Source organism: Adiantum capillus-veneris, chromosome 24 (assembly GCF_014529385.1).
Source record: "Adiantum capillus-veneris isolate H3 chromosome 24, ASM1452938v2, whole genome shotgun sequence".
NCBI classification, from domain to species: Eukaryota; Viridiplantae; Streptophyta; class Polypodiopsida; order Polypodiales; family Pteridaceae; genus Adiantum; species Adiantum capillus-veneris.
The window spans coordinates 1333994-1406082 of NC_140954.1; the positions used below are offsets into that span (position 1 = coordinate 1333994).

The 72089-nt window shown below is 42.9% G+C and overlaps 2 protein-coding genes and 1 pseudogene across 3 annotated transcripts; 1 reads left to right on the plus strand and 2 right to left on the minus strand.

The window, feature by feature from the left end:
* Positions 1–3249: 3249 nt before the first annotated feature.
* LOC147425818 (putative serine/threonine-protein kinase At1g01540) lies at positions 3250–6923 on the minus strand. 2 transcript variants are annotated; one of them, XM_086497813.1, is made up of 8 exons: positions 5412–6923; positions 5211–5315; positions 5004–5126; positions 4743–4913; positions 4490–4619; positions 4156–4386; positions 3772–3974; positions 3250–3515 (listed from the first exon to the last, which is right to left on the minus strand). In XM_086497813.1, the coding sequence occupies exons 1-8, from the start codon at positions 6155–6157 to the stop codon at positions 3452–3454; spliced, it is 1773 nt and encodes a 590-aa protein (XP_086353939.1). In that variant the 5' UTR covers positions 6158–6923; the 3' UTR covers positions 3250–3451. The 2 variants fall into 2 exon arrangements, with proteins under 2 accessions (XP_086353939.1, XP_086353938.1); XM_086497812.1 differs by lacking the exon at positions 3250–3515 and having other exon boundaries at positions 3543–3974; positions 4177–4386; positions 5412–6897.
* Positions 6924–11261: 4338 nt separating this feature from the next.
* On the minus strand, positions 11262–13601 carry LOC147425819 (uncharacterized). Its single transcript, XM_086498107.1, has one exon. The coding sequence runs from the start codon at positions 13592–13594 to the stop codon at positions 13028–13030; it is 567 nt and encodes a 188-aa protein (XP_086354233.1). The 5' UTR covers positions 13595–13601; the 3' UTR covers positions 11262–13027.
* Positions 13602–14118: 517 nt separating this feature from the next.
* LOC147425820 (light-induced protein, chloroplastic pseudogene) lies at positions 14119–14977 on the plus strand (annotated as a pseudogene).
* The last annotated feature ends 57112 nt before the right edge of the window (positions 14978–72089 follow it).

Genomic DNA, 72089 nt, shown 5'->3' on the forward strand with positions numbered 1-72089 from the left:
GGCCAAAATACAAGTATTCGATGGTTAGAAGGTTCTAGAATATGAACTCTAACTAGAGTGAAGATGTAGGCCTTGGAATCCCTGCACCACAGGGCGATCAACGGAGATGGGAGTCCTATGGGAGCAGGATTGTAAGGAATGGTCCCTAAGCCATCAATGGTCGTGGGGAGGAGGGCCACCGGTTTAGGAGGTCAAACCCAGGCACATCGACAGACAGACGATCAATTTCGTAGGCTGACTTGTCAGAATTCCTTGCATTTGCGATTCTGCGTGTTGAGTTGGACGCAGGCGATTGGCATGCTGACTATTTGTGATGCCTGATATTCCGCCTGCTGAGCTGTCCAACATCGAGCGGTTTGTAGGATGACATTTCGGCCAGTAGAGATGAGTGGATGGAGGGCCGAGATCTACAACCCTTCGACCCACGACCTTGACGGTGAGATAGCCATCCACCCCCAAAATTTTTGAATAATAACCTTGAGGTTGTGGGTTGAGAATACACCACAAAAGTTTCTCCATAAGGTTACCCTCAATGTCAGTTTTCTACTTGTGGAAGAAAATCCCCTGAACCTTTTCTTTCTAAGATACCATTACCCATGATGTCAATAAGAAATACAAAGTGAAGATAGATTAAGTAAACGAATGGTAGTGTTGGAACTCCTTTACAGCTCAAAAGTAATCACATAGAAGTAAAATGACACGCATTGCATTAGCAATGGAGTACCTACCACACCCTACTAAACCTTCCCCATGAAATCTGAAACTCGTTAATCATTGTTTTTATAGCTAGTGTCAAAGTAGACATTGGAGATATAGAATTTGGTACTTGCCATGGAAAGTATCAAAAGCTGAAGATGAGCCACACTATGAGGACTAAATACACTTGTATGAACTAGTGTGGAAAAAAGTAGCTTCCATAATCTTTCCTTTACAATCGTGTGACCATAAGACCAAATTGGAAAAGTTATCTTGACATCCTGATATGGTGTAAAGTAATTAGCATGGTTCTCGTGGCCAAATGCATATATTTAAGATAATTCTCTCATCTTGGAAATAGATTATTTTGGTATAGCTAAAAATTTCTTCATTTTATATTATAATATTAGACACCTTCAAGATCAAGGAAGGGTCATGTTATGGTAAAACATAACTTGGAAAATGAAAATTTCTAAAGTTAGTAAAGCTAAATATGTAGCACTGTGGAGCACACCAAATAACTTGTACCGTACCTAAATTGCATATCTATCAAAATATTGGAAGAAAAGAGCATTCGTTCTTTGACACAATTTAGGTTTTGAAACTATTTTCAATAGCATAGCACAACAATATATTTTTTCTCAGTTCAAAATTAAGCTTTGTGGATATTAAAATCTTAAAAATTAGTTCGCATCTCTTACAACGAGTATTGAAAGTTGCTTGGTGAACATGATGTAAAAATGTGTAATCACAACAATAGCAATAAAAGGTAAACAAGATTTGGGGATAATCCTTACGTCATGGCATGATGATTGCATACACTACATGCCATCATATGTCCTCACTTTACAGAGTGAAGAATGCAACTCCATGACCTTTTGGGGGGGGGGGGGGGGGGGGGGGGGGGGGTACCCCCTCCAAAAATATAAGTGTGCCAATTGATCTCAAAATAAAGGGAAGTTTAATTGATATCGCCCCTCCACATGAGTTCGAAACAAGAGGTGCTTCACATTTGCAAAAGCGGTTGTTCATTACATGTTCCAAAAACCCCACACATCCCTTAAGAGAAGGGGTCATTCTATCTCCTCATGGTATGTAAGTATTGGGGGATCTTAATAACCTTTGAATGCATGGTGTCTTGTAAGTGAACTTATAATGTAGACAGAGTGGAGAAGAAGTTGTAAGCTTTGTAGACAGAGTGGAGAAGAAGTCGTAAGCTTTGTAGACAGAGTGGACTTATAATGTAGACAGAGTGGAGAAGAAGTCGTAAGCTTTGTTAATAGGTTCAAAAGCCCTTTCGCTCAAGCCGCCATTGCACTCAATTGATCTACCTCAAGGCTCAAGTTATTGAAGATGGTAAGGTGGCCAACCTTCTAAAACCTCTCTAGCCTACCTCAAGCTTACAACCAAGGTCCAAGGTTCAAGCACAAAGACAAAAGGTAAAGCTAATGTAGTAGAAGAGGAAGGGTCATCTTCCTTTTGCTACTCAAATGAGCAATAGGTCAACTCACCTAGTTCCAATGGAAACACTGGCAAGTTGAAGAGCTTAGAGTTCGATAAGTTAGTCTCTTCTTTTTCTTTTCTTTTTTAATAGCAAAACTCACAACTGTGAGTGAATTATATTGAACAGCCCAAAAAATTACAAGGTCCCTGGATGATGTCATGGCTCAACAAGAGCAAGTTCGTCTCTTCTTATGTGTAGCCAAGAGGGGAGGAAATAAGTTATAGAACTCAAAAGTTTTCTTTACTCAATGCATCAAAGCTTAAGGGAAGGAGTTAAAGGTAAATATTTGACAACCCTTGGTATGCAACTACTCTATAGCTACTTGTGATTTGGTATCATCTAGTTCACCATCATCTCCCATGTAGCCGTAGCCCGCAAGTTTAAAAACCCCCATCTACACCAAAGAATCATGCACAATCACCTCCTTCAATAAAGCTATGTTTTCATCAATTATGTAAGGCGCCCCATTCACTTATAAAAAGAGGGCTCTTGTACTCATAGTCCTTAAATCCATTCACCAAAGCGTTTTAGGTTCTTTTATTAACTTGCGTATACTCTCTCTTGTTGCACTGATCAGTAGGCAATGAATGGATCCTTCCTCACCTTCGTTAAACCCCCAAAGTGGCCTTTTCTAGACCGCAGTTCTTTGATGAAGGGACCCATTCACTAACCAAAAGAAAGCACAAGAAATTTGTATGCGTTAGATGCTTTGTTTAAGGTAGACTGTTTTGCATAGTTTGGAGCGAATCGTAGCATGCAAGCTAAATTTGGTAAAACAACCTGGGCCCAAAAGAACACTTGTATGACGATATGATCACAAGAAATGTTTGAAGCTGCTAGTTGAGCATCACAAGCGTCATACATTTCATATTTTGGTTCTTGTTCTTATAAAATCTAAGATTTGTGGTGTATAAAACTCTTATGTAAGTGGCCAGTAATTTGGAAGGCCCTACAGAAAAGGTCAGCCATTTTGTGTTGCCTCTCTCTCTCTCTCTCTCTCTCTCTCTCGATCCCAGCTTGTGTTGTAAACTTCTGCTGTAGAGTCGAAATAAGAAATAACAATTATGCTTTCAAATGACCTTCATCAAGAAGGAAGATTTCAATAATGATTTTACACCTTTGTGTTTGTTTAACTTAGTTTATAATTTTGATCCAATGGAGTAGGCGCTACAGTGTTAAGCTAGCATCAAAACACTACTGTGATATTATTTTTCATCATGAGACTTTCGACACCAATGACATTTAAGAAAGTTAAAGCCGTATATAATTAGGAGCTGAAGCTTCACCAGCAGAAGTCTTTGACCGGTCTAGAACACTGTGGCATACACCAGAAAAAAGCAAAGAAAAATCAAAGGTAAACAAGTTACACAAAAGACAAAGCACATGTTGTGTGTGTGTGTGAGAGAGAGAGAATTTGGAATGCTTGGCACCTATATTACTCACAAAGAATGGTGTGAAATTGCTGGCTTCTTTTTTTTACAAGAAAAAAAATCCTGTGATGTGCCTTTCCTGTGTTGGTGATGGAGACCAAGGACGAGTGACAAGGGAGAGAGGCACGCTAGGCCCCGTACCTGCGGAGTGAGGGCTTATAGCCAGGCCCACTGGGGCTCTCTAGCACCAGCTCAAAATTGTCCTCCGCCTTGTGAGCTGGGCTGGGAAGGGCCTGCCCCACCTTCCTGGCTGGGCTTGGGCTCATCATCTGCAACCCTCCTGGCTGTTGTTGTACATGATGGGGGCTATTCCGTGTCCGTGCAACTCCATTACCCCGCCGATCCTGTAGACACACAACATCTTTTGAATTATGAATACTTCTTTTTCAATGGATTGAAATTAAACGGATAGACACACACACACACACACACACTATGTATGTATGATGTATGACAAACCTGCCAACAAAATAATAGCATGACACACAAGCCACAAACACGATGATGAAGAGAAACCTCGCATACACAGACAAACTTGTTGCATACATCTCGGTAGGGATAGTCATCTGCCTCCAGCATGTGCACGACATGCCCCATCTTTGGTCTCTTTTGCGCATCCGGATCTACACAGCGCAACGCCACTAGCAACGCCCTCTTCAGTGCCCGCGATGATGGCTTTACCCCTACCCGCGGGTCCACCACCTCCTCTGACCGCCGGCTTCCCACCATCATCTTCAACCAATCCACCAGATTGATCTGCAACAATTCAATCAACCATAACTACTGCCATCTTTCGTTGACCCTTTACTAGATTTCACACACAACGCGCACAGATTTTGGGTATAATTTGTGCCTTTACCTCCCCATGAGGCCTGCCATAATCAACAGGATCCCTGCCCGTGATCACCTCCATCAGCAACACCCCGAAACTGTAGACATCACTCCTCTCATTGAGCAAGCCTGTGTTAGCATACTCCGGTGCAACATACCTGTAGTACACCAAGACAACAATGTGAGCAGGCCAACGATTACCAAACAACAGTGTCCATAGACACAAGCTAGTCCTAACTGTGCTGGTTGCCACTACTCTCACAAGTAGTGTGGCTACTTACCCAAAGGTCCCCATGACCCTGGTCGTCACAAAGCTCTTGCCAGCACCCAAAAGCTTGGCCAGCCCAAAATCCGACACTTTGGCATTCCACTCAGTATCCAAAAGAATGTTGCTGGATTTCACATCTCGGTGAACCACTTTGGGCTCAAGTCCTTCATGAAGGTAAGCCAATCTGGTCATATTCACCACACGCAACATCAGCACTATCCACAACAATGAACAAGTCACCTGCCCTGCTTGCATAACCACAAAAAATACTGACCCCTTTGCAGTTCCGAGAGCTATTCTCATGCGTCCTTCCCATGGGATGGGGTTGTTTTCTCCGAATTTTCCATGGAGCCATTGATCCAGATTCCCATTGTCCACAAACTCATAGACCAGCATTCTATAACAGGCGTTGATTACAAGAGATTACCAAAATATGAAGACTAGTGTAAGAATTTGAAGTGAAAGAAGAAGATGCACATACCTATGTGAGCCTTCAGCGCAGTAACCAATCAGACGAACAAGATTCTTGTGTCGTACTCGACCGATGGCCTCCACTTCTACTCTAAACTCTTTCTCAGCTTGACCTCTGGCATGTCAAAATACAGCTCACTTGAGCTTAGTGTGCTAAGCCAGGCAAGAAAAGCTAAAATCAAGGCATCTAAGTTGGAGAGGAAGGAGAAACCTGTTATTGAGCAAATTTTTGACAGCGATGAAGGAGCCATCTGGCAGTTGTCCTCTGTAGACAATGCCATAGCCACCTTCCCCAAGCACATTGACATCTGCAAAAAAATTGGTGGCCAGCTCAAGGTCCCTGAGAGTGTACCAGTGGCCCCATCCAAGGTGAGAAACCTCAGGAACAGCAGAACCCTGCTGAGGAGTTGAGCTGGGGAATGCCAAGGTATAAAACTCGCGCGAATGTGAGTCCCCACTCACACTCGATGTCCCCTTCTCAATCAGAAGGCCTCTCTTTTCATTTTCCACCATGGCTTTGTCAATGGTGACCTTACTCGATGCATCCAATTTGCCTTCCTCTCCCACCATCTTCCATAGGGTCTGCTTAAACTTGTCACCTTTCTCCAAATCTGGGTCAAATGCTGGGCCATGTTTGCCATCGCCTCGAGAAAATTGTACCTCTGCTTTCTCTGTGTCATAAACTGGTGCACCATTGGAGGGATGGCCGAGGCCGCTTCGAGGAGGGCTGGGGTTCCTCACATGATCCACATTGATCTCCTTGGACTCCATGGGAATCATGACAGACGGGGTTTTCTCTAATTTCCTAGATTTACTCCTGGAGCTGAGCCACAGCGACAGAAAGAAAAGGATGAGCACAATGAACACTCCGACGCCGATGCCAATCACTACCCAAAGCTTGAGCCCAAAAATTGAGGTCTTTTCTGACAGCTGCGTGTCTAGGAAGCCACTGCCCATGCTTTTCACTGGGCGAAGAAGAGAATGCTAGTGACGAGGGTGGAAGCAGAATGCATTGGGCAGCTGCAGATGGTGAGACGGAGCTCAGGCTTGAGCTACACGCGGCAGGAATGCTGCATTGTGAAAGAGAGCTTCCATGGAGTCAGGGTTACCAGCGTCATCATCACGCCCATCACCAGCAAGGGAGCTGGGACACAAAAGGAGCATATACCTCACGCCTTCCGGAGCAGAGGGTCAAAGAGAGGGAGCCGCAATGGAAAGGTCATAAGACCTTAGCTTCTACTGCAGGCTCTCTCTCTCTCTCTCTCTCTCTCTCTCTCTCTCTCTCTCTGTGTGGCTGGCTAGCAGGGACTCAGGAAGTTGCCATGGAAACAACGTTCACAAAGCGAAGCGAATGTTGCCAACCATGGTGGTGGCAGCAGGGGGGCAGAAGAGAGGAGTGTAGTCTGTGTAGACTCCAGAGGGCTTGTTAGGGTATGGGACTGTCAGATCGGGAGGTGGGATCAAGAGGAAGGGCCGGGCCAGGGCTTCTAACTGTGGATGCCCCACACTTGCGGTGAAAGTGAAAATGCTACACCACCTACACGCACAGTATTCCTATGGCAATCTAGCCTATATGGGCTGCAGCAGCAGCTGCGAAAGAGAGGGATGGAGAAAGGGGGAGGACAATGCCCAATATCATTGCCGATCCCCCGCCCACACACGCACACACACTCTCTCTCTCTCTCATATGCACACAGGGATCGCTGTTACATGTTAAAAGTCTCTCTCTCTACTAGCGCGCGCACACGCACACGCACTTTGGACTCTGGAGCGGTATTTGTGTGGGGGTTTCATAGTAGTAATCAATACTTGACTGCAGAGTCCAGAGAGATCACGCGTTTTATTACCGCTCCCAAGTTTTATCCTGTGCACTGTGCAGTAGCAGCGTGGGCTGTAGCCTGTGGCCATGGCCATGGCTGATGATGATGGGCCATGCCCGGCCCCCTTGGGCGGCCTCCGTTCGCCTTGTCTGACATGACTTGGCTACCAAAGTTGGAAAATAATGACCGGCAGTTCGGCATTAACCACATTGCCCCATCACGACCCCCTTGTACCTCAAGGTTTATAATATAACATTTCATTTCATCTCACGTATATTGTAGGTATATACTATATGGCCATTTGCTCTCCTATGATCTATCGTATCATGTGCTCATCCCGCACTCCCCAATTTTATACTCGAACTCTCGTGGACATGTTCATCTGTTTGTTCCTTTCTTCCTGAACTGTCTGCACTTTCAACCTTTTGCCCCTTTCCATGTGCCATAACCCCAAAAGTTGATCAAAGAATGCAATCGTGCCCAAGGCTGAAAATATGCAACCCTTCCCACCCACCCTTTGACATTTACCTTGCACACATTCACAGCAAAACTTTTTTTTAGCTCTGTCCCATGATGGCCAAGCTCCCCAACAAGTCCTAAGGGTATTTAAAAAATAACCTTACACAAAAAAGGGTATGCTTGGTAGATGTCTTTTGAATCAATTTTTAAATTATGTGAAATATATACATAACTAGTGATTTATTGTCTTGTGGACGACCACCATGTGTGAGATAGATTTAAAGTTATAGAGGTGCTTATAATTGAAGTTGAAGCCATATGTGAATTAAAAGTTGTAACTTATATTTTACATAACATTCGCTAATTTTAATAGCTACTCTACATTTTTAATTGTATCTCTTACTGGCTTCACTTTGCAATTTCCAATTAATTTGTCTCAGAGATTCGCACCTAATCTGTGAATTCTAAAGGAAAAGAGGCACCATCGTGTCCTCTTTGTAGTCATCACCCCTCGCCATCGCTACCTGATGGTCTATCTCGCACTCAGTACATATCGTTGCTCTTTTTGTCTCCACGTTCGACTTCTCTCTCTCTCTCTCTCTCTCTCTCTCTCTCTCTCTCTCTCTCTCTCTCCATCCAGCTCTTGCAAGCACCTCAGTGCTCCTTGCGAATCTAGTAAATTAGAAGCTAAACACGTCCCTATCACCCCCATCACCAACCCCTCTTTGCGACTCCTTCCATCGCTCATCTACCAGCTCCCTCTGTCTCACCAGCTTCCCCCTCACATCATCTCTCTCTCTCTCTCTCTCTCTCTCTCTCTCTCTCTCTCTCTCTCTCTCTCTCTCAAATTGAGTGTGTTAGCTCTAAGCAGCGGCTATGCATGTTGAGGTGCATCTCCTTCTCTCACACACGCCAAATCATCCACTATTGGCATGGAGTTGTTGTGTTGCAGAGCACTTGACTAACCCATTGACGTGCATAGCTTCTCTGCTCTGCATATATACGCATAGAGCGAGAAGGTGCCACCCTCGTCTGCAGCATGATGGACTCCCTACTCTACACTAATGTCCATTGATCTTCACAATGTATAGCTTCCTGCGATCGTGTTCAACAGCACGCCCTCCCAAGTATCCTCGGCAGACTGCATGCTTGCCATTGCCCTTCTCCCCCACTTGGGACCTATGCTACAGGCGAACCGGACAAAACAAGAAAAAGAGAGAAAGAGTCTCTCTCAGCCCCTTGTGCTTACCCACCATTTCTTGCACTCGACGCCTCGCCTAGAGATGTGTGTGTGTGTGTGTGTGAGTGAGAGAGAGAGAGAGAGAGAGAGAGAGAGAGCTTGGCCTCCCATACAAGCTACAGCACCGCGAGTCTGCGATCAACAGCAAAAAAAAAACTCACAGTCTCTTCGAGTGTCTCCCTCATCCGCGTGCTCGTGTTGATGCATGGCATTTCTCTCTCTATCTCCCTCTCTCTCCCCTCCACACACCATACTACAGCATCTGCTTAGATTCTCATTATTGCATACTGGGTCTACGACGCCCACATTAATTTCTTAGCGTGAGAGATTCCCTGCCGAAATTTTCACACGAAGGAAAACTCGTGCTCGCTCACTTTCCCACGGGCCGCGTTGCCTGTGGCGAATCTCCGGGCTGCCCTCCAAGGCGGCGTTCACTCCTCTGCTCTGCGTGCAGTGCAGATGTGTGACAAGACAGACAGTGAGAGCTCGTATTTCATTCAGCGCGGTTTTCCCATGCTGCCTGCGCCAGCCTCAACATCCAGCTCGGTGTGCTCCCCCTGCTGCGCCCGCCACTCCTTGCATGGAGACCCTACGGACATCTCCACCGAGCTCTCCTCCCTGCGCCCGGACTGCGACCTCCCACACTCTACCTGCGTTGCATCCGGCAGCTCCACAACACCCGAGAGTACAGACACACTGGGCCCGCAGTGCCACCCTCCACACGCTACCTGCCTCGGGTCCGCCCGTGCATGGGGCAGCTGCAGAACACGCAACGCCTTCCTGCAACAGAGACACACACACAGTGCGCCTGCATTGCCACCCTCCCACACCCTACCTCCTTTGCATCCCTGCGTGCATGCAATGCCTTTTCCGCATATGAGGCCTCCAAATCCTGGGCGCACACACAGTGTCTCTCTCTGTCGTGACACGCAATAGATTTTTTTTTCTCTCTCTCTCCCTCTCTCTCTACGTGCCTTGCCCCTGCGTTTTCTTATCCAATGTCTCAAAGAAGCATCTTCCCACATTCTAATTAATGTGTCCTGCTACAAAGATTGCGACCACATATTAGAGAGAGACACATTTTCACTTTATCCCATCTCAACTATGCACTCTCTACAATAGAAACAACAAAGAGCATAATCAAAATTGATGTCGAATGCTATATTTAGTTATTCATCTATGTTTAACACAGGTGGTTTAGTTTCAAGAAAATAAAAATCCTATGTAAACAGAAGAAAGTCAAACTCAACCGTAAAAGGTGTCAAAAAGTCCCATTCCTTAAAGAAATATAATCTATAGAAGACTATGCCAATAAAACAACTAATAAGAGCAAGTATAGAAAAGGACACATTATAGTTTTGATTTACATAAAAAGCACGAAGAAATGAAAATATTACATTAATTATTGGGGACGATAGATAATGGTCAATACTTTCTTGAAGATGAAAATTTGAAATTCTAGGAAAAATCGATGCAAGTTATAGTAATTGGTTACACAGCGAGGCCCTAGTATCTACCATTGCAAATATACAATGAGTTCATTACGATTCAACGAGATGATTTTAGAGTAGAGGAGATGCACTCACACAGGTTCTAAGATATTGGAGACATCAAGGTGCAAGAAATCATTAGTTAATGAAGAATTGATGTTCTACATGCAGCAAATAGGTGATTTTTTTAGAAACAAGGTAAAACTTGGCTCTAAAGGTGGTCAATGGAAGGGGATCGAGGTGCATGACAAACTATTAGCCCCAAGTTGGTCTAGATTGAGACTAGGTGACATCATGGGTGAGCTGGTACGAAAGTGCAATAGATCAGCTTGGGTACTAGAATGGGGTGAATTAACTAGATACTTTCAGAACTCCATCTCACATTGGTCCCCTTGGTTGGGTAAAGATGCTAGTGTAATCCTGAACTCTTATTGGAGAGAAACTACAAGAAGGGTGAACAATAAAGTACTCCAATGATTGGTCACTTCTGGGATGGAAACAGCAAGTGTCGGAAATCCTCTGACCAACTGACTGCTCAGTTTCAACTTGATGGCATTGAGAAGCTACTTGTCAGTACGGTTGTAAAAGGCTTGGGCAATATTCTGATGTCGGTCTAGGATTCTACTTTCGAGTGGAAAGCTTGGAAATGGCCCAAGAATTGCCTTTTTTCACAACCTTAAGCCAAGGGGATTTACCAAGCGTTGTTGCATGAGGCTAATTGGTATAAGTCTCACATGCGAGAGCATTATATGTGTGTGATTCCACAAAACAAGCAATAGATTCTTCACCTTGGAATACAACAGTATTAAAATACAAGCATCAAAGTAAATGGTGCTAGATAGCACTTCTTTGATGCAGCATTTGGTCCATTGTACAGGTTAGTCAAAGGAAATGCATGTTTCAATAATTTAAGGATGCAATGCACACGGCACCGGGGGGGGGGAGAGAGAGAGAGAGAGAGAGAGAGAGAGAGAGAGAGAGAGAGAGATGTACTTTCTCTAATGTCAATTCTCGACAATGACCTAGGGTAAGGTCATGTAACCCCGTTTTACTGCTATCTAGCTAGAGTAGTTGGTTACTATTCCACGATGTTTTACCTTCATCATTAAGGTTAATAGCAAAGAGCAACGCTTGTTTTTGTTGTGCTCTGAAAAATGACAAGAGACGGAGAGGGAGAGAGAGAGAGAGAGAGAGAGAGAGAGAGATTAGAAGAGAGAGGATAAATCATGATGTGAGAGCTGGGAACTTGCGATTGGCAAGCTCAACTACCAAGAAAGGAGAACCACAATGTGACTGCAAGTTTATTGAGAAGAGTTAAAAGAATACAAAAAATCCACTTAATTACAAAAACAAACAAGTCCATATATCTTTCTCACAATACACTGATAGGTTTACAAGAATAGAAAAAATCCACTTATTTTACAAGATCACACTACTTGAGAATAAGCACATCTCTTTTTTCAAAAGAATGTTAAAAGCAATCGTCTATAATGGTTTACAAAAAAGATCATTGTCCACACAATGCGAGGTCTTGTTTGAAAAATCTACTCTAAGTCATGGGCCAGTGGATCTAACTTCACAATGTTTGGATGCGGTTCCAACAAAGATGTTGCCTTCAAGGCACGCTCCACCTCATCTGCATGTCTCTTGTCTCGCTCCTGTATCTCTCTCAAGCGATAGGCTTGCATTTCCAAACCAGAGCGTGTTTGGTGGAGAGAGAGAGAGAGAGAGAGAGAGAGAGAGAGAGAGGGAGGGAGGGAGGGAGGGAGAAGAGATAGAGCGACGAGAGAGGAGATAAAGTAAGGAGACTCACCTCTTTGGCAAAAGCTAATTCTCAGCAGATAAAAAACTAACCTCTTTATGGCTTTATATAGGCCACCAACTCTCAATCTCCCACAGTGTTAGAAAAAAACTGAGGTCCAATGTATTTTAACCGGTTGAAATCCTAAAATCCTCGTTAGATTTTGAGCTTGCCTTTAAGAAAATCGGGAAATTGAAGCTTTAGTGTACTTACCGGCAAAAGCTTAAAATTTTGACCTAAAAATCGAGAGAATTTCAAGTTTGCCCTTTTTTTCTTTGGTTAGGACAAATGTATTTTTCTAGTGGAAGTCCCACTTCCTACCTCATCCCTCACTTACAAAGGGCGCTAGCACCTAGTTGAGATGGAAAAGCCGCAGTGAAAGTTTTTTAATAGGGCAATGATGGTGATGGTGGAACCATGGCAAGGTTGTGAGCAACAGTGGCGTCACAGTGATGGTGGAATTAAAAAGGTATCGACATCAGTGCTATAGGTGGTTGGAGGTGGTGTGGAGCGACATCAGCTGGTAGGGGTGTCCATTGAAGGTGGCGATGGCATGACAATGGGATTGTGACAGCATTAGCATACATCACAGGATTGTGAGCTTGGTGCGCCATGGTTGTGAAGTGAAAGCTTTGTTTTCTCTCTTGCTCACAAGCTCTTTCACTCCCCTTGCATTCACTATGTCTCTCATTCTGCCCTTTGCTTGATGTTGGCACCCGTCACACCACCAACTTCACCTGTAAGTGCCGTCTACTCCCCTGCACAAACACCCACCTATTTTGATATGTGCCATTTGGTTGGCTTGTCATGTGCCACCCTCAACCTGTGTTGCCTACTGCAGTACTGCCCTGCAACACCGTTGACTGTTGACGAATATCACCGCTACCATGGATGCCACCTGTAAAACCTATAGTGATTGCCTTTATCTATTGGACTGCCTATCGATGCTGTCACAATCTCATAGTCATGTCGTTGCCACCTGCAATGGCCGCCCCTGCCAGATGATGTCACTCCACACTATCTCCACCCATCTATAGCATTGTTGTCTATACCCTTCAATTCCACCATCTCCGTGGTTCCACCATCGCTCACCCTTGCCATGGTTCCACCATCACCATCATGGCTACGTGGACTCTCTCTCTCTCTCTCTCTCTCTCTCTCTCTCTCTCTCTCTCTCTCTCTCTCTCTCTCTCTCTCTCTCTGATCCGCAGGCCCTAATTGCATGTTGTATAAGGGGAAAAGAGATTGCAAGCAACAGGTATCTGGGCTGCCAAGGCAAGTGAGGGCAGACATGGGGTGTATGTGATCCGGGTTGGTGGGTAGCACTACCATTGAAGAAGGTTGTAGGTGCCAAGTACAAAGAGGATAAAGAGTTGATGGTTGCAAAGGGGGTTGGGTCATGTGGTTGATGTGAGAGAGTTGGTGCACAAGGTCGCAAATAGCAGGGTGTTTTCCATGAGCAACAAAAGGGTATGAGTTGACAAGGAGGCTATTGCTAAAGACTGGGTACAATAAGGTGAGCCAAGAGTTGAAGGATGGAGGCGTGGTGCAGGTGAAGGGCCGCTTGGTGATGTAGACCATCATCGGGAGGATAGGCCACTACAGGGCATATGTGGAGGCTGGAGAGCTGCCCGTTTGCAGCACTATAGAATAAACAAGCTCCGAAGGGTCAAAAGAAAAGGGAGGAGGTTGTGCTAAGGCTACTTATAATTGAGCACTAGCGCTCACTACGAGCTAGTGCATGAGAGAGAGAGAGAGAGAGAGGATGAGAGCGAAAGAGGGAGTGAGCTTTCCATCTCTTTCCAATCCAAGTAAAAAAAAGAAAAATCTAACGAGCCTTTTAATAATGCAATATATTTAGAAAATCAATCTTGGTTTTTAATCTCATGCTCATGCTCATGGTGGGCACTAGCGCTCAGCTCGAGCATGCGTGTGAGAGAGAGAGAGAGAGAGAGAGAGAGAGAGAGAGAGAGAGGGGGGGGGGGGGGGGGGGGGGCGCTATAGCTACACTATTGGGTGCTAGTGCTTAGAGAGAGAGAGACAGAGAGAGGCCTTGCACATTGTTGTAGGTGATCTTTAGTCCCTCCCTTGACGTTGGTTCGACATTGATGCCGTATCTTCCATGTCCCTGTGCACCTGCTGCACTCCTTGCTCTTCTTCACCACTCCCTCTCCTCTCTCTCCTCCCTCTCCTCCCTCGCAAAACAGCGTTTGCTTCGCTGCATATCGACCTTTGGAGAAGTTATCGCTGATCTCTTGCAATGCAAGACAGATCCATTGTTCGTAATCACTAGCGATGATGAGTGGGGAGAGGATAAGGTGCCTCCTAGGTGGCCAGAGCCATTAGAGGAAAGTGTCCCCTCACCAGTGGCCGTAGCAACAGCCATAAAAGAAGAAGAAGGCAGCAGTGTTGCAGAGCTAAAGAGGGCTCTTGTCGACAGCCTCTATGGCATATATTGTGGTTTGAAAGCAAGTAGCAACGTGCGGGCAGAGATTGTGGAGCTCATCTTGTAGCCTACACCAACACAGGCGCTCCCTCTCCTCAATGGAAAATGGATTCTTGCGTATACTTCCTTCCCGGAGCCGTTTCCTCTCTTGGCTCTGCAGGAATTCTCCCTCTTGTAAAGGTGGGAGAGATTTCATAGTTTGTTGACTCAAATGCCCTCACTGTTGAGAATCTCGTGACCTTCACTGGCCCTCTTTCGACTACCTCATTTAGCACTAGTGCTACGTTTGAGGTCAAGAGTCCAAGACGCGTGCAGATTAAATTTGAGAAATGAGTGATTGGAACGCGTGCAGACGCTCTTTGTCACGACAAACTCCATTGAAGTTTCCTATCCGAACAGATAGGGCCCAGTCATGGCTCCTCACAACCTACCTGGATAGTAATTTGCGCATTTCTCACGGAGACAGTGGCGGTATTTTTGTACTCCAGAAAGAGGATAGTGAACTCTTGGAAGATTTATGAACGAGTGATTGAGTCTTCCAGGTGAGAAGTTTCTGAGAGTTCTAGAGTTGCGATGGGGTTTCCTCATGGAATTGGATACGATTGGCATGAAGGCAGGGTTTGTGTGTGTGTGTGTGTGTGAGAGAGAGAGAGAGAGAGAGAGAGAGAGAGAGAGAGATCGAATGTTGCAACGACATTGGGTATATTGAAGGAATGATTTAATTGTTAACACTCTCTCTTTTATCTCTCACTGGCACTCTCTTCTCCCCTCTCTCTCTCTCTCTCTCTCTCTCTCTCTCTTCCTCTCTCTCTTGCGCATGCTCGAATTGAGCGCTAGCGCCCACCATAAGCGCCATAGAGAGAGAGTGAGAGAGAGAGAGAGAGAGAGAGAGAGCGAGCTCCTATTAAAAAGCACATTGTACATATTTTACTGCTATATTTTATAACAATAACATCTATATGCTTATTGTTGCTTTAGATCCGTATGACCAATGGTGGTTGTATGAACATATTCTATTGCTACAGTTTTGGACAATCTTTCTTAACAATAATATATGTATGCTTATTCTTGCGCTCTAGACATTTGTGCATGCATGACTAATATGTGTACTTGTATCTACGTTATGGTATGATTTTGTTGTATATATTTGTTGCATTAATGCAAACTAGCCATCAAATATATTTCATATTGCATAAGTGTAGCCAAGAGGCCAATTCAGCAAGAGGGAAGAGATAGAGAGAGAAATGGAGAGAGAGAGAGAGAGAGAGAGAGGAGTGAAGGGAGAGGGATAGAGATATAGAGGTATAAAGAGTGAGAGAAAGAGAACTGGAGGGATAGAGAGAGAAGAGGGAGGGAGATAGAGAGAGAGAGAGAGAGAGAGAAAGAGAAGAGGGGACATCGGGGAGAGATATAGAGAGAAATGACAAAGATATATATATATATATATATATATATATATATATATATATATATATATATAGAGAGAGAGAGAGAGAGAGAGAGAGAGAAAGAGGAGAGTAGGGAGACGCATAGAGAAAGGGAGAGGTATACATACACACACACATATATATATACATATACATACATAGAGAGAGAGAGAGAGAGAGAGAGAGAGAGAGAGGAGAGTAGGGAGAGGTATAGAGAAAGTGAGAACAGGGAGATGGGAATAGTGAGAGAGGAGAGAGACATGTGGGCAAATAGAAATTGTTTATAAATATAGGCTTGGTGTCATCTGAAATATATCTAGATTGCCAATGAGCTCTAAAAGATTCTCCTAGCAATGGCTTCAGCTTCGTCGTGCATGATCAGTTTGTCCTTGAATACTATGGGAAGTGAACCTTTGTTGCTTGATTGCCCTGCAAAATTTGCCATGGTCAATCCTAGAGATTATGGGGGTAGTAGTAACAACGGGGTGTTTGCCATCATTTCCACTCTGGATGGCGACATTCATACTTGATCGAAAGATGGTGTGACATAAGGCCATCAATTTCAATTTGTATTAGATTCAACATTGTCCACAAAGTTTATGTTAGTCACAAATATGGGTGTGGATATGTCTTCAAGATCAAATGTGTCAATGGCAACTCCACTGATGAAAAAGAAGGTTTTGTTGCTAGAAATGCAACCAAGAAACTTCAGGAACAAGCCTCCAAGAGAGTTGAGTCGGCAGCAACCATGGAGGCCCCGATTGTCCATCACACTGTTGTGAAGGTAGACATGCATGAAAAATTCATGGTAGAGACACCTTCTTCACAAGTCCGGGGCGAGAAGTATGAAGTTCATCTTGTAAGTAGCCCGATGTGTACGTGTGGAGACTTTACAAAATGAGTAGCACAAAGAAAACCATATATGGCCTGCAAGCATATTTACTTTTCTTTCTTCACTACTTTGGCTTGGATTTAAACCACAGTATGTTTATCCATCAGAGCAATCTGACAAATGAGGATCTGTTTCATGTGTTCAAATGTCGTCGTATGGCATAAAAAATAATTGTAATTAAATTGTTTTGATCATATCCCCTAATGCCCACATTTAATTGTATGGCACAAACTAATTGCTAATTTAATATTGTAATTCTTTTTGTGGGAATTCATAATTTTAGGGGGTGGCTTGTGTCTTACTGTTCTTCTGATATGTGCGAAGCATATTTTTTGGGTAGTACATGTTAGATGTTGATTTAATATTGTAATTCTTTTTGGAAAATTTTGTGATTTAATAGGGTGCCGTGTATCTTCTAGTCCTACCCCTATGTTTGAAGTATAATTTTTTTCAATGTACATGCTAGATTGAAATGCAAATGCATCTAACATGATTTGATCAGTACATGTCAGATGCTGATTTAATATTGTAATTCTTTTTGGAGAATCTTGTGATTTAATAGGGTGGTATGTATCTTCTTGTCCTACCCCCTATGTTCGAAGTTTTTTTTTTTTTTAAATGTACAAGTTAGATTGAGGGTTCAATTGGATTGTGAAATAGCAAAGAAATCTCCCTCCAAAAAGCTCCCTCAAATGATGGTGTGGAAAGCTTTTTCCTTGCAAACACTACTCCAGTGAAAGGATTGGAAAAGCTCACTCCAAAAGCTCTCTCCATTCCTGCCCCCACAAGGGAGGGCAGCAAGGTAAGCCCATAATCTGTGCAACATTGCAACAAGGTGAGCGCATAGTGCATGCACACAATCAAATTTTGAGCTTCGAAAGTGGTTTGAGAGAGAGAGAGAGAGAGAGAGAGAGAGGGGGGGGGGGGGGATCGGACTCTCTCTACCATCAGCTTCTTTGATTTCAACATTGACCTTAGAGGCGACATTACCCTTGAGCCAACTTTTTAGATTTTTGGTGTTTCTTATAGAGCAAGAGCGAGAGAGAGTGGCTTGGCTCTCCTTTGGCATAGCCTCGTTTTTTGGCACCATCTTGGCCTCGACCTCCCTCGGCACCTTCAACATCGTTGACCTTTCTCAACCTACCATCGATATCCGTTCTCAGTTTTTCCTCGATGACATAGAGGAATATTTTCTCTTTGATGTCTAGATTCTGACATCAGCATTCAATACCATTTTTTGGTGCTTTTGAAACTTGTTCAGTGAATGCATTGGTTTTGGCGTTTTGGTTTTCATGCATCGACGCTTTTGGCACTTCTGTCCAACAATGAAAGACAACATCTGCTTCCAATCTACATTGACATACAGGTTCTCACAAACTCATAACCTTACAAGGGGGCATATAGCCCAAGCAAACATCCCTTTTGCAATTCACAGGTGTTTTCAGACTCTCTGTATTTTTCAGAGAGGTTACGACCTACCATATGTGTATTGGCAACATGTATGACACTTGTGGTTGTTTCTAAGATAGATCTCAATTGCCTCCATTTTGTCAGCTACTTTGGACACATATATTATAGGTTTATTGGATGCAAGTACAACACTTTGAAAGGCATCTTTGGCATTATTTTTGGAAGTAGTCTCACTATGAGATGTTATGCAATGATAGATACATTTTGTTAGTACTTAAGTGCCATTACTTTTGAGAGCAGGTATCCTTGCAAGGATCTTGTATACAACTTGCATCATTCTCTAGTATGTGTTTGTGCATGGTTCTTGCTCATGAACATTAAGTTGCAAATACTACCCACTGTACTTCGTCATTGAGTTGCAGATACTACCCATTTTACTTCATGTGGAGCCATTTTTGGCAATCTCGGCCATTTTTGAGACTTGAACCGGAAGAGCCCTTCTTGAGATTGTGGCTAATTTCTTGTGTCTGTTTAGCATCTTGGAGGATCTTGCATGAGGTTTTTTTGGGTCGGGGTACTCTTGAATGTTGCAATACCTTCAATGATATGAGTTGTTGGAGCTCCCCATTCCGGTATCCTCACCAAAGGTATATATCTTATGGGATATTTTGCTTGATGTCATATATGGCAATTGTTTGTCACTAACAGTTAACAATTCATGCTCAATTTTACTCTTTTGAGTGGATTTAATGCTTTTTATGTGTCATTAGGGTCAAGTTTTCACTCCCCATATTTATAAAGGAGACTCTATCGGATTTTCTTGCGAGTCTACCTATTCATTTTATAACACTTTGCACATCATTTTGGCTTGAGTTTTGCTCTTGTTACGGAGGAGGTTTTGTAAAAGTCTCACCAAGTTTTCTTCCCATAACTTTTGGCATTCTTGCCATAGTGCTTGAGTCTTGTAAAAATGGCCTCTTCTACTGAGAAGGACATTTACAATATTTAAAAGTTCGATGGCTAACCCAAAAAGGTCAATTAGACCTAATCTTTGAGTTTGTAGAGGGAGATGGCTATACATAAGTGCATTGGAAAATGCTAGATGCAAAACCTAGGTTGTTAACCACTTACGGACACCCTATCACCCCTGACGGACGCCTTATCACTTATTTGAGTCATGGACCAGGCTTGTCGGTCCTATAGGTGCATAGGTGATCGTCGATGAGAGGCGCACCACTTATCCCATTTTTACATGATTTTTGCAATGATCGGCCACTGTGGGCGCCCATGTGTGAATGGGACGCATTCATATAAAAGGTCCATTTTGACCTAAAATCCTCGTGCATGCTAAAGAAGTGCTATTGCTCTACCTCTATCTTCTTATCCGTGGTGTGCTCACTTGTATATGTGTGTGTGTGTGTGTGTGTGTATGCTTGAGAGAGAGAGAGAGAGAGAGAGAGAGAGAGAGAGAGAGAGAGAGAGAGAGAGAGAGAGAGATCATTGTGGAAGCATCGGTGGTGGTGAGATGGTTGAGCGCAGCGACAATGGGTCCCTCTTCTTCACGACACAGAATCCTTCACGACGGAAAGCATTGAGCGGTGAGTGGCACACCATTGCCCCTTTGAGCTTGCTAGGACTGTCTAGTTGTGTGCTTGTAGCCATTCGTGGCTCACTCACAGTGTTTGCCCAGTTTCCAACCTCTGACACGTGCAAAAAAGCACACATTTTTGGCGCCGTTGCCGGGGACTGCCTTGCACTAAGCTTGAGGAGCACTCTATGCTACCTCTTGAAGCCATTCTTTCATCTGGTTTGGTGTTTTTTGAGTTTGGATTAGGATCTGTTAATTGGTTGTAATGTGCAGGTTTTAGCAGGTTTTGTTAGAATGTGTTAGTGTTGCAATGTGTAGGTTTTGTTAGGATCTGTTAGTGTTGCAATGTGCAGGTTTTAGAAGGTCTGTTAGTAGTATAGTTCTATAATATGCAAGATAGTGAGCAGGTTGAAGATTCTGCCAGTGTGCAGTGTGTTGTGGTAGACAGTGTGTGTGCAGTACTAATTAGTGTTAATTAAGTTTTGCTAGCCGTAGATAGATTAGACAGAGTTGCCAGGTGCATTCGCGCGCATGCGTGAGGTAGGCTCTGTGCGCATGAGCTCGGCACATAGGTAGCAGAACATTATCCACAGAAGAGTTTTTCTTTTGAAAAAGTATTTTTGGTTTTAAAAAAATAAGATATTAAATTTTAAAAAAAAACGCATGGAAAATCTGAGACCAAAAACAAAAGGGAAAAGAAAAAAATATCATATTAAAAGGAAGGATTGGGATTGGGATCATTCCCCAAGCCCGAGCCGGAGCCTGCCTCAGCCCTCAGTCTTATGATATAGTATAGACACTACTATATATATAAGGACTAGCACCTCAAGTGAGGGGAGGGCATGTGGGACAAGTCCTTCAGGTCCTCCACCCTTCCCTTCACACTTACCCCTTGAACTTACTAATTTTAGCCTTCTTCTCGACTAGAAAAAGACGATTTTTAGGATTTTGAGGACTTTAAGTAACCAAATTGGGGGTTGTAAAGCATGACATTCTCTCTAACCAAGACGCTCATTTTGAGCTATCACACGCCATATTTTGTGGCTTGGTTTAAAAAAAGGACCAAAAAGAAAAAATTGAGAGTAAATTTGGGTTGCAAACACCCAAAAAAACTAGGTGAGCGGCCGTCACGGGCACTCACCAACACTTCTAAAGTGTTGAGGTCACATGCACCTACACTCTGGTCATGTGCTAGAGGACGATCACATAGAGAGTGTCTCCGATTACACGGCACCCATTATTCCTCCACATTAGGTCTAGGCCCTCAGCGAGAATGCAAGGTAGTACCACTCAGGACCCACATATGACTCTTCCTCTGACTACGACATCATGGAAGGTTACCCGATTTCCAATCCCAATAGTTTAAGCCAAGACACGCATGCCTTGGGCCCATTGTCTAGGCCAGGCATGTTTAGCCACTTGAAAGAGACTTTGAGTAGAGCCACACGCTACGAAGATGGAGCTAATGATGTAAATTGATGTAAATGAAGGGGGTGGCGAAGTAAATTCACCATTCATAACCAATGTAGACCCCATGCTCCTGGAGAGTGTGCATGTGAATACTCCATTCATTGCACCCCTTGACTCTTCAGAGCTATTCCCCTCCGAGGTTATATTACTTGATGATAGAAGCCTTGCCGAAGTGCAAGAGGTTGAATGATATATCCTTGCAACTAGGGAAAAGAAAATCAAAAGCTTACGCAAGGTAGAGCAATGGAGAGAGCTAAAAGTGAAGGCCGTATGTCAACATCCATGCTAGGCGAGCAATCGAGTGCTCCTGAATTAGCAACCACTAAGGGTCAACCCATGGAGAGCCATATTGCATCTTATGCAAAGGACACCCCTAGCATCTCAATCTTAGATGGAGCGTTTCTAAATAAAAACTGAGAGTATAAACTAAAAACGGAGACTTTAACCAACCTATACACATGTGACACCTATCATGTGGGTTGGTTAGATGTCCTACAATCCACATTGGATGCTACTAGCTAGAGGAGCAACAACAAAGAGTTTGTGATTTCATCCATAGGGTTATTGAGCTGGAGAGGCAGAACAAAGGGATCCACATGCCTTTAACGGGTCTCATGAGATTCTTGGATACAGGTAAGGCTAAGCAACCAACTTTATCACAAATGGAGACTCCCTCGGTAAGCCCGATGGATCCTCCATATGTTGTTTCGCCAAGGGTCTCAGTACAATCTGAGCCCACCAATGATAGCTTTACCTTTCCAAGTTTAGCTCATCTTTCTCTTGATAACACCACGACGACCATGCCTACCCCAGTGATGGGCATGACAAAAAACACGCCATGGACCTCATTTATTAGTAAAGCATCGCTACATGGTAGCCCAATGCCTACAACAGTACCTACAAGTGTGTATCAAACATATGCACCTATGGGTCCTCATGCTCATGTAGCTCCTACCTCTCCCATTGTTTCAACAACTTATGCCCCACGACCACAACATCCAAGCCCTTATTTCAATGAGACCATCCTAGCTAGCATTAGCATGTCACATCCCACGTCTACTATGCCCAGGGCCAACCATATGAACTTTGGGCCACCTGTTTTAGGACAAAACTACTCCCCTGTTCATGCTCACAAGCACGACACAGACAACATACTTATCATCCGACGACACGAGTAACCCGTAGGTGCACAGAGGCAATCTCGTTAGCTTGTCAAGCTGAGACCAATCTACACATACACACTTCTATGATGCATTGATCATTAGCCCTTTTTGAATGCAACCCACTCTATCCCTAAACGCTCACAACACCGTTTACACATCAAATGAACTCGGAATCGCATCAAAATTACTAGGCACCATCCTCTCAATAGGATATACTTACCTATAAGTCTAATCTCACCAGATTTGAACCCTAGTTATCTCGAATACAGTCGCGATAGACTCACAAGTCATAATCTAAAAGTGTGCGAAACCTAAGTCTATGAGTATCTACGTGTAGTTAATCTCCCACTCATTCCATAAAGCACTTGATTGTTGAAAACAGACACTGTTTGTGCTACTTACAAGCAAAATAAGCTCGAGGAAGGATTGATCGCGAACAACTCGAAAATGTGAATGGTGGCGTGGGCGCGTAGCTCTTGGAGAGGCTACCACGATGGTGTGGTCACGTCGTGAATCCGGTGAGGGAGAAGCGCGTAGCGAAGAGGATAAGACACACTCTCTCTCTCTCTCTCTTAGACTCGTACGACACATGATTAATATTCAAATGTTGTTTAAAAAATGGTTCTAAGGTGACTTTTATACTTTAGTCACCTTAGCTCAAAAATGTACATGGGGTTCTCTTCATCATAATTACAAAGTGGAAAACACATCTGGGTCCTGACTGACTGATTAATCTTTACATAACCCAGATAAGTGGATCAAAATGATAAGACGTCTTTGACATAAAAAATGGGAATTTGATAGGCTTTACAAGGTGGGCTCATTACAACAGTTGGACAAGTTGGGCTCCAACACTCCCCCCCTCCTTGTTCATGTCTACCACGACATGACTGTCTTTGTCTTCAATGTCGATGTCTTCCTTCCTGGTTGATTTGATGTAGAAACGCATCATATCGCATAGACTCGCTCGCCATTAATGGGCCAAAAATTTTGGATTTGTACATGAAGAAGCCGGTGTAAAATGCTTCTTTGAATGTTTGGAGATGATAGCTAGGCAAAAACATTAGCCATCTGAAGTAGGCATACAAAACTGGCTCTCTAGGTGGCACACTTAGATCATATGACAGCTCTGATATGCTTCTTTTTGTATTCATGTACTCTGAAGTCCAGCTTTCTGAGAACATTGTGAGACAGGCCAAAAAAGTCCGAGCTATTTTACATAGCATCTTGCAGGATAGGTCGAGAGAGCCTCCGAATTCTGTGATGGCGCCCTGAAGGGTTTTCACCATGTAAGAACCGGATATTCTCTCTCCTTCGGTAGGCCCTGGCAATACTGGATAGTTTAGCCATGTAGGATTTCTGCTTTGTAAGGCTTTATGTTGGCTGTAAGTGTAAGTTCGGGGTGTTGGGAAAAAAGTCCTATCATTCCTCAGCTCAGGCGGTGCATTGACTAAGTGGATCAGGTTGTTAGGGTGATCCAAAAGCCATTGACGCCTCCACTTTGACTGGCTATCTACTATCCTGTTTTGTTGTTCCCGATCCTGTAATTCTCCTTCAAATACTGGCACTTGTTCTTCCTTTGCGAGCTGCCGTTGATGTGTCAGAGTTTCATAGTTTAGCAGAGCATAGGGTAACATCGGGGCATTCCATTCTTCCCGTAGCTCTGCTATTGTCTTGCCTAATCTGGAGAGCCCTTGTAGCATCTCCTTCTCTAGTTGCATGGCCTTGTACCACATCATCTCTGATTGCTTTTCCATTTGCTCTGCCAGCTTCTGCTCTTCAAATTTTGTGACTGAATCTTCGTCTTCTTCTTGGTTTTTGGATCCAGTTTGATCAGTATGCGTATCTGGGGCCTCATGGTCATCTGATTCTTCCTCATAGTCATCATCACCCCCATATAGTTCTACGAGTCCAACCAAATCCGTGGCTGCTTGCTCCAGGTGCACGTGTACCTGCCCTTGGCGTTGCCTTGTAGTTTGAAGACTTGCAATTTGTGCAGCCATTGTTCGATTATTGATTTGGAGTGTTTGAAATTCCATGTCCTTTTGGGCTGCAGACTCTTCTAAATCTTTTACCCTGATGTGCAAATTTTCATTTTCTTCCCTTAGGGACTTGGAAACAATGCTTTCTATTTCACTGTCATGAGCTGGTCCTTGTTGCTGTTCACTTTGTAAGTCTGAGATTTGCCTTTGCAATTGATCCTCTGCTCTAAGTGCACTTTCGGCTATCATTAAGCGATGTTTTCTTTCCATTTCCAGCTCTCTTCAGTGCCGCCACTTCTTCTTGTGGTTGGACCACCGGTGTTGCTGGTAGCAATGTTTTTTTTTTCTTTGCTCATTCTATCTCTCTTGCATGTATATCTGTTACTGCTCTCAAACCCTTCACTTCAATTTGTAAGTCCTCGATTACGACTTGCAAACTTTTGACTGTTTCCAGGGCATCTTGCTTTTCTTTCTCCAACCTTTGGATTTGTTCACCTCTGTCATTGACGTCTTCAAGAAATACATTGATTGTATCTTCACAAATGGCATTGAAATTTTCTGACTCCTGTAAATTGTCCTTTAGGAGGTTTACTCTGCTTTTGAGCCCCAAGATCTCAGCATCTCTAATGCTGATCAGTTTTAGGGTGTCATCTCTTTGCTGCTGCAACTTCAGAACTTCTTGATGGGTTGTTTCTAACTTCGTTTTGTTGGATCTGTTCTGATCGGCTAACCTTTGATTGTGCAGTATTTTTCGGTTTAGTAGGGTCTCCATTGACTGTAAAAGTAGCTTCCAGCTCAATTTCTTGAGAGGAGGAAGCTTTTTCTTGAGAGGAGGAAGCTTTTTCTTTTGTCAGATCCACCTCTTTTTGCTTGCCTTTATCAATGTGTGATACTGTTCCGGTGTTTGGGTGACCATCTGTCCTTTCTTCTTCTTCTTCATTGGGTGGTGTATGAACCCTCTCATCGTGATGTGAGCTCTCTGAATGCGAAGGAGAGTCTGCAGGTGGGGTTGATTGCCTCTCACTTTTCTCTGGCCTTGGAGATGGAGGTGGAGTTTCTTGATCTCGTGAAGTTGGCCTCAACTGATCTCTCAAGGTTTGGAGATCCTCCTCTTCAAGTAGCAGTTCTGGTTCATCCATAGCATTCCTTTCTTGGATGTACCTCTCAAACCAGTCGAACTCGAAAGCTGGGTTGTGTTTATTCTTTGTTCTCAATGTGTAAGTGCTACTAGAGGGTCTCTAAGTGGCGCCTACATCACCTCGTAGATATCTCTCGAGTACAAAGCCTTCTAGCATTCTTTCCATTTTTGCTACCTTCTGCAATCTTGTGTTGTTCTCCATTTCCGCTTTCCGCTTCTTTAGTCTCAAATCTTCTTCTTCAGTTTTTCTTTCTTCTTCCATCTTTTCCTGTGTACTTCTGGTGAGTCTTTCCAGCCTGCGTCCTCCAATGGTGTTAGTAGAGTCCGGTACTCGCCTTTGTGATCTGTCTTCAATATTCTCTCTTAACACCAGCCAATCGTTTTGATGAGGAGCAGGTGGTAGCTGATCTACGGCGCCTATGGCCTGGTATATTATTTTGGTGAGGACTTCTCCTCCTGCAATGTAATTTGGCTTGTCTTGCCGTAGCTTTGTCACTTACTCAAACAGATATGATGCATGATCTATATAGAACTCATGTGTCATTCCCATAGCCCAGGTCAGTGTTGTTGAGATGACCCCGTGTGGTGTAGTGTATCTAGGTGGTCTCTTGCTGTAGCTCAACAAACATTGATTGTATACCTGTGTCAGTTCTCTTACTTCCGGGTTTGCTATGAGTTCGAAAGAAGGCAGTTTGGATCTTTGCAGGTAGACTGAGAGATTCTTCCTTCTTTCTCTCATGTTGGCTCCCTGATCAGACAATTTTAATGCCTCTTTGATAATTTCCTTTGTGATTTGAATCTCCATCACCTCATTATCCATGCCTGCCACCCTGCAAGTTCCATCTTCTTGGATAGTCTCAATTAGGTGTTGTACCCTCTTGAAATCTATCCCCACTGGTGGTAGTGAAACAAAGTTCCACAATCCAACTTTTTTCAGCCATGACCTTTGCGGTGATCTTTTCAGGTAATTTTCTGCCTCCTTGGGGATCATTACTATATCCACTAAATTTCCTTTGTCATCCACATAGGAACCTTGGTAGATTTGAAAGGCTACTGCTTGTTGCACGTCTGCAGGTATCCAGGTGGCTGTCGGCTTTAATGAATTGGGTAGAAGTGCATAGGGTATTGCACCTTCCGTTGCCAGGTTCTTGCCTTTTCTTTTTCCCAGAGAAGCGTCCATGGATCCTATATTCACAAATAACGGTTAATGTACAAACATAGTATTTCTTTTCTAAATTGATTACCACTTAATCATGCATCTAGGTGAGCCTTCTTAATCCCAAGATGAGTTAAGGTAAAGTGTTAGCAGATAGACAAGCTCTTTCATTGTCCGACTCTGACGGCTTCAAATAATGTTGTTGATGAAGGAGAACAAGTCCAAATGCCTTGAAATTTTATGTGGTGTATGTGCATAGGGCATGTAAGGTCACCCTATAGTCACAAAATGAAAATCAGCTCATTTGCAATTTCTGCCCAGTCTATCGCGATAGACTGGCTATCTTTTGACAGGAGATATATTTTCCACTTGTGACTCCACCAGTTGGTTTCTCCTGTCTTGCACATGATCTGATCCCATTTCCATCTCAAATGGATGTCAAGTGACCCCTTTTTGGATCAACTTCCATTTTTTCAGATTCCCTCTAAGGAGATGTTGGTCTATCTCCTTCATTCTATGCAGTTTTGGGCTCAAACTTAGTGGGTAGTCCTCTTGCATCATGCTGAAGCCAACTGTTGATTCCAATTTTTGATCAGATGGTTCTGTATCACTCTGCTTAGTCTATCGCGATAGACTGGGACTTAGTGTCATTTTGTCATATTTTGGCTCTGTGATCATCTGTCTACCTTCTCCTAGTTGATGTAAGGTTTCTTGACCTCTCACATGTGAATTTTAACTGTCTGCTATTGAGATGCCCTTGTCTGACTCTGAGTTGCTGTCAAGTCTATCTCGGCTTGCCACATGAGTCCATCTTCTCTCCAAATTTGGTGTACTGCCTCCATATGCTTCCCCAAGTCTATCCTTGTGAAAATATTGAAAAGCCTTCCCCCAAAGATAAAAATAGCAAGTCTATCGCGATAGACTCAGTTACTTGGTCAAGAGAGAGCAATTTTGCACTTTGATTTGATATTTGTGGTCATTATTCCTTGTTAGTACCCTTTATGAAGTCAAAATCAAAATTTTACTTGTCTAAGTGTATGAGCAAGTCTATCGCGATAGACTCAGCATCTAGTCATGTTTAAAAGTTTTTTGATGTCAATTGACCACAATGGTGTTAGTAGGCTCTCCTAGACACACACATTAAGTTTTAATCAATTTGGAAAAGTGTACTCCCTGTTTGCAGCACTTAGCTATTTCTAGAATCGGAGTAACCACTTAGGTGATGGTCGCTATTGTATGACTCAGGATGACTTTCATTTCCTTTTGACCTTCTGTCAAAGCAGTCGGTTGTTCTGTTGGTGTTTACCTCAACAAAAACGACCATTTGGACATTTTTCTGGCCTGTTGCTGGCATTTTCCCTAGTGGAAGAGCTTTTTCTTGAGTGGACACATTCCAACTCGTAGTTGACCTCTTTTGGATGTACCCTATCAAATTTGGTGTCATTTGGTCACTTGGTCGGCCCGTTAGAGTATCGTGACGCTTTGCGCGGTTTCCGTCAGATAGGGATTTTAGGCTCCGTCTTGAAGAACTTTTTCATGGTCTAACCATTCAGTTGGTTAGTCGAGGTTATTGGCTTGCTGCCTATGAGTTTTGGCTCATTTCCGATCACTTTAGTTCATCTGCCCTTCTGCAGGTCCTGTGAAATTAGGGTTTTCTGGGCGGCTTCCTTCATGCTTTCCGAGGTCATAGGCTTGATCCCTAAGCTATAGGCATTGTGACTTTCAATTTTGGTTCCATTTGGTGGCCTCTAGGTCTTCCTAACAACCAGTCTACAGTATGTGTGCACAGGTTGTGATGGTGGTGCTGGCGAGGTTTTGCGACTAACTGAAGTAAACAACACTTAGAGTCAGTGTTGACGAGCATACCTCTCATATCTGATGTCGATCTGGTGACTGTGCATGATGGATGATCTCCTGGAAGTCTCAACTGCTGTAGGGAGCTCTCTCTCTCTCACAATGGAAAATGACTCAAATGAGAGATTTCTAGCCTAGCACCTCTATATGTAATCGAGACTCCGACACGAAATTTTCCCATCTTTGACTTGTGGCTATAACTTTTTGCGAGATGCGGTTTAGGCTCGCAAATTTCCTGATTTGGACCTCGTTTGCTCCAGTTCTACAATTTTTGCAGATTTCTCCTTTTGGAGGTCCCGTCATGACGGTGGTCATTTTTGCCGTGTCACCTTGGCAGTCCCTAATTTTTTTGTGTCTTCTTTACCTTGCTCTGATCAGGCGTCTCTTCTGTTGTATTTCCATCTGGATTATGGATTTTTTTCTATATTTTTTGCTAGAAAATGGCTAAAATAAAGCAAATAAATCCCAAAATAACCTGAAAATAGCAATTCTAACCTATAAAAATACCAATGAAAAGAAAAACACTTTGTAGCTCACTTTTCTCTCGTCTATGTACATTCTCACTCTTAATCGTCAACCTTGGGCTATTTTTTGTTGTTTTTCGATGGTTTTTGGCCAGTTTTGACTCTCTTTACAGTATATACACATCCCTAGGGGCTCATATATGATCATTTGGTCCCCAATTCTGATTAATTAGGAGGGCATATTCTTTTTCCCAAAATCACACAATAAAACGTAAAAATGGTTGAAATTCTGATTAATCACAAACATTGCCCTCTAATATATGACGTGAGTCCGCATTTGGAATGCCTCCCCCCCTCCTAGTTGGAGTCCTCCCGGACGACAGGGTATCATCAAGGGTATGTGTTGTGCATGGGCATGTTCTAACTATAATGCAGGCCTTGTAATGTAGCCCTATATGCATGCACAGTCAATGCATTTAGAAAAAAATTATGCGGTGTAAGAGGAAGGTATAAGCGATTCTCTTATTGGCATTTGTCGTTGAGGTTTCCTGTGGTAGCCTGAGTTGGTTGGCAGATTTTCTTTGCTAGAAGAAGTTGTAATTCTGCCGCTCTTTGTTTGATGGTTTTCCACGATTTTTGAATTTGTGTTTATGGCTCTGTTGAAATCGATATTGTCACATTCTTTTGTTTCCATTTGATGACTTTAATCGTACAGATCCTCGTCGTTGTGGTTGTGGATGCTGCTTGTTTCCGCGTGCTGGTTGTATGATTTAGCTTGTCATTGACAGTTGTAGACAACTGTTCGTTGGTCTTCTTTGGCATCCATACTTGTGTTGTTGGCACGTTCTGAATTGGTAATTTTGGCCGCCATACCAATATAGTCCGTTGCGGATTCGACTGGTTGATAATTTTTCTTTAAAGCTTTGCTGGCTTTGGGTGTTTTGTCTGTTCTTTTGTCCACTTTTTTACAGGAATTAAGCTGTCTTGCTTGAGCCAAACTTTATATTTCCGCCCTTGATGAAATTGTGCCTCGGTTAGATCTGTACGTCATACCCAAACTTGCCTGGTTCCCTGCATGATTGTTGATTTTTGATAATACATTTCTTGACATGTAAACTTTGTTTGTTGTTGGTCAATGCTTTGCGGATGTATTGACTCCTGTCTCCACCTTGACATGTATTGGTCATATGATAAGAAGGGTTCTGAAAAGTTTTCATTTCTGAACAGTGCTTCATTCGTATCCAAATCAATGAATACCCTGTTAGCTTTCATCCATGACACTGCTAAGATACACGACGTTGCTGATCTACTTGGTGGCAGTACATGGAACTTGGTAGTGTACGTGTGTGCCTGCACTATGATTGGTAATATAATAGACCACAACGTGGTCACCTCATCACCCGATGCTACTTTCAACCTGTGTGTCTCTGGGAATTTCCTCATTGGTCCAAGTTTCTGAAAGAGCTCAAAGCTGATGACACTCATTTTTGCTCCAGTGTCAAGCAATGCATAGATTTCAACTTGTTCTGTGCCTGCATAAGCTTTTATATAAGGACTACACCACGTATTTTCCAAGTTTTCAATGGTGCTTTCGTCCTGAGCCATAAAGTCTGTTATTGTCTTTGCTAATTCTTCGCTTTGTATATCCGCTTCGATTGTTCGGAATGTCGAAAGAGGATATTCATCAGTCATCATTGGTGTGACCATGTTTATTGTCCTTAGTAACTGCTTTCGCTTAGCAATGCGTTCCTTGGCTTCTTGTTGTGCTTGGTCCTGAATTCATTGCTGTTCCTGTCTATAGGCTTTGCCATAATGCAATTGAAACAACATTTCCGGTGTTAAAGGTAGATGATACTTTTTCAAACGACACCCACTAATCCAGTTCGGCATTTCTTTTCCATCTAGTGTCGATAGTTTTACTGCTTCGCTGGACGATATTTCTTGGATCAAATAAGGCCCCATTCCTCTTTTCTTTAGCTTCTTGGCATGCTGTTTAAGGGTGTATACTAAGACATAGTCGCCTGTTTTAAAGTCCTTGTTTTTGACATGTTTGTCAAAAAACTCTTTTCTGTTGTCTTTTTTTTGCATATATGGATGCTACAGCATTGAGTCGTAACTCATCTAATTTTTCAAGGTCCGCTAATCGTTCCGAAAGCTCATGCCCCGTCCAGTCCAAATGTGTGGCTACCCTTAGTGTGGGAATCAAAAATTCAATAGGTAATATTGCATTTAACCCATATACCATATTAAATGGTGTAGCATTGAGTGTTGTTTTATATGCAACTCGATAAGCCCACAATGCTGAATATAGCATTTGATCCCAGTCCGTTCTTGTTTCACTAACCAGTTTTGTAAGAACTGTGAACAATATTTTGTTGGTTGCTTCTGCTTGACCATTGGCTTGTGGATGGTAGGGTGCAGATTTGCGATGAATTACCATAAACTCATTTAAGAGATGCTGGATAACTTCATTTACAAAGTGTGTCCCTCTAGCACTCACCAGCTCGATTGGAAGGCCATAACGTGTAAACACATATTCATATAAGAATTGTGCCGTGGTTCTAGCGTCTGATTTCGTTGTGGCTTTTGCTTCCACCCATTTGGTCATGTAATCCGTGGCCACTATGATATATTGTGCTTGTGAACGATACGCTGGTGGAGTAATAGGACCAACAAAGTCCAATCCCCATTTAGCGAATGCTCGAGCACTCATCATTGGTCTTAAAGGCATTTCGTCTCTTTTAACTGGTACCTTAGTGCGCTGACATTCATCACACCTTTTCACGAATTCTGCTGCATCTTGAATCATGGTCGGCCACCATATGCCTGCAACCATAATGATTTTTATAGTTCTTTCTGCTGAAAAATGACCTCCTGCTATGCTTGCATGAGCTTGTTCCAATAATGGAAAGTAGTCATTTTCATGAGGAACTAACCTCAACTGGTCATCAGTTCCTCTTTTATACAATTGGTCACTAATGAGGGTATACATATTCACTTCGATTTGTAAAGCCTTTTGTCTGGCTTTAGACCAATCTCCTAGCAATTTCTTATTAGTCAAATATTCCACAATAGCATGACTCCATGCGGGTGCTACTGTCACTTGGTATAATGTGGCATAATCCACAGTGGTATTGGATGTGCAAAAGTTGCATTTCTTGATGTAATTAGCTACATCGCCTGCCATTCCTGGCCAATACACTCCAAGTCTTCTTAATCGTTCATAGGTCATTTGATTTCCTTGATGGAATCCCCCTGTTTGTGTATGGGCCTCCTCTAGATACGCGTTGTACTCCTCTGGGCCTATACACAACCTTAGAATCCCATCGTTTCCATGATGGTACATTCTTCCCGCAAGCATTGTGTAATTTTGTGCTTGTCTAACGTCTTCCACCGTGTGTCTGTCGTCAAGATTCATTCCATATGTCAGCAACGGAATAATTTGCTCTGACCATTTCGGTACCATCTCTATATTAAACAGGTATGTGTCTGGGAGATCATCATCTACCCCCGTAGCTTTTTCGCCATGTAGTAATCGAGAAAGGTGGTCTGCTCTTTAATGAGTTTTTCCTTTCTTAACTACTATCGTAAAATCAAACTCCAGCAACACAATGAACCATCTTACAATTCGTCCCATGTTACAAGGTTTGTTTACTAAGTACAAGAGTGCCTGATGATCCACAAAAAATGTGAATTTGTTCGCAAGTAAGTAATGCTGAAATTTCTTTACCGCATGTATCATACCCAATCCTTGTCTTTTAGTGGTGGTATGATTCTTCTCTGCACTGTTTAGTTGTCTACTAGCATAACTGATGGGAAAATCTGTATTACCCTCGTCCGGTTGTGCTAATATACAACCTATTGCAAATGCCGAAGCATCTACATATACATGGAAGATCTTTGACCAATCTGGTGCATTTAGAATTGGTGCATATACCAGTGCATCTTTTAGTTTCTGGAATGACTCCTCACATTCGTTGGTCCATATGAAGATCGTGATTAGACTATACAAGGGTTTTGCTATTACAGCGTACATGTAGATAAAACGTCTGTAGTATCCACAATGCCCCATAAATGATTGTACCTCTCGTACAGTGTTTGGTCGTGGCAATTCTATGATCACCTTGACCTTGTCTTCATCAGTTGTAATTCCATTAGCCGAAACAATGTGACCTAGGATTTTACCTTGTCGTACTGATAGCCGACTTTTGAAAATCAAAGAAAAAGAAGAAAAAAAAAACTTATTTTTCCTTTGTTGAAGCCATGGCAACACTGTTGGAGGTCTCGGCACCGCCTAGTCAATCCTCCCAACACCCCTACGGGCATGACACACCCCCCCCCCCCCCCTTCGATTTGCCGACCTTATCATCCTCAGCCCCGTTGGTCCATACCCCAGCCTAGCCGGCTGCCCTCGGTTTCAGATACCCTTTCTCACCCCCCCCGCTCGACGGGCATTGGATGAAATAACACCCCCCCCCCCCTCTCTCTCTCTCTCTCATTTTCCCTACATACCTCTCTCTAATATCCCCTCTCCCTCTCTCCCAAATTTACCACCCCCCCCCCCCAGGCGCAAACTTTGAGCACTCACCCCCGACCCCTCTCTCGTGCTCCCTCTGTGTGAGCCGCATTCCCGTATTCTTACACTCACCCTTTACACCCCCCCCTCACACTTTTTTCCCCCCACTCTCATTACCCCCCCCCCCCCCCCCCCTTGGCCCGCTAATATTCTTCCCCTAACCCCTCCCCCCTCTTCCCCACCCGCTCGCCTCACCCTCCCCTCGGCCTCATTCCCTCCTCCCTTGGCCCGCTAATATTCTCCCCCACTCCCACCCATTTACTTGCTCCCCTCCTCTCATCCTTAAGCTACCATGCAAGACAATAGATACTATTCCCTCTCTCTCTCACCCACACATTCCCTCTACCCCACTCCATTGCCAAACCCCCCCCCCTCCCCCCCTTCCTTCACTCTCTTGTTCGGCGGCCCACGAAGGCGCGGGCCTCACCCTATCTCTCCCTCACACTCTCTCTCTCTCTCTCTCTCTCTCTCTCTCTCTCTCTCTCACGAGCCTGTGAAGGAGCAGAAAAACACACACACACACACACACACACACTCTCTCTCTCTCTCTCTCTATTATCCACACTCCCTATCCCCCCCTCTCCCTCACCCCATATCTCTCTCCTTCTCCCAACCCGAAGGCTCTCTCTCTCTCTCTCCATTTTCTCAGCCCGAAGGCGCAGATCATTTCCCTCTCTCTCTCTCTCTCTCTCTCTCTCTCTCTCTCTCTCTCTCTCTCTCTCTCTCTCTCTCTCTCTCTCTCTCTCTCTCTCTCTCTCCTTCTCACGGGCAACAGGCGTAGAACCCCTCTCTCTCTCTCTCTCTCTCTCTCTCTCTCTCTCTCTCTCTCTCTCTCTCTCTCTCTCTCTCTCTCGGGCGCTCAGGTCGTAGCAGACCGAATCTCTCTCTCTCTCTCTCTCCGCACACACACAATACACACACACACCGCACACAACCACACTCTCTCTCTGACCCCATCTCCCCCCCCATCCGCCTCGCGTAGCGTAGCAGGCAACCGGCCGTCAACCAACAGAGAAAAAAAATAAAAAAAAATAAAAAATATATATAATGTATATATTAATTACATAATAATATTAAGCCCCCCTTTCCCACGCACGCTTACGCGCACACACATACATATACAAATATACACACATCCGCCCTCATGCACCAATACATACACGCACACGCATATACGCACCGCACCACAAATACAAAAAACCCAAAGGTTTACGACTACGACATTGATGAAAAAGAAGAAGGATCCAAAGCACGCGCCGCTAACAACAAAAAGGGAAAATGCGCCGAAGGCATGCCTTGTCCGACCCCGAAAAGAAGTACGCTCGACACCGACGCACCTGCAACACACCATTCGCCGGCAACACGCAACCACGACGCCATTCTAGTAATTTATAGGTTATATTCATCATTTTCTTCAGTTTTCACCCGAGCCATTGTAAATTCCCATTTTTTTGTAAATATCCTCTCTCTAGGTGATGGTCACAAAGGCCCACCTAGAGATTCCCATCTTTTAATAACCTCTCAAAACAAAGCAAGGGTCAACCACACCGGGCCCACCACTTGCTTTGTCTCCCCGATTAAGCTTACCCTAACCACACTGGGATTACCATAATCCAAGCAGCCAACACCTATAAATTGGCACTGAGAGGTCACTATCGGGGGGGGGGGGGGCAATTCATGAGGAGCCAAGCATTTGGTAGAGTGTAGTGGGAAGGATTGACACTATCACCATCACAGGGAGGGGGCTTGTGTGTTGGATTTCCCTTGGGAATTGCACCATGCGAAGGGAACCACATCCATCTCTCGAGTCCAATGGTCGATGCACGCACGTATACACGCTCTTGGTAGCAAGTATTCACAATCATTGAGTCGTCTTAGAGAACGCACCAAGTAGGTTGCACCACCTCCTCTCCCTACCTCTCTACCACCACGGCGTGCCACTTTGTAAATATTGCATAAATAATTCACCCTCACACCCTCGAGGGTTTTCATCATTTGCAAATTCTCCCTCCCTCTCTCTCTCTCTCTCTCTCTCTCTCTCTCTCGGTGTGTAAGTTTGCGGTGTTCATATCATTGTGGTTTGCGTCCTAGCCGCTCAAAGCTAGGTGGTGCCCCCTGTTCGCTTTACCATGGCAGGCTCGAGGTACGCCATTCGGCTCCCGGCATTTTAGAGGCCATCGGGGTTCGGGGTCCGCTTTGCGTCCGTCATTTGGTGTCCCCACTGAGGAGGGATTTCTAAGACCCTTCAGTTTACAATGTTGAAAGTGACGCCCACTATCAATCATGGAAGAATGGCTGAAGGAATTTTCTAATTGGAGGACGGAAGAAGAGGAGACGAAGGAGACACTAGCCGCCTTCATTGAGGTGCTAGTGCCAGGCTGCAGTGTCGTCAGCATTCAAGAGGTAAATTCTCCATCTCGTGTCGCTCGTTCTAACTATAAATTGAAAGCATCATGTGGGAGGTTGGTGAAGTGCCATCACTGTTGTCAACCAAGGCACACTATCAATGAGTGCCAGCAACGAAGGCAGCGAAAGGGCTGAAGTCATCTACATCGACATTCATCGCGAAGAAGTCATTCACGTCAAGGAAGCGAAGCAAACGGGGCTGCTTGAGCCAAAGGCAAGGAGAAGATAAGCTAGTATGGAAACACATGACCCCGAAGGGAGAAGCATCTGGCCAAGCAAGTGCTTCAAGCTCAGAAAGCCGGGTTGTACCCACTTTGTCAAAGAAGAAGTCATCCGAAGCTAAGCGGCGGAAGGTCGCCTACCGATTTGCACGACGCATGCGAGTGCTACCAATCCATTTCGAAAATCCGGAAGAAGAAGTGGTAAGAAGATTCCCATGTCCTAGAGAAGAATGGTTCGGCTACTGCTCTCGCTGTTTTGGAAAGCGAGTGGAGGATCTTCCTCCTCTCCCTGTACAACTTATCCTGAAGAAGCTCTCTACCACGGGAGAAACCCAATGGGCTGGGGACTAGTTGAAAGTGAATGGAGTAGAATTCATGCAACATGCCGACTACGAAAATTACCTGCAATTGCTGTTAGCCAAGAGGCTGGGAGTGGTCAGACGCGTCGTCATCACCCCGTACGTGCTGAGCAACGAAGGAAAGGTAGAACCGATGAAAGGCGATGACCTCTTGTGGATGTGCCGACTCATCAACACTGGCATGATAAGAGTATAAGTAAGTATTCCACCCTCTGTGCATGATGGAAAACGGGCGGACGGCATTCCCGTTCAGATTCTTGCAGCATATGCATGTGAATATCTATGTAGATAGGAAAGTCTTCTACCAACAGAAGATCGTACACCTATTCGGCGCGGCGGTACTAGGAGAAATCCTAAATTCCCCGAACCCTATCATTCTCCCCATATTAGATTACCATCATTCCTTTAATGTCTCTATCGTTATCCTGTTTTAACCTATCCACCCACCCCTGTAAAAAGCCGCTATGAGCCGCTACTATTAATGTAATGTAAAAAAAAAAAAGGTTTGTAATTTCCTGAGTCACCACCATGGCAAGTGTTTTTTTCCCCACGTTCAGTGGAAAGAAGGGAGAGAATCTCACCACCGACTTTTTGGATGATTTCGACATTGCTTGTGTCGTCTCCAACAAAGATGGCGACGTTTCACGACTTAGAATTTTTCCTCTACTGATGAAAGTGGAGGCCAAGTCCTGGTATAATGCATTGTCCTAGGCTACCAAGAATGCATGGGATGTGTTAAGGGCTGCTTTTGTAAAGAGGTTTGGTGGAGGCACAACCTTGGAGAAGCTATGACAGCTACTAACAGAATTAAAGCAGGGAGGCCTGCTGGAGTATGCCACCTACGAGTCCAAATTTGTGGACTTATGGGAGAGATGGGTTGACTCACTGGAGGAAGGTGAAGGAGTGCCTAATTTCCTAAAGAAGGAACGTTTCATTGCTGGTCTATGGTCGCCGCTTAGAGAGAAGGTGAAGGGAAGGTTTCCTGCAACATATGAGTTGGCAGTCGAAGTAGCCCGCCTTAAAGACAAGAAGCTGCGCATGCAAGCAAGAGTAAACGAGTCAGAGGAAACAAGCTCGGCCCGACCAACCCCAGTGGCTGCAACAGCCAATCATAGAGTCCAACTGCAAGAGGCATCAGAAGAGTAGCAAGACCTGCAGCAAGAGGCATCAGAAGAGCAGCAAGACCTGCTGAGTCGCATCACCACCCAACTAGAGAGTTTATTTGTGCATTTGGAAGAAACCCAGAACAAGGAAGGGGACAACGAAGGCAGAACCCAGAGTACCACTGTTACAACTGCGGGGAAGATGGCCATGGAATGTACTACTGCCCACACCCGAGGAGGCAAAATTTCAATAGAGGGGGGAGACAGAATCAGATCTCTCCGCCAAGAGCAAGACCACCACCACCTAGGAAACCAGGACCAATTCCACCGGTCCAAATCCTTCGACCACCTGTACAACTGCAACCACCACCCCAACCTTTTATTCTGCCACTACCCCCACCACCTGCTGTGAACCAAGCGGTGAGTGTTATTAGCTTGGAGGCTAAAGGGAAGGCGAAGGTAGAAGAATTAGCTCAAGAGAAGCACAAAGGAAAATCGAAGGTAGAAGAAGTGGATGCTATGGGAGTGAAACGTGCGAGGCACGAGGAGGCATCTCAAAGAGAAGAGAAGATGAAAGGAAAGGCCGAGTCTAGCAAGCAAGCAGCTAAACCGCGACGGAAGATAGACATCGTGGACTTCTCACTAGGTGAGTATGCAAAACCCTATGACTTAGTTCAGGATGTGTTAATGCAGGGCCCGAAGATAACTTGGCCCCAATTACTCCACCTTGCACCCAGAATGAGGAGGCAATGGACAAAAATGGTAAGTACCAGGAAATCAAGGCCCAGGATAGCTGGGGCTATCTCTGGGAGGGATCTCGACAACATCCTGCCAACCATGGACGCTCACATCAAGGGGCAACTAATTTCAAACGTCTACATAGATGGTGGCGCGCAAATATGCGTCATGAGTGAAAAGATGATGCACCATCTAGGTCTAGAGGTAAGTAGGCCGGCACCCTGCCGAGCCAAGATGGCAAACAATGTAAGAGTGAAATGCGTAGGCATTATAAATGCAGTCAAAGTAAAAGCATTCAATACAGAAGTGGAGGTAGACATCTTCGTGATGCCACACAAAGGGGAGGGCTACCCCATCATTCTTGGGAGGCCTTGGCTTATGGCTATGGAAGCTAAACAAGACTGGAGCACCGGGATGATCCAGATGAAGGATGCTAAAGGGAAGTCCATATTCTACGACATGAGGACTGCAAAGTAGCGCAACATGATCTTGGAGGCTTTAGAAGATGATTCCACTAGCGACTACTCGTCTACCTCAGGGGAAGAGACGACCACCACCGACAGAAGTGACAGTAGCATCGAAGTAATGGGGGTCATTCTTAAAGACCCGAACAAATTAACACAATCTGAAATAACCTCAATAAACCAAGAAGGATCATCAGGTATGCAGTCTTTGGATAATGCAGGTAAGCTACAAAAAATGCTCTCAAATGAGTTAACCAATGAAGAAAGGAAGGAGTACGTCTCCATGCTAGGTAACTTCACTACTTTGTTCATTGATGGCTATGATAAGATCACATGAATTACAGTAGTACAACACCACATAAAGCTCAAGGAAGGTAGTAAACCCGTAGTACAAAAGCTCAGAAGACTTGGAGTAATCCAACAAGAGGCATTGCTTAAAGAAGTGAGAAGTTTGCTACAAGCAGGTTTCATCTACCCTGTCGAAGACTCAGAATGGGTCTCCCCAGTAGTAGTCACACCAAAAAAAAAAGGTAAGTGGAGAGTCTGTGTGGATTATAAACCTCTCAATGCAGCCACGAAGAGGGACCACTTTCCCCTCCCATTCCAGGATGAAATACTCAATGAAGTGGCAGGTCACGAGCGATACACAGTATGCGATGGCTACTCAAGATACTTCCAGATTAGCATTGCGGAGGAGGATCAAAAGAAGACAACCTTCATCACACCTTGGGGATGTTTTTCCTACAGAGTGATGCCGTTTGGCCTCACTAACGCCCCGGCCACGTTTCAACGCTATGTGACTTTTGTTTTCCAACCCTACTTTGGAACATCAATACGGGTTTTCATAGATGATTTTTGCATTTATAGCTCACGAGCCCTTCATTTAAGCAAAGTCTATGATGGATTAACCAGGCTGCAAACCTTGGGTGGCCAACTCAACGTGGACAAGTGTCACATTGGTGAAAGCAAAGTCACTCTCCTTGGTCATGTAATTTCAGCAAAAGGAATCGAGGCTGACCCTAGCAAGATTCAGGCCTTGGTATCTTTATCATCACCCACCATTGCCAAGCAGCTGGTTTCTTTCCTTCAGAAGGTAAGATACTTAAGCAGGTTCATTCACCTGCTATCTCAAGTGGTCCTCCCCCTACAACAACTCACCCAGAGGGATGTCTTCTCATGGAATGAAGAGAATGAGCAGCAGTTTACTGAGGTGAAGCAAATCCTAGCTAAGCTTCCCACTATTTCACCTCCTAAGTGGGACGAGCCATTTTATGTGAATCCTAGTGTGGGAAGTGATACACTCGGAGCAATGCTAATGCAAAAGGACCCCAAAACTTCTTTCATGCGCCCTATTTACTTCTCTAGTCGTGTCATGACCCCGTCAGAAAAAGGATTTACCGAAGTAGAACACATGGTTCTGGCACTAATGTTTGCTACCACAAAGTTCCGCTCCTATCTCCTGCCTAGACCCTTTGTAATCCTGACAATAGAGGAGGTTTTCCCATATGTAATGCGACACGTGGATGTCTCATCTAGGATCTCAAAGTGGTTAATTAGACTACAAGAGTTTGACTACACCATGCAAGTAGAAAACTCCACCAGGGCTAGTTTAGCGGGAATTCTCACTCATCGCCATTATGAGAAGAAGCTGAAGGTCAACACGGAATCAAAGGAAGAAACACCAACGATAGAAAGTCCTAGGCTAGAGAGAGCTCACTCTCTTTTCTTTGACGGAGCATACAAGAGAACAATGGATCAGTCTGCAGCAGGCATGGTCATTTTCAATGAACGACAAGAAAGAGTATTCTCCATTGGGCAGTTATTACACTCCCACTCCAACAATGAAGCAAAATATGCAGCCCTAATTCTTGGGTTGGAACAATGTATTTCACAAAGAATTCAGCGCCTAAATGTGTTCGGCGACGCTTTGCTTTTGATAAGGCAGATAAATGGCACCTAGGATTGTAAAAATCAGGTTTTACTTGGTCAACTTCGCCAAGTGAAGGACCTTCTAAAGAAGTTTGGAGCAGTGAAACTATTCCATGTCCCCAGAGCAGAAAATCAAGAGGCAGATGCTCTAGCTAAAGAAAGAATACAAGACGTTCCCGTGGGGGCGATCAAATTAAAGCTACCCCTCTTCCAAGGTAGTGATGCTATGCCTGATGTCATCAGTTTTCTAGATACCGGAGAATGTCCAGCAGGACACACCAAAGGCCAAAAACAGTGACTGGTAAGGAAGGCTACTAGGTACCGCCTTATAGACGACCACTTGTATTGTAAGGGCAAAGATTAAATTCTCAGGCGGGTGCCAACCTCCAGTGAAATCACAGAGGTAATTTCAAGTTGCCATGACGGCGTCTGCGGCGGTCATTTTGCTTTAGATATCACCAGTAGGAAGATTCTACAGGCAGGATACTTTTGGCCTAGTTTGAACAGGGATGTACACCATTGGTGTAAAACATGCAAGGCTTGTCAAGTGGCCAGTGATCGCACGTTAACCTACGAGCCACAAACCCCTATCATCTCATATGGTCCTTTTGAGAAATGGGGAATAGATGCAATCGGTCCTTTACCAAGGGCCCAATCAGGTAAATTGTACATCATAGTGGGTGTAGACTACATGACTCGATGGGCAGAAGCAACAGCCACCACCTGCATTACAGTCCAAGAAGTGGCAAATTTCATTTTTGAGCATATCATTTGCCGTTTTGGCACTCCTCTTGAGATAATATCAGATAGAGGACCAGGATTTAGAGGTGATTTGGTGGGAGAACTAATGAAGAAGTTAGGCATCACACGTCGGCATTCCACACCATACTATCCACAATGCAATGGTCTGGTAGAGAAGGTAAATGGAATGATTTGCAAAATCATCACAAAATAGGTGAACAATCACACAAGGGACTGGGATAAACACCTCATGTCAGCTCTTTGGGCCTATAGAACAACATTCCGAATATCACTAGGTTTCACCCCTTTCCATCTAGTTTATGGGAAGGAGGCAATTCTACCCATTGAGGTACCGATAGCCAGCTTACGAGTTTTGGCTAGCCAGACACATCATCCGATTGTAAACCTCCGAAACCACATCTTGGATCTGGAGAGACTCCAACTAGATAGATAAGAAGCAATCAATCACTATGCAGCACAGGTAGAACGACGCCGGCTTACTTTCAATCAAGGGCTTAAAGAAAAGGGACTGTAAAGAGGCATGTTAGTACTGCAATACGGCAACAGACTTGACACTAGGAAGGATAAGAAATTTCAACCCAGATGGGAAGGGCCATTCATCATCAAGAAACGCTATGACAACGGCAGCTATAAGCTGATGGAAGCAGATGGGAGAATTCACAAGACTAGGGTCAATGGATGGCGACTGAGAAGGTATTTTCTTAGGTTTGACCCAGAATTCATGCTAGAAATTCCAGAGGAGGGAGAACCCTCTAACTCTACAGCTGAAGAAGCAGAAGAAGGGCTAGAAGCATGAATGCCTCTAGCCAAAGGGAGAGGGCTAATGATAGCCGACTTTTGAAAATCAAAGAAAAAGAACAAAAAAAAAAAACTTATTTTTCCTTGCTGAAGCCTTGGCAACACTGTTGGAGGGCTCGGCACCGCCTGATCAATCCTCCCAACACACCTACGGGCATGACACACCCCCCCCCCCCCCCCCTTCGATTTGCCGGCCTTATCACCCTCAGTCCCGTTGGTCCATACCCTAGCCTAGCCGGCCACCCTCAGTTTCAGATACCCTTTCTCACACCCCCCTCGGTAGCCTATCCCCCCCCCCCCCGCCCGACGGGCATTGGATGAAATAACACCCTCTCTCTCTCTCTCTCTCTCTCTCTCTCTCTCTCTCTCTCTCTCTCTCTCTCTCTCTCTCTCTCTCTCTCTCTCTCTCTCTCTCTCTCTCTCTTCTCTTCTACATACCTCTCTCTAATATCCCCTCTCCCTCTCTCCCAAATTTACCACCCCCCCTCCCCCCGGCCAGGCGCAAACTTTGAGCACTCACCCCCCGACCCCTCTCTCGTGCTCCCTCTGTGTGAGCCGCATAGAAACGCCCCCCCTCCGCTCTCCCGTATTCTTACACTCACCCTTTACACCCCCCCCCCCTCACACTTTTTTTCCCCCACTCTCATTACCCCCCCCCTTGGCCCCCTAATATTCTTCCCCTAACCCCTCCCCCCTCTTCCCCACCCGCTCGCCTCACCCTCCCCTCGGCCTCATTCCCTCCTCCCTTGGCCCGCTAATATTCTCCCCCACTCCCACCCATTGACTTTCTCCCCCCTCTCGTCCTTAAGCTACCATGCAAGACAGTAGATACTATTCCCTCTCTCTCTCACCCACACATTCCCTCTACCCCACTCCATTGCCAAACCCCCCCCCCCCCCCCCCCCCCCCCTTCCTTCACTCTCTTGTCCAGCGGCCCACGAAGGCGCGGACCTCACCCTATATCTCTCTCACGAGCCTGTGAAGGCGCAGAAAAACACACTCTCTCTCTATCTCTCTCTATTATCCACACACCCTATCCCCCCCTCTCCCTCACCCCATATCTCTCTCCTTCTCTCAGCCCGAAGGCTCTCTCTCTCTCTCTCTCTCTCTCTCCTCCTTTTCTCAGCCCGAAGGTGCAGATCATTTCCCTCTCTCTCTCTCTCTCCTCACGGGCAGCAGGCATAGAACCTCTCTCTCTCTCTCTCTCTCTCTCTCTCTCTCTCCTTTTTCTCAGCCCGAAGGTGCAGATCATTTCCCTCTCTCTCTCTCTCTCTCCTCACGGGCAGCAGGCATAGAACCTCTCTCTCTCTCTCTCTCTCTCTCTCTCTCTCTCTTTCTCTACACACACACACACACACACACACACACACACACACACACACACACACACACACACACACACACACACACCATCTCACCCCACCCTCTCTCCCTCTGGCGCTACGCACGAACCCGCCAGCAGACCAATCTCTGTCTCTCTCCCTCTCGGGTGCTCAGGCCGCAGCAGACCAAATCTTCTCTCTCTCTCTCTCTCTCTCTCTCTCTCTCTCTCTCTCTCTCTCTCCACACACACCCACACTCTCTCTCTGACCCCATCTCCCCCCCAATCCGCCTCGCGTAGCGTAGCAGGTAGTCGACCGTCAACCAACAGAGAAAATAAATAAATAAAATATATAATGTATATATTAATTACATAATAATATTAAGCCCCCCTTTCCTACGCACGCTTATGCGCACACACATACATATACAAATACGCACACATCCGCCCTCATGCACCAATACATACACGCACACGCATATACGCACCGCACCACAAATACAAAAAACCCAAAGGTTTACGACTACGACATCGATGAAAAAGAAGAAGGATCCAAAGCACGCGCCGCTAACAACAAAAAGAGAAAATGCGCCGAAGGCATTGCCTTGTCCGCCGACCCCGAAAAGAAGTACGCTCGACACCGACGACGCACCGCACAACACACACACACCATTCGCCGGCAACACGCAACCACGACGCCATTCTAGTAATTTATAGGTTATATTCATCATTTTTCTTCATTTTCACCCGAGCCATTGTAAATTCCCATTTTTTTGTAAATATCCTCTCTCTAGGTGATGGTCACAAAGGCCCACCTAGAGATTCCCATCTTTTAATAACCTCCCAAAACAAAGCAAGGGTCAACCACACCGGGCCCACCACTTGCTTTGTCTCCCCGATTAAGCTTACCCTAACCACACTGGGTTTACCATAATCCAAGCAGCCAACACCTATAAATTGGCACTGAGAGGTCACTATCGGGGGGGGGGGGGGGGCAATTCATGAGGAGCCAAGCATTTGGTAGAGTGTAGTGGGAAGGATTAACACTATCACCATCACAGGGAGGGGGCTTGTGTGTTGGATTTTCCTTGGAAATTGCACCATGCGAAGGGAACCACATCCATCTCTCGACTCCAATGGTCGATGCACGCACGTATACACCCTCTTGGTAGCAAGTATTCACAATCATTGAGTCGTCTTAGAGAACGCACCAAGTAGGTTGCACCACCTCCTCTCCCTACCTCTCTACCACCACGGCGTGCCACTTTGTAAATATTGCAGAAATAATTCACCCTCACACCCCCGAGGGTTTTCATCATTTGCAAATTTCTCCCTCCCTCTCCTCTCTCTCTCTCTCTCTCTCTCTCTCTCTCTCTCGGTGTGTAAGTTTGCGGTGTTCATATCATTGTGGTTTGCGTCCTAGCCGCTCAAAGCTAGGTGGTGCCCCCTATTCACTTTACCGTGGGCTCGAGGCAGGCCATTCGGCTCCCGGCGTTTTAGAGGCCATCGGGGTTCGGGGTCAGCTTTGCGTCCGTCAGTACCATGAATACACATTTTTCTGGGTTGAGGCAAATCCTATACGTTCTGCATTTTTCGAATACCTTTCTAAGATGATCTATATGGTCTTCTCTCAATAGGGAATAGACACACAAGTCATCCATGTAAATATCCAAGAATATTCGCAAGTATTCTTTAAAAGCATGTGTCATTAATCTCTGAAATGTGGTTGGAGCATTGGTCAAGCCAAATGGCATTACCCTAAACGCATATATGTCCCATTCTGTTGCAAACGCTGTTTGGTATTGATCTTCTAGTTTGACCCCCAATTGGTTATAACCAGAGAATCCGTCCATAAAGCTATAGGCCTACTTGCCTGCTACTCGTTCCAGGACGTGTTCCGTGATAGGAAGAGGATAGTTTTCCCTTATTGTTGCTGCATTTACCTTCTTGAGATTCACACACACTCGTAATTTCCCGTTCTTCTTAGGTACCACCACTATCGGTGACACCCAGTCCGTGTGCTCTATCTCATAAATAAATTCAGCCTCCATAAGTTTGTCTATCTCTTCCTTGATCCTTTTGGCGAATGTCTCATTGTACGTGTATGGACGTTGTTTGCTTGGCTTTGCATCAGACTTTAGAGGGATTGAATGTTCACAAATGTTAGGGTCTACTCCTTTTAGATCTCTGTACGACCAGGCAAATACATCACGAAATTCCTTAAGCGTTTTGATCAACAAGTCCTCTTCTTCCCGGCTTAGATCTGTGGCAATGTAAGCAGGTCGAGGACTTTCTCCCGGCTCTACTAGGTCTATTTTCTTGGCGTTCTCTGGCCCATCGTAGGACTCGTTTGATTTAGGCTCTCTCATTGGTTGCTGAACCACCAATTTTCTTTCCTGAATGGTGTACTTAAAATAGTGAGGAGGTACATCTATATTTCTACTCCCATCACTAGCGTTTGTTCCATCGCTACTTTCCATTTCAGTTGTCCATACATTTTTCAGTTTTTGTTTCAAATCATTGTATCTCTTTTTCTGCTCAACTTTCGTTATAATTGGATCGCCAGAGACATCCAATTTTTCTGTTGCAACTCTTTTTTTGCTTCGCTGGTTTTCTTTGGTTTCAACTATCTGGACTTAAAACATGAGTCTTCAGCAACCTTAAGAAATCTTCCTGACACTTTGTCCTTAGCACAATCAACAACATGAATGTTCATAAGGAAATGTGTCTTACCCCTGAACTTCGGCATAGGTCTAAGCCTAGTTGGTAGACTGTTATGGTGTCGCCTACTTTTGTATTTTTTTTGGCGTCTCTCACTTTGGTTTGGGAAATTGTAGAAGACATCATTGTCTTGATCCTGATGGTCGTCTTCCTCCGTATTTTTCGACTTCTCGTCATCCGCATTATCTTTGTTTTCACATTGATCTGAAGAATCATAAAATTCTTCTCCATCCTGCTCGATTTCTTTAGTGGGGATGTCCACATAGCCCACTATCTTAATCTCAAGTTTCGTTTCCGTTTTATTGATCCTCGTATTTTCAATGTCTCCTTCGTTCTCGTCTTCCTCCACAATTTTGCTCAACATGTAGTATGGTACAATATCGTAGCCATTCTCGTCACAAAATTTGGTGGGAGTGACTTCATTGACGCATACATCCAATGTAGCCAAAATTTGAGACCATTCTAGGGGTTCGAGTTTCTCTTCAAGAAAGGGTTCTCGTATATAGGCATCGTCTTCCAAGACCCTCTCTAGTGTCCTTTCATTGTGGTCAAATTCACTACATTGAGATGCTCCGCACATCCATATCTCCTTTTTCTTACAGAGCCACGCTGGGACTTCTGATCCACTAATGGTGGCTGAGTCAAATTCTTCCACAGGTGTTCTCGTGACATCATGGTAGCTATGATTTTTCATATTTACACGTGTAGTGGTTTCAGCATGTCTTAGATACAAATAATCATACCCCCAGTCGTGCACCATCTTGAGTTGCCTCATGAACGGCCTACCAACGATTATTTCATAATTGTTCTTCTTGCCGAAATCTACTATGGCAAATGTATGTTCGTACTCTATGCCACATGAAGATACCACAATTGCCTCAAGCAATCCTATAGGCCTTTCTATGTGCCCATCCGCTAGTTGCAACTTCATTCTAGTTGTTCGTATTGCAGGTTTTCCCCATTTTTCCCATAGCAATTTGGTCGCAATGGCAATGCTAGCTCCGCTATCAAGTATGGCCTTAGTCTCTATGCCGTTATACTCAACTGGTAGAGTAGTGTTGCCGTCTTCACCCTCACAATACTCTCCGACCTTGTTGAGCGGCACTGGTCTAGTGTTGACTCTCTTCGGTTCTGTGTCATTAAGCTCAGTTTTGAAGAACTTAAGAGGTGTCCTTATAGCAAATTTTCAAGACATTTGCCCACTTCCGTCCACATGCTTGGCCTAATTTTTAACAATTCTGCCAATGTGATTGTACACTTGACCGGAGTAGTCAACAAGTCTGTCAAGATTTTAGTGTCCAATTGATTTGACCCTCCTATTCTTTGAGAAGGTACCCTTCGAATTTTTGACCTTGCCTCGTAGTCTCCCATGTATGGTGGCAAAGTTATGAGCGATGCTGGTCTGCTATCTTCGGATGCAATTGAACCATTATCCCCTTGAAATGATTTAACGTCTAAATCCCATGGAGGCTTATTCAAGTTCAACTCCGAGAAAAGCGCTGACTCGACTGTTTTTGTCTCGTATTTTTCTTGAGCTTTTCTCACCGTTTCCCATAGCTCTTCAGGCCAAGTTTCTTCCACAATAGGTGTATATGGTGGAAAAATTTTCAGTGATTCATCAATGCTATTAGGCACGATTCTTGCATCCTCTACATCAGGCAAGGATTTAACATTTTCTATCTTGTCAGGTACCCTTTGTTCAGTATTGATAGGTGTTTCATTGTTTGGTGGTTTGATTATTCTATCTCTCACTTCCATAGGTGGAGGCTCTAGTAAAGCTTGTGAAGTTTCAATCAGCTGCTTGCACATCTCTAGTCTTTGTTTTTCTATCTCTGGATGTGGATATGTCATCCACCTTTGCTCTAGAGTCTGTCTGTTCTTCAATCTTGCTTCATATGCTTGCAAGATTGCATCTAAGGGTTCATTGACCTTATCTACCAATACAGACCCTCCCGAGCTTGTGCTTCTTGGTCCCTCCGTTGATTTTAGAGAGTCCGACTCTCTTTGCTGTTTAAGTTGCTCTCGAGCCATTGTTAGCTCAGCTTCTACAGCTTTCTGTTTTTGCTCACATCTAGCTTTCATTTTCGCTCTTCGTTCTTTCCAAGGATTATCACGACTGACGCTAGACTTGTCAGTTTTGATTTCCTCTTGATTTTTATCGTTACTCTTGGGCTGATTGTCATTTTTTCTTGTTTGGGCTCTCGTCAAGACCTTAACAGGAATCGGAGTTTCTTTTTCTGACCCTCCACTGCACGGTAGTGTTCGCAGCATATTCAAAGTAGTTTTTGATCCTTTGCTTAGGTTCTTAGGGCAATCAGGTATCAAGTGAGTAATTCCACAATCGGTGCAATATGCGTTGACCGTAATGATTTCATCATGAGGACAGTCCCTCAGCCAATGATCTCCACCACACTTGTAGCATGGTCCCTTAGGCTGTTGAGGTGCTCCTTGAGCTCCTCTTTGTTGGTGTGCAAGCCTCTACCCGCTCATGCCTCCGTTGGCTATGAAAAACAGTGTTCTTTCATCCAAACTATATCTTCCTTCTCTCGCTGCCTGTGCAGCAGTTGGTGGTCCTGTATTTCCTATCATGCTCTAGGGTTCTGGTGTGGAGGGTTCTTCCGGTGGATAATAGACAGAGTTTGCCGCATATCCATTGGGATCTTCGTAGTATGCATGCATAGGCACCAAAGCCTTCTCTTCTGATTCAGTTACTGTTGGTGTGTATCTTATGTCGACTGGTCGTAATCCTGGTAGGGGTGGTTGTTGTCCCAACACTGGTTGTGGTCTTTCTACACCTACAGGTCCTGGTAGGTTGCCTGTTTGATATCTAGGCATCGGTGGGACTTGAGGGGATGTCGCCTGAGCTTGCGGAGCATATGGTCTTTCTCTCACATATCCCTTGTTATAATAACATTCCTCCGTTCCATGGGTTGTCTATTTTTGTTCAATCGCACACCATTTTGGCTGTTTAGCTTGTGGTTTGGCATACAAGTTAATCTTTTTTAACACTTCCTCTATAATCTGTTCTTGGCTTACAGGCACTTCTCCTTTCGGTGTTATCTTAGCAGACTTGCTTCCGCTTTGTGGTGAGGAGGAATCATCGTCGAGATCCTTGAACTCACCCTCTTTGTAGACCGCACAATTGTCCACAAGATATAAAGCCTCCTTGGTTACCTCATTCAACGTCGTGCTCCTCTTCATATGTAAGTCCTTCTGGAGATCTGCATTTCTTAGTCCTTGGATAAATATAAGCATAAGTTTGGACTGAGTTGGCAGTTCTTCCACGGGGCAGAACTTAACATATCTTTTTAATCGTAGGGTTGCCTTTCACACAGATTCTCCATCTTTCTGTTTGAATTTATGGATTTGTGAGACTGTATTATGAGCTATTCCCCTTTGTGAGAATTCCTCGATAAACTCGTCAAACACTTCCTCCATAGACTCAAAGTCTCTTCGCTCCACAGAGTCAAACCAAGTAGCAGCATCATCCTCTAAGGTTAATCCAAACCCTGCAAATTGTGTAGGGAAGTCTAACACCTCTTCAGCTCTAATTACACGCACAAAGGCTGCTACATGATCTCTCGGATCTCTTCTTCCCGTGTATTTCTTGTTTACCCATTTTTGCACTTGAGAAAGTCTAATTCTACGATGGTCTACAAATCTCATCATTGGATCTCCACATCCTAGTCGATATACCTCTTATGGTCTTCTGTATTGGCTAGGTTCCTCTCCCAATGGTGCTCCTAAGCCATAATTTCTAACAGTTCTTGCAAGAGATGGTTCATCTCTCCGAACTCGTTCTAGGGGTGGTCTTCCAGGCTCTATTGACCCCTGAGTCTTTGGATTACTCTCTCCTTGATACTGTGCATAGAGTGGTGGTTCTTGTAAATCCCTTAGCCCTCGTGCTGTTTGATAACCCTCTCGGGTTCGGTCTTGTTCTAATGTAGCACTCTGTCGAAGCCATGCCTGCAATGATGGCTGAGTAGCTGGTTGGTCCTGGTAGTTGAACATCGGTTGTCGGGTAGAATGTGAGGTAGCGTCATACTCTTTTGAAAAGGGATTTGTCGACTTGCTAGGGGTGTAGGTGGCTCTTGGTACTTCGTCGGGGGCATATGTTGATGCTCCTGGAACTGTTGCCTTTTCAACCTCCTCTGGGAGAATACGTTTGTATTCTCGCCCGTACCTGTCAACAAAAAAAAAATCCTTCCCATAGCAGTTTCATAAGAGAATAAGTAAAGAACCTTGTCTTTTCTTAATTCGTTTGGGTAGGGTTCCTTGCATCGAAAGTAAGAGAATATTTCCTCGCTTTCATGCTTGTAAATCCCCACATTCTCATTATAGGTTGAGACTGTGGTTGTTTTCTTATCATACATAAAAAGCGCTCCAGGTCGATCAATGTTAGGAGGCGGTTCTTGAGTTTCTGAAACCATTTTCCCTTTTGCCACGTTATCTCCATATCTGTTGTAATCCTCAGGGTTACTAACTATCAGATAGTGGTTCCCCTTTTTGTTTCGGAATCTGTCTCCATCATCATAGACTCGAATTATCTCCAGTCTCTGAGCCGGTCTTTCTTCAATACAAATACACTTGCGTCCTCGATAGTCAGAATAAACTAAGGCTCCCCTCGAGTTTGTTCCTTCTAAGAAGATTATAGTGAACTTGGTTTAGTTTAAAGGATGTAGGGAGGTGCTTCCCCCTGGCATTGGTCCTTCACCGTCGAAACCTCCTGGCTGTTGACTCCCCATCATGAAGAAGGATTTCTCTGACGAAGTGTCAGTATCACTACCCTCTTCAATGATTGGTGTTAATGGGTCTAGTCTCGTCTGAGTTACACTCCCTTCGGTGGATGTGGTGCTTACTTGACTTTTGACACTCTTAGCTCCTGACTTAAAAAAGGCTCCCGACCTTAAATACATAAGAAAGAAAGCTGGGTTGTAAACTTAAAGCTTACGTGGACTCCTTCTTCCTGTGCGGCTCTGTGATGATCTCCTTCTGGGATCTACACAAGTATGGTTAGTCTATTCACAAGGGTTTTCCTTGAGCCATGAAAAATCTTTCAAGTATGTACAGCAACCACTTAGTCAGTCTTCTGGTGGTCCAATTTCAAATATGAAATGATGGTTGGGATCTTTGTGAAGAGTATGTCCTAGCAGTATAGTCACAACTTGAAAAAATTATTTGAATCACCACTTCCCGAGTCTATCGCGATAGACTGACAAATTGCTCAGCATAAGTCAATTTAAAATTGTGACTTCACCTTTGAGTTCCTCTTACCCTCTATAGTCTATCCCTTAAGTTTTATGAAGTTTGGACACTTGGTTTGGGTTTTGGTCCAATTTTAGTATTTTGGTCAGAACCTGATTCTCTATCTGGGCCTTAGATTCACTTTCAGTGATCCAAATGCCTTGAAATTTGGTGTGTATGCTGTATAGGCTCTGCTAAAGCTCTCCCTAGGGGAAATTTGAAAAATAAAGTCCTCAGCAACAACTTCCCTAGTCTTTCGCGATAGACTCAGCAAGTTCTCCACTGTTGGCATTTTTCTCTAGTTATCTCCACAGCTGGTTCACCCACTCTCTGTGTAGTGCATTGACAAGTTTTTGCACTGTTTGGACACTTGGTCAAAGCCTTCTTGCCCCTGTGTCTGAATTCAGACTCTAAAACACCAGTTTTGAAGTTTTGTGGTCAAGATGGTGTTCAGTTTCACTGAATTTTTGTGAGTACCCTTGTATTGATGTGTTAAACCTGTGGTATAAAGGTTTTTTCCAGTTATTAGTCAATCACCAAATTCACACACACACACACACACACACACACACACACACACACACACACACACACACACACACACACACACAGAGAGAGAGAGAGAGAGAGAGAGAGAGAGAGAGAGAGAGAGAGAGAGAGAGAGAGAGAGAGAGAGAGAGAGAGAGATATTTGTGTGCATTGCATTGCATTGTATTTGAGATCTCTTTGGATTGTGTGTGTGCATTTTGGCATGTATGGAAACGCTAAAAATCTTTCTAAGCATTGGTTGAGCATGGATCATGTGTCATTTTAAATATTGTTTTTCTACTTTAACACTAGTTTGGTAACCTTACAGGACATAAAACTTTCCTTTCAAGGTTTTGTGAAAGAAATCAAGTACTCCTATAATATGTATGTGTTTTTAGAAGTCCTTACTTTAGCTCAAAGCTAATGCTACACTTTATGTGGGAAAAATAAGAAACACTCACAAGGAGCTTTCAAAGCCAAAAGAGTGCTCAATTTGACAAAAAATAGTATATTTGCTAGGTGAATCCCATTTTACACAAGGTAAAAACATCTCTAGCCAATGAGCTTATGTTTTTGGTAAACATCAATGAATTCTTGACCAAATTCTATGGTTGTTTTAGGCCCAACAATTTTCTTTTGGACATAGAATTAAGTACAAAAAAGTGCATTTTTTGCATTATGTTGACTATATCAATGTTTTCATGTGTTCACCCTTCAATATATATTTAAATGCTTCTACTTTACACACTTTGGTTCTTTACTTTCATTTTCAAGCATAGAAAGCATCAAAACATGGCTTTCTAAGACAATTTGGAACACACCTATGAAGTTCAAAAAGTACATGGATGAAAAAACTCGCTTCAACAATGTGGCATTTTGTGTGGCATATAGACCTATCAAGTTGGCGCCAAATTGGACATAAGCAATTTGAAGCCAACATAGTATTAACTCAAAATGAGTGTGATTCTCGTAAGATGGAAAATCACTTCTGCCTTTGTGTTGTCTGCTATTTAGGGTATTAGGTGCCCCAAAACTTAAGGAAGAAGAGTTACATAAAGAACTTCATAACACTCAAAATTGCCATTTGATTACAAAGACACTTCTAAAATATTTATCAAAATGCAAATTTTACTAGTAAATCAACATCATAAACAATTTTCCATAAATAGGTCATAGCTTCCAATACATAGGCTTTTCATTATATGGATGCATAAAAACACCTTTAAAACTACATATGCTAGCTATGTAGCACTTTAGAGATCACTAAGTTGTGTTTTAGGTGAATAATGCCAATTTCATGAAAATTGGTCAAAAATACATACGTTTGTTGACTCAAGTTAGGTTTAAAAATGTTATTCAAACTCAACTCTAAAGATGGAATTAGTAGCCCCAAAAAATTCAAGTTTTTTTCAAGTCATAAGCTAGATTTGTGGATATAGAGCACTTTAGAACCTCCTTGGCATCTCAAGCAATAATTCTAGAAATTTATTAAGAGGACCCAAAAGTGTCCAAGGACATAAAAGTTTCATGTAACCAATCTAGTGTTAAACGTTTAAATGACACAGTTGGAAGGCTTCTTGGTGTCAATGTCATGCTTTTTTGTGATTTTTGGCTATCAATTAGGAGGTCTTTAAGCCATTTCACAAACTCAAAGATGAGTGAAGTAGTTCCAAGCAGGGTTGAATCATCAACAAAAGCCCAAATGAGAGGCTTCTTGATGCCATGATCAAATAAGGTAGTTATATGTCATTCTTTTTGAAATCGATTGAGATCTTCAATCCAGAGTTTGACTTCTCAATTGTGATAAGCCATTGCAATCCCATGTTGTTAGATGAGTTGAAAGAGTTTGAAGAAGCCATAGGTGATGAAGTCTCCTTGATTGAAGGCAAGGAGTATTCTCATCTCACCGACTTCTCAAAAAATGCTTGTGATAAGGGAAGGGTCATAAAAAACTATGGAAAATTTAAGAACAAGTTGTATTTTTTATGCTTTGCTCATCTTAGTTGTCATAGGCATATGAAACCATGTAGTCTTGTAGCCAAGTGTGTTTCCAAGTTCTATTTTTCTTGAATCTAAGGGTGGATATGATGCAAAGCAAAGAAGACATTAATGTACCCATTTCTTTTTGTGAGTTTAATTCCAATGCGGCCACAACTTCACAAATTGAAGAAAGTGAAGTTTTAGAGGAGGAAGAGATAAACTTTTAGGCATAAGAAAAGGAGAGTGCAGATCTTGATGTTGTCTTCTTTACAAGAAAAGCGGTGATTGAAGAAGTACTCATCTCAGAGTCTTCTTTGACTATTCACACCCTTCCCTCCTATCATTTGAATGGCAAAGACTTCATCCCCCTTCAACAAATTTAGTATTTGTTCAATATAAGAGAGGACTATTACCTTGCAGTCATTGCAAAATCTTGCGAGGTTATCGAGAATTTTGACACAAAAGGAGAAGCTAAAAAAGAGTTCTTGGCAATCAATTTGCAAACAAATAGTGATTCTTTTGTTGAAGCCTTTGATACTCTAGCACTGTGTTTGAGAAGAGTTGAAGACAAGCAACCTTCCCTCAAGAATGAGGATTTTGAAGCTAGGCTGGAAGAGCTTAGGATAGATTCATTTGGCAGAGAATTCCAATTGCAGGTGAAAAAGGGTGATCTTGTTGAGAGAGTCAAAGCATGCAATATGGAGAGTAAAACTCTAGAAGGTGATGAATTGCAGAAGGCAAATTTCTTCCATTTGATGATTCATTGCTTTAAAACTTTTAGTTTTTTGGATACATCTTCATTTTTTTTGCTATTGCATATTAAGATTCTTGATAAAGATAATTTTCTTAGAAGAGCAGGATGGTCAAGGGGAAATTTGACTAAAGGGACATATAGAAAGGAAAGCCATGCCCTCATACAGTACTTGCCAAAGCTTAAGAAAGAAGAAGTTTGCACTTTTCATGCTTAGTTCTTTTGAAGACCTCAAATTACCTTTTTGCATTGAATAGATTTGGATAAATCCTTTGATACTCTAGATATGCAGTTGCATCCAAAGAGAAGGGAGCATCTTGGTGTATACAATAGAAGAAAAGTTTTTAGGTATAGAGAAGACATGCTAAAAGAAAGTAATGTAAGTAGACTCAAAAACTGATGCTTCATTGCAAGAAAAAAAACGTGTACATCATCTTCCCATTTTCGAGAGATTCCCTGTTCTATTATGTACAATGTTAGTTCATTTCAAGGTTCCTCTTCACAAAGTGTTTGGCTAATTGAAGCATTTGACTGTGTGGCTTTCTATCGCTCTTCATACTTTGAAATTGCCTTCTATAAAACTAGTTGAATAAATCTTTAAGATCATTGCTCCTTGTTTCTCCACCTCACTTTCTTGTACATATGAAGAGATGTATTTCCAAAAAGTAGGGGAAACTTCAAAGGTTTTTCAATCCCTTGTTTGACATGACTTGGCTACCAAGTTGGAAATATAATGACCCGGGTTGGATAATAACCACATTGCCCCATTAGGAAACCCTTTTACTTCAAGGTTTATATATCATTTCATTTCATCTCATATATTGTAGATATATGGCATTGCCATTGCCATTTGCTCTCCTATGATGTGCTCATCCCGCACTCCCCAATTTTATACTCAAACTTTTGTGGATATTTTCATTTGTTTGTTTCTCTCTTCCACCTTTAACTTTAAGGTGTTTGCACTTTCAACCTTTTCCCCCTTTCCATGTGCATAACCCCAAAATTTTATCAACAAAGAATGCAATTGTGTCCAAGGCTCTATTTATGCAACCCTTCCACCCTTCTTTTGGCGTCTACATTGCACAAACTCACAACAAATTTTGTTTAACTCTCCCCAATGATGGCCAAGTTGGACAACAAGCCCTTCCTCAGAGAAGGGTGTTTGAAAAATAACCTTACACAAAAAAGGGCATGTTTGGTAGAAACCCTTGGAATCAATTTTTTTATTATGTGAGATATATACATAAATGGAAATTTATTGTCTTGTGGATGACTACAAAGTGTGAGATAGGTTTAAAAGTAAAGCTCTATATACGCATCTTAAAAGAGGTGCTTATAGTAGAAGTTGAAGCCTAACATGAGTTAAAAGTTGTAACTTACATTTTACATAGCATTGTAATAGCCACTGTAATAGAGAGAGGCACTTTGACTTTATCCATCTCAACTCTAGACTCTCTACGATTGCAATATACAGTGAATTTATTACGATTTAGCGAGAAGAATCTAGAGTAGATGAGATGCACTCGTAGAATTTCCAAGATATTGGAGACATTGAAGTGCAACAAATCATTAGTTAATGAAGAATTGATGTTCCACATGTAGCAACTAGGTGATTTTCTTATAATTCTAAATTAAAAAATGCGGACCATGGTCACAATTGAAGTGCATGTGATCTTTAAGACTAGTATCTGATTGGCAATTATCACATCATGTGCACCACCATCATTGCTTTTAGCAAAAAAGGATGCATGAACTCTTGTAATTTTCGATGTCAAATTTCTATTGGATCTTGTATTACCCTACACATGTAAGACTTCAGCCTTGAGTTAATTTGTTACAAGATGATGCCAAAATAGTAGTGGATTTGTATCTTTCCATATACATGCTGTCAAGATACAAGACGCCCTCGTGTTTTGTTTCATTGGTTTCACATACCTCTTGCTATCTACACATTATAATGCATGGATTGTTTTGAGGTATGTCAATTTAAAATATGGAATACTTTTGGTATTAATAATATAGTGACCATAGTAGAGAAGTTTAAAGCATCGTTCAATCTACCCAAAACATAAACTTACCCAAGGGTGTGGTGTCATTATGGCATAAAGCTATTGGCTCAAAAAACAATATTTTAATTTTGAACTCACCACAGAGATGAGGACTCTCCAACTCTCAATGTCCAAGCACTTTTCAGTGCCAAATATGGGTTAGTTTTTATCTCTTGACCCCATGAAGATGCAACAGATTGTCTAACAAAGAGATTGTTTGATATTCCTTGGTTACAATCTTGAAACTTTCTTGTATATCCAATGGGCTTCTATCTTAACGAATGACATAGTGCTAGAAAGGCTCACCCCTTGTGCTATCTAAATACATCATGAGTTGTCATGATAGCAACTGGACCAAGTTTGGAAAGGTTTTGAAATTTTCAATTTGATAAGACGATTTGATTATAACCATTCCTCAAAGATTGGCAACCATGGAGGTTTCCTTTTGTTAGGAAGTGTGAGGGCACCTTGAAATTTTTAGTCATAATCCTTGTCAACACCCTTTTTTTTTTGTAATGCCTTGAACACGGCTGCCATCGCTCGGTAGCAATTCAAATAGCCACCCAACCACAGGCGCAACCCACCCAATCACACAAGTCTCCGAATATGATGGCCCATCACTTCTTAGTGATGATCTTGTCACCCCACACACGCGCGTGCACACACACACACACACACACACACACACACACACACACACACACACACACACACAAGATGACCAATTGCCATGCCTATGACCAATCAAACTCACTAGTGACCACATAGCTCGTTCATGCATGGCCATCACATGCACCCATTTGATGGGCTTCGTTCCTCCCTTCCACCTCACTATTTTTTCACATAACAAAGCTTCTAATGGAATACAAAGATGTCTTTCTAGAAGACTTACCACTAGGGTTATCACCGACATATTTTGTATAACATGACATAGATGTGGTTGTAGTTAGTAAGCCTATTACACCCTATAGAATGAGTCATTCTGATGCTATTGAGATGGAAACTCAGCTTGATAACTACGTCAGTAGAGGGTTTATTCGGCCTACTTCTTCACAATGGGCATATCTGTTGGTGAAGAAAAAGGATGGTAGTATATGCATGCACATAGAGTATTGTGGTTTAAACATGGTTACTATTAAGAATAAGTATCCGTTGGCACGAATGGATGAGTTGCTTGATAAACTCACCCATGCTCATATTTTTACAAAAACAGATACATGATTAGTGCATCAAGTGAGAACTAGGCTTGTTGATATACCTAAAACTGCTTTTTGAACAAAGTTTGAACATTATGAGTTTTTGCTTATGCCCTTCGGGTTAACCAATGTGCTAGCTACTTTCATGAGGCTCATGGATAGTGTCTTGAAACCATATATGGGAAAATTTATCATTATTTTCCTCGATGAAATTCTAGTGTACATCGCCTCTGAGGAAGAGCACTTACAACATCTAAAGCAAGTGTTTGATTTCCTACAACAACACAATTTATACACCAAACAATCCAGAGTGACTTTTTGAAAGTTGAGATTCACTATTTGGGGCATGTAATTTTGCCCGCTAGCCTTTGTATGGATGAATCCAAAGTGGATGCCATTGCCTTGTCCAAAAAAATTGGAAGAGCTCTATTTTTTTAATAATTTGTTAGGTTTTTAGCATAGGTTCGTTAAAAACTATGCTCGAATTGTTGTTCCACCAATTGAAAGCCAAGGAAAAACCTTTCAGTGGGGAGAAGCTCAATAGCAAAGTTTCGATGCACTCAAGGTGTCGCTCTGGCTACTACAACCATTTAAGCTATTGTGGACCCCATAAAACCTTTGTGCTCAAAACAAATACTAGTAATCGTGCTATTGGAGCACTCCTTCTACAAGAGGGAACGCCAATTACATTTGAAAGCAAGAAACTTTGATTCTGCATAGCATAATTATTAAGCTTATAAAAGAGAGATCTATGCAGTAGTGTCCGCTTTGAAAACATGTCAACATTATTTGTATGTTGCTCAATTTAAAATTGTATTTGACCAGGAAAGTATAAAATGGTTTACACGAAAAACTAATTTGAAGGGTTGAAAAACTAGGTGGGTTGAGATTCTTCACGAGTATGATGCCAAGCTTTGGTATCATAAATGATGATACAATGTGGTAGTTGATGCTCTTAGTCGCATCCTCGAGATCAAATCTCTTCTCTTCAAGGAAATTCAAAGTGAGTTTTTGGAATCTCTAAAGGGTAAATGTGAGCATGATGATGCATACTCCAAGCTATGGAGCCATGTGAAAATGAGGGATCATTCTCACTCCAATGTTGCTAATGTGTATATTTTGTCCACACCCATTTCTCCTCTTTTGAGTGATGAGCTTGACACATCATCTACAGACATTTTGATCTCATTGTAGAAAATCTCTCTCTCTTTCTCTCTCTCTCTCTCTCTCTCTCTCTCTCTGCTCGTTGACACATGGCATCGATATTTCGTCCTCTCTTCCCCTTCATGTGCCACCTCTCTCCTCAAACCCATGAGAGCATCCGGGTAGACTCCCTAAATTAACCACGTCAAAATCATTTGTGACACCTGTGGCTCAATGTTAACAATAATACTTGATTTGTTCAAAATATTCTCTTAATCTTCTCGAAGCTATAGGTAGGAGAGTTGGGAAAGAAAACATGCAGAACTCGTGCAGACATGCACACAGGAAATCCCTCTCCCTTCTTTGTGGATCCCTCATGTCAACTAACTATCCTCTCTCCACCCATGCCAAAGCCTTGGGCAATGCCACATGCCACCATCCCTTTGCATCTGATGGAGGTAGCAAAGAGCTGTGTCTTGCGCAACCCTTTGCAATTTCTGAAATGATCTTTCATCCATAGTAGTTCTAGCAATGCTCTGGAGTAGGGCAAGAATGCAGCCAAAGCTAGGGCCTCACAGGTAGAGAGAGAGAGAGAGAGAGAGAGAGAGAGAGAGAGAGAGAGAGAGAGAGAGAGAGAGAGAGAGAGAGAGAGAGAGAGAGAGAGAGAGAGAGAGATGCCATGAATCCAAGGTATGTTTTGGGCATCCAAAAGAGAGCATCTAAAGATCTAAATTGGACTCCCTATAATATTTGAGAGCATCTTCTATTTATTTCTCTTTTTTAAAATAATTCTTGTCAGTACCCCCACATTGAAATTCTTGAAGAAAATGGATGTCAGCTTCTCAATATTGAATTGGGTTCACAAGAGGCTATGGAACTCATGCAAATCCTTAGTATCCAATATCGTGGAGCCATTTGGACTTGGCTCTTCACAAGAGGCTATGTAAGTGGGGGTTTGGAAACCATGTCATAGAAGGAACGAGCTTTGTCCCCCCCGCCTAAAGTCTTTCAACCCTTTTCGCATCGCCCAAGCACTTCTTCCACCCTCTAAGTAGCCCTGCAATGAATCATATTGCCAAGCACTTGAGATATTTTCAATGAGCATCCACCGCACTCACGATTGAGAAATGATGAACAAAAGTAGCACATGTGCAAGGGGTACTCTTGTTTCATCTTCTATGGAAGCACGTACAATTAACACTTTTTAGGTTTCTCATGTATTCGTCTCTACACCTATCTGGGTATCAAGAACATGTATATACTCAAAGCCACCCACGTTGGTGCCCATTGTTTTGGGAGATTCATAGAAAACACACTATGAGTACCTCATGCATGGACAAAGCCTTACCAAGCTCATCATTATTGCATCTTATATTGCCAACATCAATTTCTTTGAGTTCCTTCACGTCACTACACTTTTTTTTGTCTCATATATTTTTTTGGATAATGCCATGATAAACCAGCTAAGTATGTCAAATATTTTTGAGTTATAATGTTGAATTGCAGAATGCCTTTTGGTGTCCACCTAGCTCCCTTTTTTTTATACATAGATGTCTCACCCTTTTTTTTATACATAGATGGCTAATTGAGAATAAATGGCCTTTGGAAAGGCCTCTATGATCACCTACTATTTCTAGTGATATCTTCATATCAGTCAGTTGGCAACCTATTCTAATCCGGATACATCAAACATAATTGAAATTCTCTTTTGCATACTTGCGACTTTCTCTGCATTTGAGACTTCTTTTAATGAAACATTTCTTGCAATCTACTTGGTTGCCATTATTTCCTTTGGTGGATATGCTCGATATTTACTTTGCTCGGAAAAACTTGCTCGGTGTTTGGTAAAACTCCCAACGAAACTCTTGGATATGGAATGCAAATGCAACCAAGAGCCATGCTTCAATGCTTAAGCTTGCCATCTTCTTCATCACTACTACTATGCTATTATGCTATGCTAAGCAACAATAGTGCTGATAAGTGAGGAGCTATTTCTTTCTTGTAAGTTACTTCTTCTTCCTCTTCCCTACCCTCATTCCCTGCTAGCTCTCTCCACCTTTGAAGGTGTTTGAAGTCTTGGGACTGAGGCCGGGGACAAGTTAATGCTTTCATTAAGCTAAGTTATAGGCATAATTGTGGTGCATGAAGCTCTCTATCTTCATTGCACCATCAAGGTTTCAAGGAACACAAATCTTGTATTGTACCAAGTCTCTCTTCATGGGAGAAACTATAATACAAAATCCTTTTGGAGGGGGGACCAACGGTTACACATAAATCCGGTCCTTAACTATTGTCAAGTTCTCTAATTCTCTCTCTTGCAAAGTATTGTTCATGCCAAGTTAGTTAAGTATAATGGTTATATTGCAGCCTCTAAATCAAGTTCACCCTTTTTTTTCTCAAAGTATTCTCATAAAAATGCTCACTACAATTTTCTTAATTCCGCTATTCTCAATGTTCATAGTCCATTTCCATTACATTGGTATCAGAGCTATTGGTTTCTCTTTTCTTGCTTAAGAAGAGAGGCCATTAAGCTGTCCATGAAAGGTTGGACTTGTTCATGCAAGAGGGTGGTAAGTGGGGTAGGCATCTATTATCCTGATTGAAAAGTACTTAGTTCGAGGTATACCGTTGGGAACTATAGACTTAATAATGGAGTCTATGGGGGCTTGCCTTTGGCTTCACCATTATTGAGCTACTAGCAAGCTCAACAAGAACCATAATCAATCGGGAAACGTTAGATCCTCTCCACTACTCTTTGTAATCAATAGTCTCTAAACCCACGGGTTTGGCTGCTCGAGAGATAATTTTCAAGGTAAAGAAGAGTAGCAACTAAGGTTTTTGAGGGTACCAAAATCACAAAGTAGCATATACATAAGTTCAATTAGCATGGCTGATAATAATCAAGTGAGTAGAATGAATATTGACAACTTTGATTTTGCACATGAAGGTGCTGCTGATGATGCCCGATGTTTGTGAACTATCTTGTTACTAGGTTGCAACAAGCTATGGACAACCCTGCCTTGCAATTTGAAGTTACCCAACAACTATGTGCTTATGGTATTTCCCTTCCTCTCCAAGAAGAGAGAGAGAGCTTAGGAAGCCTCTTGTTGAGACTTCCAAAAGAAGACTCTCTCCGATCAGAGAAGAGGAGGAATCCAATGAAGAGAAAGAAGTGAATCTTTGAATTCCTTTGAAGATGTGGCTCCACGAAAGACGTCAGTTTTGACGATCCCCAACTCCTCCCAAGGCCTTTATCCAGCAATTCAATGCGGCTTTTGGAGACTAGGGCTTCACAGAGTCCTCCAAGCTATGCCATGTAGCTATGAACTTTCAAAAACCTCCTCGTCAATGGTGGGCTAGTCTCCACAGGAATGGCGAAGCCTCAAGGACATGGAAAACTCTACGAGTTTCCATAATAAAACAATTCCTTGCAAGCGATGCCAAGGACAAAGTGCTTACTGGTAAATGGAGAAGCATGAAGCTACTCTCCCACGAGTATATCCACAAATATGTAGATAAGTTTTGGGATTTACATCTCAAAGCTACAGTCTTTCAAAAGATAGACTTTGCCGAGTAAAAGCAAAAATTTTGTGCAGGATTACCTAAAGAAATGGCCAAGTATGTCACTCCCAACATCCCGGTTCTATCATCGAAGTCATCCACCACACTATGGTTGCATCTCGTATCAATTTCCAACAAGGGGCTAAAAGGAATGCCAAGTCCATGGAAAACAAAGATCAAAATGATGCAAAGGGGAAGAACAATGCTCAAAGTTCTTTCCAAGGAAATTCCAACAACAACAACAATAAGACCAAGGAGAAAGGAGTTTACAAAGGTAAAAACAAACTCTCTCCTGAAGAGCTAGAGGCTTTTCGTAAAGATCACAAATGCTTTAAGTGTACGGAGCAAGGACATGGCTATCGTTCTTGCCCCAAAAGAAAGGCCTGCAATGAGATTCCTAGAGCTTCCATGGTCAAAGCTCCAAAAGAGGATGCTCATTGCAAAGGATCATCCCTTTCATTTGGTTGGGGGAAGGTGAGGGAGCATGATGCCTTTATCCTATTTGATCCTGCATCTACTCACAACTTCATATCAATGGAGTTGACCACAAAGCTGGGCATACAAGATTTTGAGATGGGAGGTATTGTAATTGCCGATGGGGCTTTCAAGGGACAGCAAGCCTCCATTACTCCCTTGATTGGAAAGTTCAGGCTTCATGTCCAAAGCTACATCGACAAAGAAGATTTTATCATCTCTCCTATCCAACTTGAGGATGTTATCCTAGGAGTACCATGGTTCAACCACATGGCTGCCAACATGAAGTTCCCAAAAGAAGAATCTACTTCACCTACAGGGAAAATAGCATGTATATAGATGCTAATGAGTCCGATCATACTATACCACTTGTAAATTCACCTGCTTTTGTTAAGTCAATGAAAAGATCAGTTTCCTCGTACATGAGTTTTGTCAAAGAGTCTCTAAATGAATATTTGGTGGATACAGCGGAATGTCACCTTAAAACCCGGATACACGCCACACTTCGTTGTATTCAATCCCTTTTTGCCAAAAGAAGCCTTGTAATTTTGCTATCAATGATTCTTGAAGTGTAATCTAGCCTGTTATTCTCTATTACACACTCAAAACCTACAAGCCTTGTAAAGTGGCCAATGGCCGTGGGAAAGTGTAAGGACATGGGTCCTACGGGCAAGGCCACTGGCATGGCCGGACAATGTGTACTCTAGGGAGAGGCTATAAGATAGCACGGTTGGGTGGAGACTAGCACATGCATTACCACTGCCCTTTCACTGGTATCCGAGCTATTTTTGGGAAGGAGAAAAGTGGGTTGTATGTGCATGCAACGTGCTGCTTCTCTCCCACTATCCGCAGACAGCGACGTCTCCACTATGTAGCAAAGAGAAGGCATGCACAGTTTTTCTGTGCAAAACGTGCAAAGGCAGATAGTAAGAGCCGATTGCAACCACCCCACCTACGCCATCCACAGCACACGACGAAGGCGAACTCGATTGGCAACTCTTCGACACAGAAGGCTCCGTTGGCTGCACACGTAGGAAGGCCCTCTTAACCCTTGCATGAAGGAGGGTTGAACCACCCCATGAGGGTAAGAGGCCAACAATGTACCATCAAGCTATTGAGCCTTGTTGTGTATGACAAGGAAAGATAGCATACTTGTGTTGACAAAAAAGCTAGAAGGAAAGGGAAAGCTTCAAACTTCAAGGAAGTAGCTTCACCCTTCCTTTTCACTTCTTGGAGGAAGGCAATTTTTCCTCCAAAAATTCTTTTTTCCTCAAGGAGGTAGCTTCAAAGTGAACAAAAGCCTTCACAAAAACGACAAGTTTTTGTGAAGAATCCACGAAGGTGTTCTTACGACAAACAACATGTGAAGCGCTACAATTCTTTGTAAGGCGAGGTTCTCATGTGACGCAAATCTTCGGGCATAAAAAACACAAATACTTCAAGCTTTACAAGGTACAAGCTGACGTTTTTTTCTCTCTTTACATTAGTGTGTGTTTACCATGGCCAATGAGGATATCCCACCTATGCACACTTTTGATTTTGAGCATGTAGATGAAAATCGGGGCACCACGGGTGCTGCTGACACTAATATGCATGACGGTTATGATCTAGGAGATCATGGTCTTGTAGATATGGCTGCTTTCAAGACTTTGGAAAATCGCCAAAGCGTACTTGAACGCAACCTTTTTGCACTCAATGCAGATTTTACAAATCTTACTGAGCTACTTGTGAAATTTATGAATTCACAAACGGCTCAAGGAGCACCATTCAAGGAAACCAAGATCGCACGACTCAAGGAGTCCAAGAGACAAGTGCTTCAGAAGATGTAGAAGGTAGCAATGCATTGCTTAAGAATATCACCATTCCTGAGTTTCACGGGGAAGAGCGTGATCGCAACAAGGATGCGGTCAATACATTCTTACACAAATGGAGTGATAATCATGGATTGAGACACACCCTGGATATAAAGACGGCTGTGGAAACAAGTCTATCTCTAAACGGCAAGGCCTATAAGTGGTGGATGACATTTCCGATAGATGCTCGTCCTCCATCTTGGACTGCGTTTCAAGATTCTTTCCCCAAAGAGTTTTTGGACTCCAATGAAGAAGATAAGAATTGGTTAGCATGGGATGCATGCAGCATGTAGGGCCTCTCTCTCACACAGTACCTTTTGAAGTATCAAGAAATCATATTAAAACTAGAAGTTCTAGATGAATTCCAAAAGATACGGGGTTTTAATAGGGGTCTTGACAACGACTATCGTCTTCATGTCAAGACCTAACATCCAAAAACTTTGGAAGAAGCCATCAGTCATGCCCAAAGATATGATGATGACCAAGAGAGGAAGGAAAATGTTCCCTACTCTAAGAATAATTTTTCTAAGAGCAATGTGGCTAAGAGCCAATGGGGAGGTAGATCTCCCACACGTTCCAAGAGGAATAAGAGAAAATCTACCTCTCCACGCCCACAAGAGGCTAAGAAGCCTAAGCAATCACAAGATACTCCATGTGGGTCTCTCAGCACTACTGATTTCGAGCATGCAAAGAAACACAATTTGTGTTTCAAATGTCTTTCGGACCAACATAACAAGAAGGGTTGTCCTCTTTTGCAAGGCAAAGAAAAGGCCATGCACACGGTGCAACACCTCACATTAGATTCATCTCCTAAATATTGTGCTATAGAGGTTCTTCATGTGGAACAAAAGCACAAGTGTTGTCTGCCTGCTTCAATGTGGCAGTCCACCTTTGGCCCGCATGGTTTGATTTGCATGCATGGCACTATTAACGGACAACGTGTTTGTATTTTAGTGGATGATGGTGCAACTCATAACTTCCTGAACTATAAGCTATTCAAGAAATTGAAGCTTACACAGACCCCGTCCTCTCACAAGTATGTGGTCAAACAGATGTCTGGCAGTGATAAAGAAGTATGGGACACGGTAGTTCAAGGGGTTGAGCTTATTGTTTAAGATCATATGAAGACCCTTGACTTTCAAGTTATGAACATGGACCATGATGATGTAGTTTTAGGACGGGAGTGGCTGCATGGTTTAGGAAACACATTGCACACTAGTTATGAACACAAATCCTTATCCTTTATGGCTAATGGTAAACATGCGCTTTTGCTTGTGAGAAAAATATACCATCTGCACCTCTTATATGTAGAATCGAGCTTTCTATTTTACAGAAAGCAGATTTAACAGACGAAGTCTTTTTGTGTTACTGCTTGTCTCCAAGTCTTGTGAATTCTCAAGAGCAAAGTGTTGTGAATTCTAGTAATGGTATGCAAAGTGCAATGAATTCTAATGATAAGCAAAGTGTTAACAAATCTAACAAGCAATGTGCTCTCGGTCTTAATTCTATTGAGCAACATGCAAGTGTTGTAAAACAAACATTACAAGAATTACAAGATTCTCCATCCAGCATAACTCTAGTTTACTTTCTCCTTTTGCACGGCAAAAGATGACTCACTTAATCATGTAGTATAGTGATGTATTCTCAAGTGATTTACCACCCGGTTTACTCCCTACACATGATGTGCAACATGGCATAGATGTCTTGCCAGGCACTAAACCGGTGAGTAAACCACCTTATCGTATGAGTGCTAAAGAAGCCAAGGAGGTTGAGAGCCAGTTGACTGACTACCTCGCACGCGGTTTCATTAGACCTAGCACTTCACCTTCGGCATCAACAATTCTATTGGTGTAAAAGAAAGATGGTACTATGCGCATGTGCATAGATTATCGCGGATTAAATGCCATAACCATCAAGAACAAGTATCCTCTGCCTCGAGTGGATGAGTTGTTTGATCAACTCCATGGGGCAAGATACTATACAAAGATATATTTTTGTTCAGGATACCACCAGGTGCGTATCCTTTTGCAAGATATCTCCAAAACTGCCTTTAGAACACGGTCCGAGCATTTTGAATTTTTGGTTATGCCTTTTGGTTTAACGAATAATCCATCTACATTTATGGCACTCATGGACAGTGTCTTACATCCCTATCTTGGAAAATTTGTTGTGGTTTTCCTTGATGACATTCTCATTTACAGTAAGACTGAAGATGAACACATAGAACACTTATAATTAGTGTTCGAACAGCTACGAGCTCACGCTCTGTATGCTAAGCAAAGCAAGTGCGATTTCTTTAAAATAGAGATACATTACCTCGGTCATGTGATCTCTTATTCTGGCATCAAGATGGACACTGACAAGGTCGCTATCATTCTTCGATGGCTACATCCGAACACGGTTGAGGAGCATCAAATATTCTTAGGCATGGCTAGATTTTATCGATAGTATATCCGTGATGATGCAAAAATCGTTGCTCCTATGACAAATCAACTTAAAGAAAAATCTAAGACCTTTTCTCGGGAAGAAGCCCAAAAAGACAGTTTTGAACAGCTCAAGGTAGTTATAGCCACTGCTCCCATCCTAGCAATCGTTGACCCAATTAAGCCGTTTGTGGTAGAGACTGATACTAGTGATGAAGCAATTGGTGCGGTACTTCTCCAAGAGGGAAGACCTATAGCCTTTGAAAGTAAAAATTTAGATAGAGCTCAACATAATTATTCTGCTTATGAGAGAGAGCTCGATGCCATAATTCACTCTTTTCAAAAGTGGCAACACTATTTATATGGTGCCGAGTTTGAAGTAGTTTTTGACCATGAGAGGTTTACTACTCAAGCGGACTTGAAGGACCGCAAAGCTAGATGGGCAAAAATCCTTCAAGATTATGATTGTAAGCTACAATATTGCTATAATGTAGTAGCGAATGCACTAAGTCGGATGCCTCAGATTAATTCACTTGCTTTCACGGAAATAAAGAGTGGATTTTTGGAGTCATTACGTGGAAAGTGTGCACAAGATCAATCATATGCTAAAGTGTGGAGTGCAGTTTTAAAAAGGGATCCCTCACACTCACATGTCTATGTATAGCCAGATCAACATGTCTCTGCACGCGCAGATCCCCTATTCAGGAAGAGCTTAAGCGATGGAATAATTTTTCCATTGGTGATGGCTACTTACTCCACAAGGGTAGAGGATGTGTGCCAAAGGACTCAGACACTAGGCACCAAATCTTATTTGAGTGTCACGATAGTCCAAGTGCTGGTCATCCAAGTATTCGTAAGACGTATGCCTTAGTAAGACGGCAATTTTATTGGCCAAGCTTACATCATGATGTTCAAGAGTACGTACTAAACTGCCAACAGTGCCAAGTTAATAAGGCAAAGCGCCTCAAGGTAGGTGGCCTTTTACATCCTTTAGAGATTCCACACGGTAAGTGGGAGAGTATCTCTATGGATTTTGTAGTAGGACTACCTACTACAAATCCTGGCCATGATGCCATATGGATAATTATAGACTGTCTCACAAAGATGGGTCGATTCATTCCCACTAAGACTATGGTTAAGACACCGGAATTAGCACGATTATTTGTAGAGCATATATATAGACTCTACGGTCTTCCAGATAGTATCATTAGTGACAGTGATCGAAAGTTCGATAATCACTTCTAGAGAGCTGTGTTTCAAAAGTTGGAAACTAAACTTAATCTAAGTACGGCTGATCATCCAGAAACAGATGGTCAAACCGAAAGAGTTAATCAAGTGCTAGAGGATATGCTACGAGCGTACGTTAGCAAGAAGCAAACAATTTGGGAAGACTACTTACCTATATTGGAATTTGCTTATAATAGTTCAAAGCATGTGACTATAGGGTTTAGTCCATTTATGCTTTTGTAAGAATAAACAAAAAGAATGTTAAGCAAGCTCAAGATCGATATAAGAAGTACGCAGATGAGCATCGTTGTCTTGCCACTTTTGAAGAAGGAGACAAGGTTTTCCTCAAGGTTCCAGAGCATTCAAAAAGTCTGAAGACGGGAAAAGTTGCCAAACTTTCACCACACTATTGTGGATCGTTTACCATTCTCAAACGTATAGCTCAAGTGGCCTATAAATTAGCTCTTTGAGAGAGCACTCACGAGCTCATCCTGTTTTTCATGTTAACCGTATACAAAAACTTTAAGGACATAATGATAATGTCATTGACACAGGTGTGTTAGTTGACCTTATCAAACCTCCAAGCATCCCTCATGAGCTCGATAAGATTTTGGATTCTCATGAGCTTCGCACCAGACATCATGTCAGACGATGGTAAAATGGCTAGATAGACTTGAAGAAGGTTCTGATGGAGAATGTCTAAGCACTTAAGAAACATTTTCCTACGTCGTTTTTGAGGACGAAAACGATTCTCCAGAGGGGGGGGGGGGTAATGTAAGGACATGGATCCTACGGGGAAGGCCATCGGCACGACCGAACAATGTGTACGCTAGGGGAAGGCTATAAGATAGCATGGTTAAGTGGAGACTAGCATACACATTACCACTGTCCTTGCAGAAAGGGTCCCTAGTTTTTAAGTCAAAACCCTTAGTTTGAAAGGAACGTTATCTTTATCTTGGGGAATTATTGGACGTCAACTGAGAGCTGTACTTCTGCTACAATTTTTAATCAACCTTTTTCCTTGTCTGGTAATCAGAATTTGAATGTTCCTTGTCTCTTGCTCCTTAATCTAAGTGTGATCATTCTCAATTCTATTGTGGTTCACGACGTCTTGTCTATGAGCTAAATGTGTTGATTTGAGGGTTCAAATGGTTATTTTTTGATGTTTTAACCTTGGAACAGTGTTTATAAGCCTAAAGGGAACCTTTCCGTCTAGTTTTGTTTCAATTTTCTATACATTTTTTGGGATGGATCGTGATTTTTGTACCTTCCCAGATGACTGCCGAACTTGGTAGGATTATGCCCTTACGTGTTGTAACACCCCTCCTTAAGTTTTGTTGCATTCCAAATTCGATTGGATGCCCAAAAGGTGTGATGACCTAGATTGGAGAGACTGAATATAGACTGATTTTTTGACTAGGAAGTGATTGATTTTCTATTGTAGACGAATCAACGGTTCTTTATGTTCACTTCTTTGAAATTGACAATCTCATTGAGTCTTCATGCCCCATCCCATGTCACTTCCCTGCGTATTGATATTATTGTCAGATAGCTATGCTATAGACGTCCATTGCAACGACCCGCTAACATTGGTGCCACTACCGAGGAAGTCGCTTCTTAGGTGGTGATTGACTTAGTTGTATGAAAAAATCCTTCCTAGAGATCTTGACACCCATTCCATTTACACCTAGACAGTAAAGCAGCTAGACGTAGGTTTAGTGCTTAGTAGAGATTGGAGTTAAGGACTAACAAGTTCTACCCCTTATAAGCAAAGAAAGTTGTGAGTGAAGTACAAGAAGTATTTCGTTCTCTGATTTTCCCTATGCTTGAAAAGGAATGTTTCACCATATATTTTGTTGTCATTTATGCACTCTTAAACTCATTTATGTTTGTAGATACATTTCAGTTTATAGGAGTAGGTTAAGTAACAATTTCCACCAACAATTGGGGCTAAAAGGATCAGGTTGAAAACTATCCGAAACCCTATTTTGGTACCAAAGACCATAACTCTGAAAATTTGCAAAATTGATAGTCAAAGCTTCAAAGCTAAATTAAACTCAACAAAACCTGGCAAAAAGGGATATACAAGATTGCAGGAGACAAACATAATATTTTTTTTCCAAATTGCCTGTCCAAGATGGATCGCGATCCATGTACCTCTATGGACAATTGACTAAAAATTGCCCTCATTTGTTCAAACTGACTCCCAGACACCAAAATCCCAAGTTTGGCAAAAAATAGGTTGCTAAAAGAACATCCAAATCAAGAAATTAGGCAAATCTGTACAAAACCTTGAAAATTAAGTAAAATTTAGGGGAACTGAACTTGTAGTTGTCCAAATTCAAAAAGAGGTGAGAATTGGGTTCAACAAAAGGCAAGGAACCAGCAGGGCAAATTTCATGACCAGATGCTGTCCAACATGGATGGTGATCCATGTACCAAGTTGACATTTGTACATTATAATTGACCAGTACACTCTTGAGAACTGAGGAAACAACTTTTCCAAAAGAGTCCACAACAAAAAAGTGCAAAAGCTTGATCAAAACACCAAAAAATAGTAGATAGCCAAAAACTGCAAAACTGACACAAAATCTTTCTTTTGGCTGGGCAAAAGTGGTTTAAATCCAAAAAGATTTAGGGAAAAGTATCACCATACCCAAGATTATAAACTCAACAAATATCATGTCAAAATGCAGCCCAACATGGATGGAGATCCATGTACCTCATTTGGATTTTGAGCTCATATTTGACAGGTGGATAACTGATAAGCTTTGAAAAATATTTCCCAAAACAACTATTGTCAAAAAAGTTCAAAAGGTGGGGTAAAAGGGTAAAAAAAAGTTCACGGTGAAAACCTTGAAACAGATCTAAGGATTGAATTTGGTTGGCCTAAAAGAGTCCAAATCCCACAAAAACCATATAGCAGACATTAGTGGACCAAGGGGAAGCTGTGTGCCAAGTTTTAGTGCAAACTCACACTTAGGTACATGGATCACGATCCATGTTCCTCTATCACAAATTGATACCAAACATGCACCATAGTTAGAGCACATCTCAGCGAGCTTAGTGGTCTTTTCAAAACTAAATTGGGATATCAAAACCCAAATCAAAAGCCCAGTATTGGCAAGCTGTTGACGGGCGAGAATCAACGACATGCATTATGCTTCCATTGGTGTGTATACATATGTGTATGCATATATTTTTTGTATCTACGGGCTCCACAGTGGGTTCCAAGTTGTACATTGATGATTAGATGAGCCTAG

What these genes read in the sequence shown, in the direction of transcription:
- LOC147425819 (XM_086498107.1), bottom strand. Translation starts at nt 13,594, where the DNA reads ATGATGGTCTACATCACCAAGCGGCCCTTCACCTGCACCACGCCTCCA.
- LOC147425818 (XM_086497813.1), bottom strand. Translation starts at nt 6,157, where the DNA reads ATGGGCAGTGGCTTCCTAGACACGCAGCTGTCAGAAAAGACCTCAATT. An exon ending in AGGGTCATGGGGACCTTTGG is followed by an intron (nt 4,620 to 4,742) that starts GTAAGTAGCCAC and finishes GGTGTACTACAG; the next exon opens with GTATGTTGCACCGGAGTATG. An exon ending in ATGGCAGGCCTCATGGGGAG is followed by an intron (nt 4,387 to 4,489) that starts GTAAAGGCACAA and finishes GAATTGTTGCAG; the next exon opens with ATCAATCTGGTGGATTGGTT.